Raw genomic sequence first — 72,089 nt, forward strand, 5'->3', positions numbered from 1 at the left:
TTATTTTTAAACAAGTGGGGGTCTATTAAGTGTCTTGAATGTTGTATGCAAAACTAGTTCCTGTCACCATCAACAGTCATGATGTAGCACAGCAAGGGAGATGCATTGGTTTCCAGCTTACAGGCAACACTAGATGTACACCTTTGAATGAATGAATGAATGATGTAAACTTCAATTTTAAGGCAGTGGGTACTAATGCTGCGCACACTTAGCTTTGTGCCCCTTTCAGAAACGGGCAGTCAGCACTTGGAAATAAATTGAGAAAAAAGGGGAACTAGCATCATTTGACAAAAAAAAACAACAACAACAACAATGTGTCAAGATATTTTCCCTTTCACACACACACAAAGAAATATTTGAACATTTAGAAAAATAAAGCACCCATCCCGCCAACCTCGACCTATTCCTTAACAAATATTTCAAAATACTGATAAATAATAGTGACGGCAAGTAGAATTCCAGTGCCAGAGCTGATGGCCCCCAGGAAGTCCACCAGCACCGACAGGGCACCGATGCACAGGCCACCAAACACAGCTGCTGTGGGGATGTACCTATTAAGCTCGTGAACCAAAGAAGTGTCTCTGTGACCCCTCATTACCATTTGCTGTTCTTTAAGCTGTTTCACTACATCTTTGGCTGAGGAACCAGGCACCTCTATCCATGTCTTCGAGAAGAATGCACATGATCCCAGCAAGAAGATGATATAAACAACTACATGGACAGGGTCCTCAAAAATGGCACCCATGCACTCAGGAGGAGAAAGATAATAACAAAGGCCTCCAACACGGTAAGAACGAGCAGGTCCACCCCCACTGACATCCTGGATGAGGAGGAGGAGGCAGATGCCAGCGCCCATTTCAGCAGGGTCCCCGACATGCCCGTCCTGACCTACACAATGGCTTGCCCAAAGGTAATAATCATACCAGAGAGATTCTGGGCCCCGTTGAACAGGGCTCTATCTTTGGGTGTATCTCCAACTTCAATGATTTTGGCTCCAGCTAATAACCGCATAATCAAACCAGATGCTACAATTGGGGAAATACCCAATTCCATTAAAGTTCCTCTGTTGGAATCACTCTCATCCAGTAGAAAGGATCAGCAGAATCTGATGACATGATTCCAAACAGTGGTATCTGGCAACATACTAAGAAAATGAAGGGCGTTATAGCAGTCCGTAGTACCTTCTCCCTAAACTGGATTTTCCTTTCAGGTTTCTGAATTTCTGGTAGAACTGCACAGAAAGGTTTGATAACTTCTAAGAATTTGATCCCCATGGCGGCGGCCGGGGAGGCGCGGCGGGCTGGTGGCCTGGGCTTCCCCCCGCTGGGGTCCCGGACGCGCTCTCGGCCTCCGCGCAGGCCGGCGCGCCAAGATGTGACTTAAATATTTTGAGGTAGATTAGGACACGTTTCCTAAGGCTGTCATAGAAAACGTTCTAACGAAGGTCAAAACAAAGAATACACAACACCTCGAGAGTGTCAGACACAATGTAGATTCTCAATAAATAAATGTTGAATTAATTTGTGCTGTCCAGCTGGAAGGGTTTCGAAAGGCTTTCTGAAGTAGTTGTCACATACCATTAACAAAGGACAATGGTTGAAAAGCCTAGTATTTAAATATAAGAGAAGGAATTTGGATAAATCCAAAGAAGCTTTCAGGACAGCAGCTGGAGCAACTTAATGTGGATCAGCGGCCTGAGAAATGTATTCTTTTTAAAAAGTATTTTTAGTATGAACTTCAAATTATAAACTAAAGAATATACCTACACCTTCTTATTTATGCAATAGTGGGTAGTTGCAGTGATCAGGAGCTTAAAATAATAATAATTGCATCCATTTAATAATTTATGTTTTTCAAAATACTTCCAAATACATTTCTATATTTAACTTTCAGCAAGTATAATGATCAAGATGGTTATTTCCACACATGGAAACTGAGATCTGAATGGTAAAATCTAAGAATCTAAGTCTTTACACTGCCCTACCTCTTATGTTAAGGAATGTTCTGGACATTTTCACAATAACATTCTCAATAAATATATTTGGGATAATTAAAACTTCATAGAGCCGTTATAAAGAGATCATAATTCTCAGTCATACGAGCTGACTTAATAAAAGTATCTGAAAGAACAAGGACAATACTTACATTCTGAGTTCTTGTCTTATACCTGGTAAACACCTCAAAATGAAAATGACAGAGTTGGTGTAAACTGAAGGGCTTAAGCAAAGGTTGTGCATAAAAATAGAGGAGCTATCAAAACATGCATCAAGAAATGTAAGTGATGGAAAACTCATTTGGAGGCCTAGGTTCTGTCCCTAGAGTCTCACCTTCACTTACTGCTGATTCTCTGACTGGTGTTGTAACATCTGTAGGCATGTGGTGGGCTGATGGGGGAAATAACAATAATGCCAGCAAACCTCCTGGGAAGACACTTCTCATTCAATGAGATTTGTATGGTCTTTACATACCATCAAGGGTTTCTGTTTTATGTTCCATGCATGAGTGTATGAGGTGTTTTATTCAATTCTACCAATTTCAGAATACTACATCCAAGTATATGTCCATGTTATCAAACAACTCTTAAAACTCACAACTCCAAGGAGCTATTTTTGATTTAATATAATTCTCATGAGGACATCATCAAATATATAAGTAATTAGTATTTAATGTGTGAAGAATGACTACTAACTTAGATGTCTGAATTTCAAAATAGCCTAACACACAACTCTTTTACAATATTTTTTGTGCTATCTTCTTAGCACAGAATAGCATAGAAGAAAGCAGTAAATTTTAAATTTTTAATGAATGCTCTCAAATATATGCAAAACCTAAAATCTGTGTCTGTTTTTATATTTCATGACTTGCTTGGTGTTAATATACTAAGGTTATATATATCTTGCAATGTTTAAATACCTGCCTTGGATATGTATTGTAATCAAATTTAGTCTCCCTCATAAAAAGTGATGTAATATTCCCCTTCATTTATTCAACAAGGAATAAAACAAGAAGTGTGTGTAGTGTCTTTCAGGCTGGCCCTCCACTACCTCCCTTTGAATATTAAATGTACTCTATGAGTACCTACAGAAAAAAACGGTGAAGAGACATTGGTTCAGGCAACTGCTACTACTTTTGCTGAACTTTAGTCAATTTTAGCTTTCTGCCTTAGTCCCTTTTTCTAACACATATAATGTAAAACTGCTTCCAAATCTCCAACTGAAGAGCATTTCTTTCCAGGAAATTGGAAGGACATAATATTTTCATTTTATGAGTGTGCAGTATGGATAGAGAACTGCTGATTCTGACATCTATGTCTGAGATACTCCTGACTAGGAAACATTTTTGTATTGGTTTGTTTTTCACACCACTATTCCAATCATTGTTGAAGTTTTTCAAATCTTAAATCTAGCTAGAAATTCCAGGGGCTTTTAGAAAAAATTAAATCAGGATTTTTTTTTTTTTCCCTTTCCACCACCTGAATAAACACAGGACTGAAGGTTCAAAAAGTTACATTCACCTACATGTTTCTAATGAATGGCAGCCCATACTAAAGTCTTTGTTTTATATATTGGTGTGTTTGCATTATATAGGCCTATATATGATAGCATATATATATATATATATATATATATATATATATATATATATATTCTTATACATACAAGTTATTAGGAAGAAAATAGAAATCTTCCATATGAAACAAGCAGAAAAACTGTCTACTTTGATTTTGCTGAAGATCAGTTTCTGACTGAAAATAAAGGGGTTTGCAAGAAGTGAATAAAGGGGCAAAAACTAGTTTTCTAAAAGATGGGCCAATATATTCAACTGAAGCAATACCACCCACTATAGCCTACTGACCTTCTGAATTTAGAAAGTACATTTTATGTTCTCATGGCAGCAAGATCACAAATCACTTTTAACCCCGGGTCTTTTAAGGCTCAGTAAACAAGCTGGTGATAACAATATCATTGGTACTTAGAAAGAAAAATCCATTAAACTGGAGGCTTTGGGGTCAAGTCCCATTGGCTTACAATGAGATCACCTCACAGTGGTGCAACACTTTTTTGAAATTCTATTAATTTGACCAGAAAAAATTATATATTTGCCTTCATCCATTTTTTATTTTTGTCCGCAGTACAACAGGCATGGAATGTCTTCCACAAAGAACAAAAACAGATTCTAACAAGCTTAAGTGTAACAAGCCTAAATGAATTGCATCTGGGGTATACAATGTATACAATTTGATTGGACACATTAGTAGGAGGAAACAAGCACTACTTTCCTAAATTGAACTGCGAATTTTCTAGGTTGACTTTTTGAATATTTGCTGCATGTTTTAGATATGCTGTGCTCTAAGAAAAATAAGACCAAAATTCATTTTAGTGACATTAACCAAAAATTTGCATGCCAGGCTGATTTCTGAAAGGAATATGCAACTTTTTTATGGGAAGATTCCTCTCATTCAATGTCTTTGAATGAGAATTTCATGTGTCTTCCATATTTTGGTAAGGAACAAAAATGATATCCTTCAGGGTATTGAAATCAACACAAACAAAGGCAAAAAGAGTTCCAGGAACCTGAGTTTGTATAGAATAAAAATAATGATGACAATTCAGTTAATCCTTCCGATTCACGCTAGGAAATACATATTTTGATTTTTTCTTTCAGTGTTTGACACTGGAGTTTTTGTAATTAATATTTTGTGACATATATTCCTTAAAGTTGGACTGGAAATGTATGAAATTAATTCCTGCTTTTTAATGCATTTTCCCCCCCTGGTATGAAGTTTATTCCACTTAGCCATAAGCATCCAAATTTAATTAGTCCTTATCAATCCATATTTTCATACATGTAAGATGTCAGCATTGCTTCCTGAGAGTTCTAGGGCCTGCTATGATTATTACAAAGGGAAAAAAGACTTTTAATATAATTAACCAAGCAATGAATTTACAAATAAATACGTGTTGAAGTCTATAGAGTCAAAAAAGAGTCAAAAGAGCCACACATGGATGCCATTTGAAGCTCTAAAGTCCAGGAACCTTAATCAAATCAGGAAATTGGCCAAAGAGCCTTAATTCACATTTCAGAATCTGAGTTGAATATGATACTATTAGTCTTTTAAACTTTAGAAACTTGCTGAGATCTGAGAGAGTATAAAAAATTTCTGGTCTCTGGTAATGGCTGTCTAAGTTATGCAGACTGCCTCCCTATCACTGAAAATAACTTAAACCAAAATATGATGGGATTTTAAAAACTTCTCAGAAACAAGGGCAGTTTGAAAATATAGTAAGGAACCACTAGGATAAAGACAAAAGGAAAATGAGAACAAAGAAAAGTAAACAATATGAAAGCTATTTTTAACTGGATGGCATCTGCCTATACTAGGCAATTTTAATTTTCTTTTGTCAGATTTGTAGGCAGGAAGGATTAAAATCAAACCCAATGCCTGTAAAAGGTGATGTATAATAAAGGAAACTTAACACAATAACCTGGGAACCTCCAAGTCTAAACCCTCATTCTGTTAATTCCAGAATTAAAAGTGAACATGTACTCTTCATTCTGAAACTTGGATTTAGATGACATTGAACTAGTAATATGCTGAACCACATAGCAGAAACAACACAGATTCCTTTTGGAGAAAGAAACCTCAAGCTAAACAGATAAATATTTTTTCACATACCATTATCTGATAAAATTAAAGATGGCCAGGCACAATAGAAAACATGGCAGCCTGAGTGAAAATTAGCAAACACACAACAGAAAAGGCTCATAAAGTTTTAGGGTTTTTCATCATCACACACAACCTATAAAATAATATGCTTATGATATATAAATAAATAAAACATAAAGTTAATAATATCTGAAGGAAATTATAAAATAGAAATCTAGCAAAGCAACAAATGCCTTCTCTTGAAGTAATAAAGCTGTAATAATCAAAAACAAGAACTTACTGAATGAGTTTAACAGCAATAGAGATAGAAATATAGGTATATAAATAACATCTATATTTAGATATAGAGAATTAGTGACATGCCAGCATGGAAAAGCATAAAGAAGAAAAATACAGGCGAGTACAAAAGTCATAAAGTATACATTGAAAAGGTTTATATAAGCTAAGTTAGAGTCCCAGAAAGAAAAGAGAGAAAAAATAAGAAGAGGGCTTTATTTTAAGATATAATGGTTGAAGATATTGCATAATGATATATCCCTATGCACATGTTCATAATTCCAATGAATCACAAGCTAGATAAATAAACAGAATTCCATCCACAATGTTTTAGTTTGTCAAAGAGTTGCAAATGCAAAGTACCAGAAAATGGCTTGGCTTTCATAAGGGGTAGCTATTTGGGGTAAACGCTTACAGTTCTGAGGCCAGAAAATGTCCAAATCAAGGCACCATCAGAGGTGTTTTATCTCCAAAGTTAGCAAGTATTGATCCTAATGTCCAGCCACATGACAAAGCAAGATGGCCAAGGATTTCTGTCAAGAAATCTGCCTTTCCCTCAAGTACGAACCATGTCCTGGAGCTCAGCTGTGCCACATATAGCTAGACACATCATAATTAAACTACAGAAAACCAAACAAAAGCCACATTTAAAAACAGCTTAAGAAAAATTACAGATAACCTTTAAAAGAACAAAAATGTAAGTAAAAAGATATCTTCAATATGTTAAAATACCTAGAATTATATACCTAGTAAAATTATCTTTTAAGGATGACAGTAAGAACAGATATTTTCAGGCAAATAAAAGCTGAAAAAATTTGCCACCAGCAGACCCACATTGGAGTTCTTTATAATGTGCTCCAAGCAGGAAAAAAAAAAAAAAAAAAAACTAAAAAACTAAATATACCTGGAGAGGAGGATATGCAAGAAGGAATAAAGAGCAAATATATGGATAAAATTAATTGGCACTGGTGTATAAAATATTAAAAATGGTACTGCAAGGTTTTCAAATATAAAATTAAAATATATGAAAAATTGCAAATAAGTTGGGAGAAGAAAGGTGATATTAAAGTATTACAAGGTTATTGTATCACACAGGTGGGGAAATTGATCAACTTCATGTGTATATTTTATTATTTAACAAAATGAAAGTTTCAAAGTTGTCAAAAGAAGAAACATAGTGATTAAAAATCATTACCTCATATTTTTTAAATTTCCCACTAAATTCAGCTGTAAGTCCTGAGCATTATGTATAAAATGAACCCAAGAACACTTTGAAAGGTAAAGAGAAGGCAAACAAGCTATGGATCTTGGTGCTGAAGAACACCCAGTCTGTGAGTTCTCTAGATTTTTGTTTTGCCTCATTTATCCCAGAATGGGTGTTGGAGAAGCCAGCAACCTGGAAACACCAACAAATGTAGACCAAAAAAAGTCTTCATAAAAGCCTACTCCCTCTACCAAAGGACAGGAAATGGGGCAACTTAGCAAGCCAGAAAACTTTTTGACAACCACCCTACTCCAGTCAAATACCACAAGATAAACTGCTGCCCCATGCCCACCCATGTCAGTAAAGACCCAAAGATTTTTACCCTAGACCAGCTGTAATGAGATGCACCTTTTCCCCACTGGTGTGGTATCAGAGAGAGCCAAGTGGCAAGCTAGGACTTTCATCCCTGCCCAACAGTAAAGACCCTCCCTCCCAACTCACTGGAGCCTATGATGGGAACAGTATGAGGTGTTCTTCCCTGTTCCAGCCAGGGTGTATTAATGAAGACTGAGTGGGGAGCTGGTGCTGCTCTCCTTACCAGCCTTAATGAGTTTCCCTCTGCCACTGGGGCATCAATAGAGGCCAAGGTTGAGGGGGATCCTGAATTTCTACCTCTATATGACAACATGGTGGTGCCCATTCTCTCAGTCAATAAAGCATCAGAGCAGGTCTCCTAAAATTAGAACTGTTAAATAATGTCCAGATTCTTATAATTACCAAAATGTCCACATTTCAATTGAGAATCACTCACCATATTGAGAACCAGAAAAATTGAAATTTGTATGACAATAAATAGAATCCAACCGCAGGGATAACAGAGAGTTGGTTTTATCTAACAAGAATTTTAAAGCAGCCATCATAAAATTGTTTCAGTGAAAAATTATGAACACTCTTGAAATTAATGAAATCTTATTCTCAGCAAAAAAATAGAAGAAACAAAAAAGAAGAAAATGAGAATTTTAGAATTGCAAAATACCATGACAAAAATACAAAAATTTAATTTATGGTTTCCAAAGCAGAGTAGAGAACAGAGGAAAGAATCATTTAACATTAAGATGTAACAATACAAATTATCCAATCAGAATATCAGAGAGAGAATAGCATGAATAAAATGATGATCAAAACCCCAGGAACTTTTGGGAGTATAATAAAAGATTTAACAGTTATGTCATTGGAGTCCTGGAAGGAGAGGAAAGAGAGGGCAGAATTTAAAAAGTACTCAGAGAAATAGAGGTAGAAAATTACCCAAATCTGGGAAAACCTACAAATGTAAGAAGCTGAGGAAATCCCAAGGAAATCCAGGAAAAGAGATGTCATTGGGAAACCCACAATTAAAGACAAAGAAAATATCTTGAAAGCATGAATAAATAAAGACATATTATCTATATGTGAAAAACAGAGTGTCAACATTGGATTTATAATCAGAAACTATGGGGATCAGAAGGAAGTGCCATAGTATTTTTTATGTTGAAAAAAAAAAAAAGAACTGTCAACTCAGAAATCTTGTATTTTGTAAAACATCCGTCAGGAATGAAGGGACAATCAAGAAATTCTAAAATGAAGGAAAACTAAAAGGATTTATAACCATTAGATATACTCTATTATAAAACAGCGGTTCTTAAGCTTTTTTGTTCCACAGTCCCCATTGCCAGTCAGTTGAAAATCATGGACCCTTTACTAGGTCCACGCTAAACTATGTATTATTTAATAAATATATCACACCTGCACCAACACATCCCCACAAGAATAATGTTTTTTTGAATTTCAATTCAAGCTCACAGACCCCTTGTTAAGAACCCTTGCTCCAAAACAATGACTAAAGGGAGTTCTTTGAAAAAGGAGGGAAATGATAAAAGAAGGACTCTTGGAACATCAGGAAGGAAGACAGAGCAATGGAAAGAGTAAAATAATGAAAAATACAATAGACTTTCCTTCTTTCTCTGGATTTTTAAAAAATTAAGCTTGAAAGAAAAATTATAGCATTGCCTAATATGGTTCTTATTGTATGCAGAGAAAATATGTAAGGTAATTAATTATAAATGGAAGATAGTAAGGGAACTTAAAGGGAGGTAAGGTTTTTACACTTTGTCCAAGTAAGTAAAACATCAGTACCCATAGAGTGTGATGTTATATATATTAAATATATCCTATATACATAAAGTAATACCTAGAGCAAGCATTAAATATCTTACTCAAAGATATACTCAAAAACACTAGACCCATCAAAATGGAATTCTGTTTATAAAAGATTTGCAAAATTTTAAAATTATAGATATGAAGAACAAATTAATTATAGTTGCAGGGTGTTAGGGATGGTGGGTAGGACAAGGATGGGTGTGCCTATAAAGAGGTGGACTAGAGAGTGCTTTGTGATGATGGAATAGTTTGAGGTCTTGATTTCTGTAGTAGTTATGTAAATATATACATGTAACAAAATGGCATAGAATTATACATGCATATTGTATCAATGTCAATTTCCTGGTTTTGAAATTATAGTAGAGTTAAGTAAGATGCAGCCACTGGGGGAGCTGAGTAAAAGGTACACAGGACCTTTCTATTTTGTTTTTGCAATTTTGGGGGAAGCCATAATTATCATAAAATAAAAAGTTTTCTTAAAATTTGCCTCTAAACACTCATAGTCAATCCAAAAAAAAAAAAAAAAGATAGGAAGAGGAAAAGAAACACAGAAGAGTAGAAATATATAAAAAGCACAAAATAAGATGGTGAATTAAACCCCAATATTTTAGAAATTATAGTAAGTATAAATGGACTACATGATTCAATTAAAAAAAACAAATATAGACAGGCAAGAAATATTAAAAATCTAAACCTATCGTGATTATGAGAGCCACAAGTATTTAAAACGTAAGTGCACAGAAAGCTTGAAGTAAGAGAATGATAAAACATACCATGCAAACACTAATCAAAATAAACTGTTATGTCCATACTAATAACAGTTAAAATAGACTTCAAGGAAAAGGCAATACAAGAGGTAAAGAGGGGAAATTCATAATAATGAAAGATTAGATTCATTAGTAACAAAATTATTTGCAGTTGAATGTAAGTATAAATTCTCACAAGATTTCCTTTTCCCTATGATTCAATGAAATATGAATACCATGGACATACTCTCACCTGGACCTTCTCCCAATTCAAGTGTTTATTTCCCTCAAACCTAATTGTGACTTTTAAGGAGAAGTGGTTAGCTTTCAATAAATGAGCCTGTGATAAATCTATCTAGCTGACTTGCTCTTCAAAATAAAAGTTCTCTAAGTACATTCCACAAATAAAAAAATCATGTAGTCATCAGGTATGTTAATATACTGAAAGAAAATTTGTGACTTAAAAGATGAAAAAAGGATTAATAGTACTTACTTAAGTTGTGCCACATTATAGAGAATGGTATTATAAGAGTGGCATGCAGACTAGAGCAAGACCAGGAGCACAGGCGTGCTAATTAAATAAAAAGAAATATACTTCTTAGCATTTAGTCTATGGTAGGCAAATTTTGTGCCATAATGTTCGTAGTAGAGGCATACATGTAAAAATGGTTTCATTAGTGTATTACTAAGGATGCCTATTTTTTATTCATTGGCAATGAACTTAAGATAGGGAAATGAACTTAAGATGGGGAAATACCCTACTTTGTTTCTTGCATGGAGATACCTCTTGATTCAATGTTCACTTCTTTTTTCTTTCTTTTCTTTTCTTTTTTTTTTTTTTTTGATACTAGAGAAGTAAAAGCTTTTAAAAACTTAGTGGTCAACTTTAGGTTTCAATGTCCTTTCCTGTGGAAAACTGAAGCCATCAGCTTATATACAAAAGAAAATAAATCTTGAGCAAATCAAAGAACTTCTTAAACTAACACTTCATGTGGAGCATGATCTTCCTATTTTGCCATTAAAAATTTTATTCCTATGGTACAAAACAAAGCAAAACAAAACAAAAGATGAAGAGCATGTTTTGAATATATTGCACTAGATTTTTATCAATATAAATCATAATTCAGACTTTCTATCACCTACAGCTTTATCAATCTGAAATCTTCAAGTTAGAGCTGCAAGAAGTACCCACTTTTGTCTAGGCTGTGAGACTCTCTCTCAGGTGCTCTGCCAGCTGTTTTGTATCGTCCAGTTTCCTTTACAAATCCCATACAAATGATCCAAACACCAAAGTGAATTATCCCACGCAATTAAGAACAATTTACAATCTAAGATACATCAACATTTATTTATTATCAGTAGTCCACTGTTATGCCTCTAGCTTAACTTCTTTCCTTAGTTGTTTAAGGTAAGCACAGAAGGCAGAGAGAAAAATGAGAAGATATTAATCTTTGAGTTAAGGGAAGGAAGCAATATATTTCTATGCTCTTGAAAATATGAAACAATGAAACCTTTTCAGACTACTGTGACCCACCATGAAATCTCTCTCTTAATATGCTCAGAGCATCTACAGTCTGTACCAATTCCATTCCACCTCCTTTGATTGCCAAAAACAAAAACAAAAACAGAAAGCACAGGAAAGCAGATGTGTGCCGTACTGTCTAAATGCATAGTGAACAATTAATATGTGTTTATTCATTTAAACTTTGTTATGAAACCACATTAGGAATATTTATAATTAATGAAACATATTTAAAATTACTCTCTAAGTATTTAATCAGATACATGTCTTTTAGTCCTTTTTTCAAACATCTTTCCAACTTCGCTTAGACAAAATTTCTCTATTACCATTAATTAGATGAATTTCAATGAAATAAATTCAGTTACTTGGATTTCAACTCTATTGTCCCTTTCTTTTTAAGTGTCAAAAAATGATTTCCTATTAAAATGACATCCTTTAGGAGAGTTTGGATAAGAACAGTGTGGATTTTTCTAGTAATATACCAAATGAAGAAGATATGACAAAAACGAAGAGAATGGTAACTGTTATAGTAACAATCATCTTCTAGAAATGTATATACCTATTACTAAACAGGACTGTACCTTAAACTTCTAATCATGACCCTTCTGTGAGCATAACCAACTAGAACGTTATTTAAAACAGTAAACAGAATTGACTTACAAATATTACAAAACAATTTCAAACTCCTGTATAAATTGGCTATGGCTACAAAATTGCTGTGCCTCAAACCACTCCAAAACTCAATAGTTTAACATAACTTTTTATACTCATAGATCTTTGGCTCTATTAGATTATTCTGCTGGTATATTCTAGGCTCAGCCATGCATCAGTAGCTGACTGAAGTCCAGTCTGGGCTCAGCTGGAAATTGTTTTCACCAATGCATCTCTCTCTCCTCCTGGGACTACCGGGTAACTTGCACATGTCTCTTCCATGGTAATGGCAGGAGGATAAGAGAGCCAAGCTCAATTAGGCAAGCACTTTTTTCAAGCCTCTGTGTCACATCTACTATCATCTGTGAGAGACCCTGAAGGATTTCAAACTTTGGAATTTTCCACTATGACTTTCACATGTCCTTGCTCTCCACAGTACTGCCCTCCATTCCTCTCCATTTCTCTTGATAAAATCCAGACTGCCTAAAGGACATCTGCTCATCCCCCAGAACAATCCGTCTATTCCTGATAAAGTTCAGACTGCCAAAGCAATGGCTGCTAATCCATTAGAACAGTCTCTTTGTTCCCATTAGCTGTATCTGGCCTACTCACTCCTGCTAAGGCCAGCTGAAATTCGATAGATCCCCTCATGAACAAGCCTTATAAAACTTCTGCTCTCCTTTCCCAAGTTAGAAAGCTCTGAAGGACTTCCCATGGCTGACATTTAAAGTAAATTCTTGAATTTCTTCAATACATCATATTGGAAGAGGAAGTCCTGTGGCCAGACTCAAAATCTAGAGGCACTGTCAGAAATACACAGAAATTGATAGGAGGAACTTTGAAATCCATGGCAAAGGGTGGGTGTGGTACTTTAAAGCTGTATGTACCCCTAGAAAAAACATGTTCTTATTTCTAATCTATTTTTGTGGGTGTGAATCCATTGTAAGTTGCACCTTTTGGTGAGGCTACTTCAGTTAAGGTGTGACAAACCTCACTAAAGGTGCGTCTTAATCCTATTACTGGAGCCCTTTGTAAACAGAATGAATATAGAGAGAAGGACAAATCCACAGAAAAAGCTGAAAGCGACAAAATCTAGAAGAGAATGGAAAGACCAGCAGACTCGTCCACATGCCTTGCCATGTGGCAGAGAAGACAAGGACTGCAAGGCAGGTGGTCTTCGGGAAGAAAGTTTTGCCTTGATGATGCCTTGATTTGGACATTTTTCCAGCTTCAAAACTGTTAGCTAATAAACTCCCATTGCTCAAGCCAAGCCATTTCATGGCATTTGCTTTAAGCAGCCTAGGAAACTAAAACAGCAGGGATAAAAGGAAGGTTGAAGTTCAAGGTTATAGTTGGTTGCTCTATCTAAACTATTAGGTTTTGTTTGGGGACAAGAATTTAAAGACTTAGTAATGATTAGAGATATGTCCACAACTTTGCTTCTCCTCATTATATGTTTCCTTGTATTTCCTAAACAAAAACCATCTGTCTTAAGAGCAAGAGAGTGAGAGAGCGAGAACAAGAATGAGGGAGAGAGAGAGATGTACTGCCAGTTTCTTTTAAATTATCTTGTAATTATTTTCTTCTTTATGTCACACATCAGCATTCAAACAAGATGCACTACATAAATGAAAAACATTACTGCTTTAACCAATTTAAGGTTTAGCAGATTATACTAATAAAAACATAAACAAATGAAACTAAGGTTATTAGGAAAAAAATAAGTTGAGAGACATAAAAGCTGGCAAAATTATAAAGATTAATAAAAAACAAGAAGCATCTGTCATTTAAAACAGACATTTTTCTTAGAATTGACAGATTAGTCACCATAAGAAATTACATTATCTGGGGCCAATATAGAAGGAAAGAGTAACATGGGCTGGAAAGGTTTGAGAATGGCAGTGTGACTTAAAAGGGGCCCCAAAAGTCAAATTCAGGAGATGCAAGCATTATGTTTACCTTCGGACCTCAGGATTTCTTTCTTTTGAGACTGGATCATTCCAGCCTTTTGCTCTCTTCTTTTAAGCTCACCTCAGGTCCTAAAGATATATTCCCAAGGACTCTTTCGCTCTTCGAAAAAAAAGAAATCTGTGCAGATATTTTGTCTGATTTCTTTTGGGTTTATTTTCTTTAACTTTGAAGTAATTTAAATGATTCTTCTTCTCTTCTTAAATGTTTAATGTGCAAACAGGAGCATGATCTTTAGAAAGCAAACTTAAGAAGGGACTGAAAAATTCTCTCTGTGTTTACCTGTGTTTCTATTTGTATCTCATTTGAGCATCTACATCTTGGTAAACTCGAGTATATTAAGTTTTCCACACAAAGTATAATTAGGATGAATTCTCTTTATAACAAAATAGTAGACTAAAAATTTCCTGAAAAATTTCCCATTACAAAACACTGAGAAATACTGGGATAAAATAACAAATGTTCTCTTAAATATATATAGATGAACTCCCAACGAATTCGGGGAAACCTTTGGGGGCCTTTAACTGAGAGGTAAAGTGATGGTGTAGCATCCAAGACCAGAAAGGAACTTAAGAGGGACCATAGTTTAATCATGGTCTAGGGTATCTGGACAAAAAAAATAAAGAGAATACACTTTCAGCCTGAGGCTCATAGGATTTCTCCAATTCTGAAAACACAATCCAAAATGAAAGTATACATAATGCAACTGGTCATCGGAAATAAGAGCCTTCAAGAAAAATGTGTCAGAATTTCAGATGGTTGAGTTATTAAACATTAAACCTTAAATAAGTAGGTTTCAAATGATTTTATAAAGCAGGATAAATTTTTTAAAAACCCATATGAAAGTGTTTCAAAAGCATTAAAAAAAAAAGCAGAAAAGAACCTAGAAAGGCAAAAGGAATACAGGCTAAAAGACGGTAAGAAATGCCTAAAATAAAATGAGGTCTCCAGAAGAAACAGAATGGAGGAGAAGCAACATTCCAAAGGAATGTCTGAGAACTGCCCAAAATTAGTGAAAGATATGCATTGCCAAATTCAGAGAGACCAACAAATCTCAAAAAATATAAATAATAAGAAATGGACTGTTAGACAATTGAAAGTGAAACAGCAGAGCACAGACTCAAAAAGAAGATATTACATGCAACCAGAGCGAAAAGACAGATTAACTAGAAAACACTGATCTTTTATTTTACATCAGATTATTAAAGAGCAACAACAAAATCAGTGGAAAAGTGCTGTCAATTTCCTTAAAGTAAATATTTATCAATTTATAATTTTTGAAACAACTAGTCTATATTTCAATTAAAAAAAGATAAAGATGTGTTCAAATATTTATTAAAAAATAAGTTTTTCACCAAGAAGAAATTATAACTACTATAGAAGTATGTCAAGAAGAAGAAAAATTATACTCTAAAATAGAACTGTGACAAGTAAATGGATGGTCAAGAATGAATCTAAATTAATATTGATATATAAAATAATGGTGATGAAACTTAATAATTTGGGAAGTAAAAATTGTGAAACCAAAATCTTGACAACATTATCATCTAACATGAAAGAGGATTTGTTTAGAATCAATACAATCTTAGATCCTTATATTATTAGAAAGGAACATAGAAATATTTTTAAAATATAGCTTTTGCTACCTCTGCCTATTAACACAATAGCAAGCAAGAAATTGTCATTGAAAAATAGCCACAAAGAGGAAGAGATTTTTTAAAAATTAATAATAAATGCTGTAAATAAATCCAAATTAATTAATTTAAAAAAAGTAGGTGTCAATGTACTATATAAACCTGTTAAAAAATTTTTCAGGTAAAATTAAAAATAATTTAAACCTTAGCTATTAACAAGGCAAACCCCAAAACATAAGGACACAGAAAGGATACGACTAAAGGGATGAGCATGAACACACTAGGGAAATTCTAGGCAAAACAGAGATAACTATATTGATATTTGTTTTTTAAAAATAATATTTTAATATTATTAAAATAATATCAATATTTTTAATAATTTAAACAAACTTTAGAGAAAAAGTTTTATTAATGATAACTGGAATAAAGACATAATGAAGTAAGTGAAACTTAACAGGAAGAAATATTTCTAAACTTCTCCAAGTCTAATAACACAGCCTCAAAATATATGAAGCAAAAATCTGACATTTTAAAGAAAAATCAACAAAATACAAGATTTAGCTAATGACATATAATGAGGCCACCTTTGTTAAGAAGGTTGTCTATTTCAACTTGACACCTTTTGCTTTGTGTACATTGAGGCAATGAAATTACTTCCTAAAAGTTTGGAATTGTACCTTCTTGAGGTCTTGCAGCTATTATCATTACAGTGATCCCTTCTCAGACTTACAATTTTTAATTTGTTTTAAAATCTATTTTTGTCTAGTATTTACATATGTGTCTTACCTTTCTGTTGTTTAGTATTTCCTTAGAACTTTTTATCTGTCCTTTTATTTTAAATCTTACTGTGTCCTTATATTTTATGTGTGTCTATTGTACACAGTACAAAGCTAATTTTTCTTTTAAGAATACACTCCTACAACCACTGCCATTTTTTATATAAAAAATATTTTTATGTCAATGCTACAAATTACTCATTTAACATAAGATTATAACTACAATATCAATAAATCTGCTTTAGTCAACAGTTATTACACTACCCCCTTATTTGTGCTCATTCCTCAGTCTTGAGGTATTTGGAATGACAATCACTGCCTTTTATTAATAATTGGCAACTTTTTATTTATTGCATATAATGACAACTTTAGACTTGCTTTACCATATTCTTTATTCTTTCTTCCTGTTCTCTCTGTGCTTCCTTTATTTCCCCTTTCTTCCCTCCCTCTCTCTCTTCCTATTTCTTCTTTCTTTTCCTTCCTTCCTTCCTTCCTCCCTCCCTCCCTCCCTCCCTCCCTCCCTCCCTCCCTCCCTCCCTCCCTCCCTCCCTCCCTCCCTCCCTCCCTTCCTTCCTTCCTTCCTTCCTTCCTTCCTTCCTTCCTTCCTTCCTTCCTTCCTTCCTTCCTTCCTTCCTTCCTTCCTTCAGATGGGGAAAAGGGATATAAGGTGTTCTCTCTCTTTTGCATTCTTTCTTTTATTTTCTCATATCTTTTGTGATATTACTGTTCTATTTTTATTCTCTCAGTTCATACTCCAGAAATTTTATCATGCTTACTGATAAATTATGAAGTCAGTCTATATCCTAACACTTTCCAGAACAATACAAATAATTTATAGCATTTTAATTCCATTAACCTTTCTTACTTTCTCTCTCTCTCTCTCTCGGTTATTCTCTACCTATTACTTAAATGTTCTGTTGGACTTTTCCTCCCTTTATTTCCCAATAAATGTCTGGTAAACCATTTCCTACTGAAGAAAGAAGCATGAACAGCTCTATGGGTATGAGCAGGCCTCGCCACTACCTCCACTACCTCCCTGTGGTGTGAAAAGGCGGCACTTAAAGCCTCACACATTTCTGGAGGTCTTTTCTCTGAGGTCTTTGAGTTTCAAATAAAAATCTTCCAAACATCCAGTTGCCAGCTTTCTGAGAAATGGACAGGGGAAGAAATCTGGGGACCACATGTTCCATATGCAAACTGCCCCTCACTATCCCCCTGTCTCAGTCCTGCCCTCATCCCACCCTGCTTTGTGCCCTGGGAAAAGCTTTGGTTTCCCGCAGGGATTGGGGAGGGGTAGGCTGTGTGAAGAGCATTTATATTTTGCTGTCCCAAGCCTCATCCTGGTTTTCAGTGATCCCTGAGACTCCCTAGGGTTCAAATGGATAGATAGGCTTTTCTCTTCATTATCATTTCTAGGATTATTGAGACCTTAGCCTGCTCCTCTAGTGGTATTACCACTCTACTCTCTGTTTTCTCTTTTCAAAATTGGTTGATAGCTCTTATCCTCTGTTGTCTCATTCATCCTTCTCTTAGCTCATCTTGTACATAACATATCTCATTGTTTATAGCTCTTTAATTTCTTCATTTTAATTGCTCATGTGAGAGTGAAGCTAAATATATATAACCAGCCCACTATGATGACCTGTAAATTCAACTCTTAAACTTCTGCTTATTTAGCTGCAATGTCTTCCAGCTTGCAGCATGAAAGGAGATGATCTAGGGAAGAAGGATTCCCTTGCACCTGGTATTCTTACCTGCGTGAGAAGATAAGGAGGCAAGGTGAATATGAGTAGCATGCACCTATGTGTTGTTCGTGGTATAATAGCTGGAATCTGTGTAAGGGCCTAAAGGCACTCTCTTTACCTTGCCTTTTAGAAAACATTCCAAAAGTGACATTTCTTTATGATGTTATATGAAGTACAAAAAAGAGATAAAGCTGGGCTTTTAAAAAATATATTATGACATAAGGAGTATGAATTAGTAATATTTTCAATTAAAAAAACTTGAAAATATATGAAAAGGTAAATAAAAATCCTGAAATTGTTTTTAAAAAATATCTGAGCAGAAAAAGAACTGTGATTTAACTTAAGAATCAAATTTTTTTAGAAACAATTGTGACAAGCAGAATATTTAAAAGAAATGTTCATGAGATAAGAGAACTAGTTCCATAAATTAGCTATGTTGATTGAATCCCAGGCAAAATTAATACAATATAGATACAGAATATAGAATTCACTATATAATATGATCCCAAATAAGTAAGATAAAAATTAGGAAAAAAATGATAATTTTATGAATGTACATTCTAGTACTTCATGTTTTTATCTACTTTGTCAATGTCTTAGAATAGTCATGTATCATGGTAATAACTTTTTAAAGTAAGGTTAAAAAGTAAAAAAAAAGAGAGAGAGAAAGAGAGAAAGGCATTTTTTTTTTCCCACTGGCATTTTTCTAGGCCAACATATGTCAAATTGGGTTCATTAACTTCTGAAACTTTTCCTGAATTCATTCATTTGTAAGCTCTGGCTATGCCTTAAAGACTCGAGTATGCATGTGACATTTTCCACAGATCTAAAACTTTAAAAGTTTTTGGAATATTTTGGAGTCATCAGAGCAAACTTTCCATTAAAAATTTCTACCTGGGGCAGTGGATGTGGCTCAAGCAGTTGAGCACCTGCCTCGCACATGGGAAGTCCAAGTTTTGGTGCCCAGTGCCTCCTAAAGAAAAAAAACCAAAGAGACAATTAGCAAAAATGAGGAGCAGACAACAAGCAAACAGACAGGGGAGCCATCTTGGGGCAGAGGGACTTCTACCTTTTTCTTGAAAACTAAAATTTAAAATTTCTGAAGATGCAAAGACTTCTTGAAACAAAACAAGAGCCTGCATTGCTTTAAATCATTCTACTTGCTCAGTTGCCCTAGGTCCAGTATGTGCTGTTTCTGGTTAGAGTAGTGATAAAGAACCATCTCCTTGGCATTGCTGGGATTGTCTTTTTTTTAAGGGCTAGTGTGAAAATCACATAAGGTATTTTATGAATGATATAATGACATTATAAATCTAACAAGTGTTCTGTATTTTAAGATGGAAGTTGCAAATGACAGTTGAAGGAGCAAATGTAACTCATATATGTGTTTTATTTGGCTTGAATAATTTTTAAATTAGTTTGTGGCCAAAATTAAAAATCATGAGTGTACCTAAAAATTTTGGATTTAGAAAGAGGCTTCTCCTAAGAAATATGAAGGTCTGGAAATGTTGGGCAGAAATCTGGTTGTATGTACGTTTGTGCTTCTGTAATCTAGATCTGTGCTTGCCAGATCTAAAACATGCCTAACTCATTTAGAAACTGATGTAGGTATTTGAATTGTGAAACTCTGTTCTGAAAGATGAGGTTAATTCTAATTGACAGCTATAATTATTCTGTGAAAAATGGAGACTTGTGGGTTACATTTGGTGGTGCTTATGTGACAAACAGTTTCTGGCTTTAAGTCAGACATTCTGGATTATTTATCAGTTAAGATGACTTTGGTAGCAACTCAAATATCTTAAATAAAGTTAAATGGATTTTCCCTCAAAGCAAGAAGGCCTGAGATGGAGGGGTTCTAATGTTGGTCAATTCAGCAACTTAATGCCATAAGGCACCAGAAATCTCCTATCTTTCTGTTCTGCCACCTCAGAGACTTGGTCTTGTCTTCAGGTTAGTGCCCCTCAACAATAAAAAATGGCTTTCACAACAGTTGTCACAAGCAGAGATGACTATATCTGCTAAAGAAAAGGGCAACCCTTCTCTTTGGGTCTCTTTTTGTAAGAAAAGAAATTTTCCAGAATGTCTCCCCAGAAGATCTCTCTTCACATCTGATTGACCAGAATTAGCCAAATATTAAACCAAAAACAGGCAAGGGGAGTGACATACTTAAGAGAGGCTTAGAAAATTACCCATGACTAGAAATAGGATTGCCTTCCCTTAGCACCTCAGAAGTAGCATTGGGGAAAAGAGGCACCAGAGTAAATCTGAGGTCTACCACAAGGAAGAAGTTGTGGGGAGGAGGGCTAGGGTTGGTAATTCAGACTCTCTGCTGTAGATTAGCAGTTCTCTAGCTTTGTAATGACCATGGGCACATTATTTTAACTCTCCTAACAAAAATTTCATCTGTAAATTGGAAATATCAATACCTTTCTCACATGCTTGTCACAAATATTCAATGTTCTAACATATATGAAAGTATAGATATTCCATATATTTTTGCTTTTTTTCCCTTTAAAATGCTAGGAGTCTTATATTTCTGAAAACAGAAAACAGTAAAATATATGTTAGAAAGATTTTAGAAATTTAAAATAAAATAAAAGAGCTACCCTTCTGTGAGGAACTCAGCACTGCTTGCTGATACCTTGTTTTTGGTCTTGTGAAATCTGAGCAGAGTATCCAGTCATACCCTGCTGGATGTCAGACCTATAAAATTTGTGAGATAATAAATAGGTGTTGTTTTAAGCTACTAGGTTTGTGATAATATGTGATGCAGTGATAGAAAACTAATACAGTGACTTTCCTGTCATTATTTACAAATTTGATCTGGCCCATTTGCATTTTTAAAAACTAGCTGTCTACCCCAATATATAATCTCTTCTTCCCAAGTATAAAACTACTCCTTTTCAGCTGAGCATGACTGCCTGGAATAAAAACTGTATTTTCTAGTTTCAAAAAAAAAAAGTTGATTGAATTTTTTTCAAACTTTATAAAATTCTGTTTTAGGTAAATGTTTACCTTGGATTTATCTTACTTCCCCTCAGTTTTCTCAATGGAAGAGAAGTGTTTAAAATTTGGAAGTAGGTAATTGTCTGTTTTGGGGGCTTCGTTCTTTCTCTACAGTTATCTTCTATTAAACAGAAAAGTGGACATAGGAAATACATTATTGGCACAGCTTAAGTTTGGCTTAATTCAGTGTATAACATCCTCCCCTCACCCCACAGCAACTGGATAAATGCTGTTTGATGTTCTACCAGAGAGGATACTTTGTGGCAAGATACAATATAAAGCAGGTGCTACAACATGCTCTACTGGGCAGATTGACAGGCCATGGCTTCCCCAGAGTCATAGCAAAAGACAGATTTAGAGAGTCTTGCTCTATGCTGCAGAATCCACACACGAGCGCTGAGGATTAAGCTCTGTCCATTGAAGTGAGAGAATTTGCATTTGTACTCTCAGGAGAGCTTTCATCAAGTGGCAAGAACAAGTGAAACTCTGAATTCTGATAAAATACAAGTCACTGCCTGATGGTCCCTAACAAGAAGACCACAAACTCAAATGAAGACTTCGGAAGGAATCCAAATCCCTTCGGTTTCTAGGATATTGCTACTCCTCCTTAGAGAAAAATATACAGAAACTCTGAAGATGATCCAAATATTAACTGGGAATTCTAGAACTTTCCAAACATTCTTCACATTTACATGTTTGCACAATTGTGCTCCTTGGAGATCATCTATCAAAGCATATCACTTGCTGACACTTTTGAGCATTTGTAGGCTTAGTGATGACAGAATACTCAAATCAAGATCTCAAAATAGAATAAAAACAATCCCAAAGGTTTCAGTGTCTGCTTAATCAGGTGTGTTTCAACAATTTTTTTTTTTTAATAAAAGTGTGGTGCCTTGGTGATAACACTATGGTTTGTTTTTCCATGTATATGCCCATGACCATATAGGCAAAGCTTTTCATTTTCTACATCTAGTTTTCTTCAACTATAAAATAGGAGAAATAATACAATTCCTACACAATTCTTATTCTAAATAATTTTTGTAAACTTTAAACTCTGTATGAATATGACTTTTAAAATGTACCAGGCTGGGAAGCAGCTGTGGCTCAATCAGTTGGGCTCCCATCTACCATATGGGATGCCCTGGGTTCGCGTCCCAAGGCCTCCTTGTGAAGGTAGGCTGGCCCGCATGCCACGGAGAGCCAACACAGCAAGGTGATGCAACAATAAAGAGAGACAAGTAAAAAAAATACACAGAGGAGCACACAGCAAATGGACGCAGAGAGCAGATAGCAAGCAAACCGCAAGGGTGGGTGAGGGAATAAATAATAAATAATAAATACAGACACACAGAAGAATGCACAGTGAATGGACACAGAGAGCAGACAGCATGCAAGGAAGGGGGTGGGAATAATAAATTTAAAAAATATATGTATATATACCAGGCCCATATAATTTTATAAGTGACTTCCCACACGATATCTCCAAAGTACAAGTATCCAGTGTATAGAAAAATATCAAAACATATGGACTAATATACTTTTGTTAATAAACAAGACAAGAACAGTTTAAGGTAAGAAACTTACAGTCCAGATTTAGTTATGAACATAAATTTAAGAATTTCAAATTTATTATTGTCAATGTGATTTCAGAATGTGTAAAAACATTCATCGGGACAAAGTATAATTTATTCCAGATATGCAATGATGTTTTAATAGTAGAAAAATATATTAAGGTAATTCACTGTATTAACAGATGAAAGGGAAAAAACAATGCTATTATTTCAATATTTAGAGAAGAAAATATATTTATTAAATTTAAAAAAATCATCATAATATAAACATTTCTAAGGAAAATAAGAAAAAAATAGGACTTCATCAGTTCAATTAAAGGCATTTAGCAATCATAATGGCAAATAGTGAAGCACTGAAAGCAGTCCTTTTGAGATCAGAAACAAAATAACAGTATCTGTTATGTCCATTTCTAATAAAAATTGAGCTATACCTCTTTTTTTTCCCAAATTCTACTCAATTTATTCATTTTTTAAAAGATATTACATTAAAAAAATATGAAGTCCCCATTCACCCCCACCGCACCTATCCCACCGCTCTCCCCACAGTAACACTCTCTCCCATCATCATGACACATCCATTACATTTGATGAGTACATCTCTGGGCATCGCTGCACCCCATGTCCCATGTTCCACACCACAGCCCATACTCTCCCACGTTCCACCCAGTGGGCCATGGGAGGACATACAACATCCGGCAATTGTCCCTGGAGCACCACCCAGGACAACTCCAAGTCCTGAGAATGCCTCCACATCTCATCTCTTCCTCCCATTCCCCACACCCAGCAGCCCATGGCCACTTTTTCCACACCAATGCCACATTTTCTCAATTATTAACCACAATAGTTCATGAATAGGATATCATTAAGTCCACTCTGATCCTTACTGTATTCCTCCTACCTGTGAACCTTGGCTTGGTTGTGTTCATTCCACATCTATGTCAAGAGAGGGCTTAGATTCCACATGGATATTGGATGCAATCCTCCTGCTTTCAGTTGTAGGCACTCTAGGCTCCATGGTATGGTGGTTGACATTCTTCAACTCTATGTTAGCTGAGTGGGGTAAGTCCAATAAATCAGAGTGTAGGAGCTGAAGTCTTTTGAGGCTCAGGTCCTGGCTATCATATTGTCAGTCCAGAGATTCAAATCCCCTAGATATATCTTGAGCCCCAGCACCAACTAAAATTCCAGTAAAGTAGCATGAAAGGCTTGTGAAAAGAGATCCCATCTGAGTCCAGTTCCATCACGCAGAAACACCAGCTCCAAAGAAGGGCCAACTGGCATGGCAGTGAACCCCATCAGCCATGACCATAGAACCTGTGGGTCTCTTTAGCCCTCAAAAGGACCAATATCTGGGGTTGTATCTACTTTATCTGTCTCTGAGACTCTGCTCAGGTGTGCATAAGGGCAATTCTTCTGACAACCTCCAGATTCTTTTATAGAGACTCATAGCCATCTGAACTCATTTGTCTTTTCCATTTCCCCCTTACTTTAGGTCAAACCGTATTTTTAACTCCTGTTATTATATGTAGACAGGGATATTCTGCTGGTCCACGTTGAACCTTTAATTCAAGGTCATTTTATAGTTATGTCATCAGCTGGTACTTGGTAGTGATGCCTCAGTGCCAAGGAGGCTCATCCCCGGGTGTCATGTCCCATGCTGGGGGGAAGGCATTGCATTTACATGCTGAGTTTGGCTTCAAGACAGGCCACATTTGAGTAACATGGAGGCTGTCAGGAGGGAACTCTTAGGCACAGTGCTGCTCTAGGCCTTGTTCTTATTTCAGGTGTATAGGCTCACAAGCATAGTCATTAGTATCAGGGGCTCGCTGTTGGACCCTCATTCCTTCCTGGTCCTTACCGTTGCACCTGGGGGACTGCCACTGCTCCCCTAAGGATCACGACAGAGCCCCTCTCCCCCGGCCAGGAACCCAGTACCCTCCCCCCCCCGCTGTTGTTTTTAATTGTTTCCACTATGAGTATATCCAAACATTTCCATGCACCTTGGACACATGCCCTGTGTAACTCCCTGTCAACCATATATCGCCTGTCAATAACATCCCATACCAATATTCCTCCGCTGCCATTGTTGAACCACTCTGTGATCCAAAACTTCCTGAAAAGTGAAGCCCAATATAATGTCAGGTTCCCTTACTAGTAAAATGGAATATAGCGATGAGTTTAAAGGTTAGATATAGAATACATATAGATTTGGAAAAATTCTACTTCTGTGGTCACCCCTCGGGCTGAAGTGTGGTTTGCTGGCCTGGCGGGGGAGCAGCCGCGGCAGGCCAAGCCGCTGCCCCCATAATAGGGTGGCTGGTCGGACTCACCGCCACCCCTGAAGGGAGCTCGGCATGGGCGCAGAGTGCCCTCAGGTCTCCCCTTCTTGGCAGCCATGCTTCTGCGGCCGCCCCTCCTCCCGGATGGCACCACACGATGCCTGTGGGGCGGCACCCTTCTTCTTCTTTCTCCCTGCGCAGGCGCAGGGTGGAAAATTCCAGTCTGCTCTTTTCCCCTCCCCCGACAGCAGCAACAGCCAGGCGTGGGCGGAAAAATCCAGTCTGCCCTCTTCCCTTCCCCCGACAGCAGCAACAGCCAGGCGTGGGCGGGAAACTCAAGTCTGCCCTCCACCCCAGCAACAGCAGCCACCAATCCCTAAACCCTGCCCCTTCCCCCAGCAACAGCAACAGCCAATCCCTAATCACCACCCCTCCCCCGTCCAGTACCGCCCACTGACCTTTCTCCGGCAACCAATCAGAACAGGGCGTGGCTTCGACCAATCAGCCTTCCCCAGCCCCTATAAAACTGTTGCCTCTCCCTCAATAAAGTGGACTTGCGTGTTTACCTTGTCTCCACGGTAGTTCTTCTGCCGTGCACCCTCCTGTCCTGAGAGCCCCCGACAAGGGCCTGGCCTCCCTTGTCCCCAGTTCGTCGCCTGCTTCTCCGGGCGACCCCCTCGTCGCTGGCTTCGCCGGGCGACCCCGTCAGCCGAACCGCGCAACCCCTTGTGAGACCGATCCCTCGTCTGCTGCCGGACCGACCCCTCATCCCAAGTGGGACCAACCCCTCGTCCCAAGCGGGACCGACCCCTCGTCCAGAGCTGGACCGACCCCTCGTCCGCAGCCAGACCCCACCTCTACCGACCGAGCAAACCGTCGCATACTTCCTATCATTTTCTTTTCTTTTTTCCTAATTATTGAGCTTCTTTTCACAAGAGCCTTAGATCACAGTAATTCGTATATACAATATACAGTACTCCCACATATCCATTATAAAACCTTTTCCCTTCCACAGCGATAATCTTTTAACTTATTCATATCATATTTACTGAAACTGATGTACAGATATTGAGACAATAACTTTCAAACAAGGTGACATTTGTGTTTACATTGTGGTTTATACTTTAGGCTATACAGTTTTCTAAATTTTTTAGTTATCCTATGTTTTACATTATGGTTTACATTATTAGTCTGTCATCCCCTATATGTTTTTGGTGTAATATTACACGTTTTATATCCATCCTTGTGTACTCTTGTGAAATACTTCTTTTGCCCTCACATTTACTTTGGTTCCATCTATTCAATATCTATTTCCCCCTCCCCTTGGGGCCCACAGTGACAGACAATCTTAATTTCTTGAGAAGCCATGTTCAGAGATACTTGCAACAGTGTTGAGGGCTTGACTTGCTCAACTGCCCTAATGCCCTGGGAGCCACCCTTTCTTTTGAGAGATACAGTTCCCTCTATTTGATGGCATTAGTACTCCCCAGGATGTGGTTCTACCTTCACTCTCATTACATGGGTCTCTAACCAATGGTATAACCCACTCTGGCAAAATGAGCATTCAGATATTCCCTAGGAGTCTGTCCTGCATCAGATTATCCCCTTTGAGTATCTTAAACAGGTAACTTTCCTAATCATATTTTGATACGGTTTTCTTAGCCTTTTACTTTCAACCAACACCTGACAATCTCCTATGTTTGTATGTTTCCCCTCCCTCCCCCCAATTTTTTGGGCAATATTACCCATCTGCCCATCCCTAGCCCCCCTCAATCCCACAAAACCCCACCCAAAGGTAACCTTATGCCCCCATTTTATCTCTTCTTTGTGCACATACTTACCGCCAGCTTAACATAGATTTCACCCATGTAGATGTCACCTTACATCCTTCCTCTACCCCCCGATTTCCTATAAGCCTATCTTCCAGTCTCTAGGTCTCTGAGGCAGCTTGCTTATTTCATACCATTGAGGTCATGTAGTATTTGTCCTTCATTGCCTGGGTTGCTTCACTCAACATAACGTTCTCAAGATTCATCCATGTTATCACGTGTGTTTGTAGTGTATTTGTTCTTAAAGCCGAGTAGTATTCCATTGTATGTATATACTACATTTTATTGATCCACTCATCTGTTGATGGGCATTTGGGTTGATTCCAACTTTTGGCGATAGTGAACAATGCTGCTATGAACATTGGTGTGCATATATCGGTTTGTGTCCTTATTTTCAGTTCTGCTGGGTATATACCCAGCAGTGGAATTGCTGGGTCATATGGGAAATCTATGGTTAGTTTTTTGAGAAACCGCCAAACTGTCCTCCAGAATGTTTGGATCCTTCTGCATTCCCACCATCAGTGGATGAGTTTTCCCATTTCTTCACATCCTCTCCAGCATTTGTATTCTACTGTTTTTTTCATAGCTGCCAATCTTATGGGAGTAAGATGGTATCTCATTGTAGTTTTGATTTGCATGTCCCTGATAGCTAGAGATTTGGAACATTTTTTCATGTGCTTTCTAGCCATTTGTATTTCTTTTTTGGAGAAGTGTCTGTTTAAATCTTTTTCCCATTTTTTAAATGGGTTGTTTATCTTTTTATTTTCAAGATATATGAGTTCTTTATATATGCAAGTTATAAGTCTCTTATCAGATATATGGTTGCCAAATATTTTCTCCCATTGTGTAGGTTCCCTTTTTACATTCTTGACAAACTCCTTTGAGGTGCAAAAGGCTTTAATTTTGAGGAAGTCCCATTTATCTATTTGTTCTTTTGCTGCTCGTGCTTTTGGTGTGATGTTCATGAAGTCATTTCTTATTACAAGGTCTTGTAGATGTTTCCCTACACTGCTTTCCAAGGTCTTTATGGTCCTGGGTCTTATATTTAGGTCTTTGATCCATCTTGAGTTGATCTTTGTATAAGGTGTGAGATGGTAATCCTCTTTCATTCTTCTGCATATGGATATCCAGTTCTCCAGGCACCATTTGTTGAACAGGCCCTTCTCTCCCAGTTGAGAGGGTTTGGTGGCTTTATCAAATATTATATGGCTATATATATGAGGTTCTATATCAGAACTTCCAATTCGATTCCATTGGTCTGTGTGTCTCTCCTTACGCCAATACCATGCTGTTTTCACTACTGTAGCTTTGTAGTATGTTTGGAAGTCAGGTAGTGTGATTCCTCCAATTTTGTTTTCCTTTTTCAATATGTCTTTGGCTATTCGGGGCCTCTTTCCTTTCCAAATAAATTTCATAGTTAGTTTTTCTAGTTCCTTAAAGAAGGCTGTGTTGATTTTTATTGGGATTGCATTTATTTAGGTCTTCTTTGATTTCCTTGAACAGTCTTGTATAGTTCTCGGTGTATAAGTTTTTTACATCTTTAGTTAAGTTTATTCCTAAATATTGGATTTTTTATTTACTCTTGTGAATGGTATTTGTTTCTTGATTTCCTCCTGATCTTGCTCATTATTGGTGTACAGAAATGCTACTGATTTTTGCGCATTGATCTTATAACCTGCGACTTTACTAAACTCATTTATGAGTTCTAGAAGCTTTGTTGTAGACCTCTCAGGGTTTTCTATGTATAGGATCATGTCATCTGCAAATAATGAAATTTTGACTTCTTCCTTTCCAATTTGAATGCCTTTTATATCTGGTTCTTGCCTCAGTGCTCAAGCAAGTACTTCTAAGACAATGTTATATAGAAGGGGAGAGAGTGGGCATCCTTGTCTTGTTCCTAGAGTTCCTAGAGGGAAGGATTTTAGGATTTCTCTGTTGTAAACAATGTTGGCTGCACGTTTTTCATATATACTCTTTATCATGTTCAAAAATTTCCTTGTATTCCAATCTTTTGGAGTGTTTTTATCAAGAAAGTGTGCTGTATTTTGTCAAATGCTTTCCTGCATCTATAGATATAATCATGTGATTTTTTTCCTTCAATCTGTTTATATGGTGTGTTACATTGATTGCTTTTCTTATGCTGAACCATCCTTGCATACCTGGAATGAATCCCCCTTGGTTGTGGTGTTTAATTCATTTAATGTGTTGTTGAATATGATTAGCAAGTATTTTGTTAAGTATTTTTGCATCTAGGTTCATTAGAGAAATTGGTCTGTAATTTTCCTTTCTTGTGGTGTCTTTGTTTGGCTTTGGTACTAGGGTAATCTTGGCATCATAGAAGGAGTTAGGCAATGTTCCTTCTGTTTCGATTTTTTGGAAGAGTTTCAGCAGGATTGGTGTTAGTTCTTTCTGGAATGTTTTGTAGAATTCACCTGTGAAGCTGTCTGACCCTGGGCTCTTCTTAGTTAGGAGGTTTTTAATGACTGATTCTATCTCTTTACTTGTGATTGGTTTTTTGAGATCATCAATTTCTTATTTCGTCAATATAGGCTGCTTATGTGTTTCTAGGAATTCGTCCATTTCCTCTGAATTGTAATTTTTGTTGGAATATAGTTTTTCAAAGTATCCTCTTATGATAGTCTTTATTTCTGTGGAGTCAGTGGTGATATCTCCTTTCTCATTTCTTATTTTGTGTATTTGCATCTTCTCTCTTTTTTTCTTTGTTAGTCTCACTAAAGGTTTGTCAATTTTATTGATCTTCTCAAAAAACCAGCTCTTGGTCTAATCTTTTCAAGTGCTTTCTTATTTTCTATTTCATTTAGTTCTGCTCTTATCTTTGTTATTTCCTTCCTTCTTCTTCCTGTTGGATTACTTTGTTGTTTTTTTTTCTAATTCCTCCAAATGTGCAGTTAGTTTTTCAATTTTTGCTCTTTCTTCTTTTTTAATGTATGAATTTATGGCTATAAATTTCCCTCTCAGTACTGCTTTTGCTGCATCCCATAAATTTTGGTATGTTGTGTTATCATTATCATTTGTTTCAAGGTAGTCATTGATTTCTTTTGAGATTTCCTCTTTGATCCACTGTTTTTCTAAGAGTGTGCTGTTTAATTTCCAAATCTTGCTGTGAAATCTGGGCCTCTGACCCTTGCAAATTTCCAGCTTCACTCCACTGTGGTCAGAGATATTATTTTGTATGATTTTGGTCTTTCTGAATTCATTAAGCCTTTCTTTGTGGCCTAGCATATGGTCTATCTTGGAGAATGGTCCATGTACACTTGAGAAAAATATATATCCTCCTGTGTTTGTGTGTAATGAACTTTATATGTCTATTAGATCCAGCTCCTCTAATATGCTGTTCAAATATTTTGTTTCTTTAGTGATTCTCTTTTGAGACATTCTGTCCAGAGTTGATAGTGGTGTATTAAAATCCCCCACTATAATTGTAGATGCATCTATTCTTTCACTTAGTTTTTCCAGCGTTTGCCTCACATATTTAGAGGTGCCCTTGTTAGGAGCATAAATATTTATGATTGTTTGTTCTTCTTGACAGATTGTCCCTTTCACTAATATATAGTATCCTTCTTTGTCTCTCACAATTGTTTCGCATTTAAAATCTATTTTGTCTGATATTAATATAGCTACTCCTGCCTTTTTTTGGTTATTTTTTGCTTGTAAGATTGTTTTCCAACCATTCACTTTCAGCTTCCATGAGTCTCTGGGTCTAAGATGTGTCTCTTGTAGAAAGCATATAGATGGGTCATATTTCCTTACCCAATGTCCCAGTCTGAATGTTTTGATAGGTGAGTTTAATCCGTTGACATTTAGTGTTATTACTTTCAAGGAATTATTTATGTTAGCCATATTTTGATTGGACTTGTGTTTGTCATGTTTTGATTGTTTGTTTTTTTCCTTCTCTTTTTGTCTTTTTTGTTGCTCTTACACTCTCCTCCAACTCTGCCTGTCCTGCTTTTTCCTTTCTTCCTGCAGAACTCCCTTTAGGATTTCTTGAAGGGGAGGTTTCTTGTTGGCATACTCTTTCAGTTTCTGTTTATCTGTGAATATTTTGAACTCTCCATCATTTTTGAATGCTAGTTTAGCAGGATAGAGTATTCTTGTTTGGAAATTTTTTTCTTTTAGTACCTTGACTATATCATACCACTGCCTTCTTGCCTCCATGGTTTCAGATGAGAAATCAGCACTTAATCTTATGGAGCTTCCCTTGTATGTGATGGTTTTCTTTCCTCTTGCTGCTTTTAGAATTTTCTCTTTGTCGTGAGCATTGGATAATTTGACAAGTATATGTCTTGGGGTGAGCCTGTTGGGGTTTATGATGATTGGGGTGCGCTGTGCTTCTTGGATATGTACATCTGTGTCTTTCAGTAGATTTGGGAATTTTTCAGCCATTATTTCCTGCAACACTCCTTGACCTCTTTCCCTTCTCTTCTTCTTCTGGGATGCCTATAATACATATGTTTGAGCATATTGCATTGTCATTCAGGTCCCTAAGTCCTAGCTGGATTTTTTTCTATTTTTTTATCAATCAATTCTACTATCTGTTTGATTTCTGATGTACTGTCTTCTACATCACTAATTCTCTGCTCTGCCTCTTCTAATCTGCTGATATTTGCTGTGAGTGTATTTTTGATTTCTTGAACTGTGGTGTTCATTCCCATCATATCTGTTATCTTTTTGCATATGTCTGCAATTTCCCCTCCAAGTATTGTCTTCATGTTCTTAACCTCTTCCTTTACTTCATTAAATTTGTCTGTGATATATGTTCTGAGATCTTTCATTACTTGTGCGAAGTTCTGCTCCCCTTCCTGGTTTTTAGTTTGTTCATTGGATTCAGCCATGTTTTCCTGATTACTGGTTTGGTTTGTAGATTTTTGTTTTTGTCTGGTCATCATTTTATCTTGATGAGTTTAATCAGTTCCTTAGCTTCTTTGTCCAGTCTTGGGGATTAATTAGCTGTTGTTTTTGCATAAGTGTTATATCTTCTCTTTGTCACTTTGTTCTTCTTATTCTAATTTCTTGTTGCTGACTGAGTTCACTTTGAAGGAAAGTATTAGGGCCAGGGAAAGGCAATTGTGTAAGCAAGGAAAAAGTGTAAAGTAGTATTGGTGATAAATGTTAACAGAGCAACAATATGAGATCTGAGAGGATGGATATTAGATTCATGTAAGTTGTGTAGAGTTATAGCAGTAGGTAGAGTACCTATAATGAGGTAGTCGACTGAATATGGGAGGAATATGGTATGAATTAAAAAGTTAGTGTTTTTGTCAGAGAGGGAAAGAGAAAAGAAAGGCAATAGTTTCAAGAGTGGATAAAAGACAGAAAACAAAACAAAGGTATTAGAAATTAAGAGTTAGACACTTTGGGGATCAAAGAAAGGGAGGTGGAATATAGGAGAGACAGTAGATGATGGAGGATATCAAGATGTAGGGGAAAGGGGATAGTGTAGGTAGCCAAAATCAATTCACACAGAAATGAGGCAACAGAGGATGAGGAAACCCAGCAAATGTGAGGTATTCCCTGCAGCATCTATTGTATAATTAAGATAAAATAAACTAAGAAGAAAATGAGGGACAAGAGAGAAAAAAGAAAAAAAAAGAGAGAGAAGAAAGAGAGAAAGAAAAAGGGGGTGGGTAAAGGAAGAGGAACAAGTAAGGAAAAGAAAAAAAGATATAGAGCAACCACAGCAGCAACAACAAACCCCCCGCCTAAATAACTGAGGGAAAAAAAAAGACTTTGGGGGATACTCTGGGAGAAAAGACTAGGAGATAATGCAATGTTAGCAATCAGGACAATAAAAAATAAAAAAAAAATAAAATAAAATAAAAACAAAAAAGAAAAAATGCAAACGTTGAGGACTAGGACATTCAAGGACCTCAAATGGACCTCAGGGCATGATGGATTCAGGGATGGAAAGTCTGTGATATTGCAGACTCGAGAGGTGTGAGTCTCTGGGGTGTGGGCCACCAGGGTTTAGGGGACTCAGACCTGGCAACCTTAAACCTGGTTAACAGGGAGGCTGGGAGCACCACAGTGCAACACAGCCTCCAGGGATCCCCACACCTGGGTGCCAGCCCTATGGGAGAGGTCACATCCGCAAACTCTGACCTATGTGTCTGAACCCTGCAATTCATTCACTCACTTGGGTCTCTTCTGTGGCTGTATCACCAATTCGACTTCAGGACACCTCTCACCCTGTAAGCCCCCAGAATGGCCACCTGTGGGCACCTCTACACTGCAGCCAATTTAATGACGCAGATCAGAAGCCAGGCCTGGGGGTGGGGCTCCAGCCGAACCACCGATAACAGTGTCCAAAACCGAAATTCCCACACTTCACAAAATATTCCCCTAATCGGCTTCCAGACGTCTCCCACGCTGCCAGTCCCTGAAACAGTCTCCTGGTGATGTCTCTTTATAGTGAACAATTTAAGGCTGCTGCAGATTGACAGCCGGCCATGGGGGGCGGGGCTCTAGCCGGAAGCGCTATTATTTGTGTCCGCAATCAAAAATTCCCCACCTCGCAATAAAACTCCCATTTGTCTCCCCAAATCGGTCTGCGAAGGCCTCCTGCCCTGTTAGCCCCCCAATAGCCCACTCAGGGCTTATGAATTCCCCAGTACCGCAGAGCCTCAAGGAATCTCTGCAGCCACGCTGATGCCGTGGCTCCGCCCACCCCAGGAGGGAGTGTGCCGCATGCAGCTCCCACCTCTGTGTAATAGAGCCTCAATTTTATCTTATACATGAATTTTCTTTGTTACCTTCCCACCAAATCGATGTCCAAACACCTCCTGCCCTGCAAAATCCTGAAACAGCCTGGTCCCGAAGAATTTCCAATGCTGCCCAGCCGCTTCTTTGCAGGAGAGATTATCAGGTATGCTCACTCAGCCACCATCTTGCCCTGCCCCCCTATAACTCTTAACTAGTGCAGTAAGATAAGAAAAAATAACTTAGAAGTACCAGTAAACTAAAAATGAAAGGAGGAAAAAACAACATTTAGAGATGATATGCTTGTCTAGGAATATTCAGAAAATTAACAGATATGCTGTGCTAATTAACTGGAAAACTCAGCAAGATAGATAGAGAAAAATCAACTGAATTCCCATATTTTCTTAAATAATTACAAAGTTTAATTTTTAAAAAGACACCACCTACATAAAGCCATCTAACCTATAGTATACCTAAGAGCATATCGAAAAAATGTATAAAAATTTATTGGAAACTATAATAAACAATACAAATGAGATACATCATGAGCAATGAAAGTTGTCTTTTTTCCCAAATTAAACTTTAAATTCAATATGATTAAACCAAAATCTCAAATAGATATTTAATGGGATATTCTAGAATTATTAAAGAAAGAATAAGGCCAGGAATTATGAAGACACATATACCTGTAATAATAAAATAAAGTATATATTCTTATTCTTCCTATTATCTTTTGGGGGGCTGGAACATTTGACAGTATTTTGCAGAGATAGTGGTTCTTTACCCTAAATACTTCTCTTACATAACCACAGAGCTAATTCAGAAAATTCAACATTGTTATGAGACTCCTATGTTATGATACCGTCCACATTCAAATTTTACTGATTGTCACAGTGTTCTTTATAGCAATATTATTCTTTGGATCCAGTATTCAATCCTGAGTCACTTACTATGTTTAGTATTCATGTCTCTTTTGTCCCCTTTATTATGGAATAGTCCCAACAATCTTTAACCACTGGTTTTAGAATCCATCTGTGATATTTATCTGTATCCATTTTTACTGTTACAAAATGATGGTTTTCTAATATTATTTTTCCTTCTATCTTTCTTTTATGTTTGTTATTTGGTTTTTGGTATCAGTATAGATTCCTTATTTTCCTGATACACTAGAATCATTATTCCCATTATTCATATTTGAATTGTTGAACTTTAATTGCTCCAGTTTTGACCAATGGAAACCCCATCAAATTGGCTCCCATGTTATTTTTGTTGCCTTCTTTAACAAGCACTTTCTGGAAAATGAGATGCTTCAAGCATATCTTACTTTGCCTTAACCAGCCCTTCAATCAGTTATTTCTCTAAGGAGCCCTGGTTCTTTTTAGCAGGGAATTGGATTTGGAAACCAAGAATGGGGAGTAATATGTCATAATTGTTATTGAATAACATAGATTTTAGACATTAAATATCTAAAACAAGCAAACAAACAAAAAACTGACAGGAGTATTCTGTGACTGGAATTGGAAGCTCCATTTCCCAAAAACAGGGGAGGAGATGGTTGCCTGCTGATTTTGGCTACTGATTGTAGACTTGGTTGGCTAAGATATAACCCTGGGAACAGCTGGGGTGTGAATCTGCCTAAGTGGGAAAGAGACCTGTGGCCGCCATTTTTACTCCACCCCAGCCGGAGAGGAAGCCAGTCTGACCGAATATCACAGTGATGTTAGGAACCAGTTTCTTTCACCCAGATCAGCTTGCAGCTCTAGTCTAGCTTCAGCCCCACCTCTGGCAGGGAGAATGCTGGTGGGTCCTGCACCAGCCTACCCAGGTAACTACAGGTACCTTTGGCTGGTAATTCACATCTTACTCAAAAATTAACCTAAAATGAATCAAAAACCTAGAAATAAAAGTAAGAACCATAAAACTTCTAGAAGAAATTGTAGGAAAATACCTTCAAGACCTGGTGGTAGGTGGTGGATTCTTAAAGGAGATAAGAGGAGGCCTGAGATGAACTACTGATGTTTAATGTATGTAGAAGTTTTAATTAGCTTTACTGTAAAAGTGTGGAAATGTATAGAGTGGATGGTAACACATAGTAACAACTAGTTTATAAATGGGGATGTGGCTGAAAATGGTAGTCTAAGTATGTAAATAGCAATTGATGGAATGCTAGTGAATAATCTAGAAACTGAATAGCATAGTAAACCAAGAGGTAGATGAGAATTGTCTCAACTCCTTTATGTCATCTGGAGGCTTATTTTGTTCCTTTAGCTGAGCCATAATTTCCTGTTTCTTGGTGTGGATTATAATTTTTTGTGGGTGTCTTGGTATCTGGCTTACTAGATTATTTATTCTGGGTACTGTTTTTCGTTTTAGTTTAGGGCTTCCAGCCCTTTTTCCCTTGCTGGTTGGGAGATCAGAGCCCAGTTTGTAATTGGTACTATAAGCTGTGGAGGTTCAAGCTGCCCTCATTGCACCAGGGACCAATGAAGTTTCTCCCAACTTTCTCCTTTGCCAGGGGTAGGGACAGAATCACTGCTGTGTGGAATAATCCAAGTCATGCAGGGTTAGACTGTAGTTGCCCAGAGAGACTGGTGAAACTTCACACCCCTTTCTCCCATGCCTGGGGTGGAGATGGAGCTGCAGGTGTGGGCAGTAATCTATACAGTGAGGGTCCAAGATGACTGCAGTTGCCCCAGTAGACCTTTGATTTTCAGTTTGTGCCAGCCAAAGGTACCTGCAGTTACCTGTATAGGCTGGTGCAGGACCCACCTGCATCCTCCCTGTCAGAGGTGGGGCTGAAGCTTAGACTAGAGCTACAGGCTGATCTGGGTGAAAGAAACTGGTTCCTACCATCACTGTGATATTCAGTCAGACTGGCTTCCTCTCCGGCTGGGGTGGAGTAAAAATGGTGGCCACAGATCTCTTTCCCACTTGGGCAGATTCACACCCCAGCTGTTCCCAGGGTTATATCTTAGCCAACCAAGTCTACAATCAGTAGCCAAAATCGGCAGGCAACCATCTCCTCCCCTGTTTTTGGGAAATGGAGCTTCCAATTCCAGCCACAGAATACTCCTGGGGAAGCTTGTGCCGACAGAGTAGGATAATCACTGGCCTCTGCGGCTTGGCCAGCAATTTCCCATATAGGCTGGTGCAGGTTTCCCTACAGCTTCCTCCTTGCTGGAGGTGGCACTGGGGCTTAGGTTAGAGCTGCAATCTGATCTGGATGGAAAGAAGCCAGTCCCCACCCATACTGGGATTTTCAGTCCACTCTACTTCCCCTCATGCCAGGCGCAGAGTTAAGATGGCAGCTCCCAACCTCTTTCTGACTGGACAGTCTCAAACTTTAGCTGTTCTCCAGATTATACTTTAGCCCACTGAATTTACTCATCAGTAGTTGAAATTGGTGCCCGACTGTCTCTTCCTCCCCCGTTTTTGGCAAGTGGAGCTTTCAATTCCAGCTGCAGAATAGCTACCGAGGTGGCTTGTGTCTCCATTGGAGGATGGGCACCAGCCTTCTTCGTGTGGAGTGCTCTACTTACTAGTCTTCTCTGCAGGTGGGCACTCTCCTCCTTCCACTCCTTCAAGGATATTGCAGGATGCTCTTATGGCCTCCTGGAGCCCCCAAACAGGTGCCTCAGCTAGCTCCAAATAGCTCTGGGTATTTACCAACTGCCCTGTAGCAGGAGCTGACTCTAGGAGGTCCTTACTCTGCCAGTATCTTGTTGGTTCTCTTGGCAGTGCCAAATTTTGATATGGTGAAAGGGGAAGTACAGAAAATAAGATGAGATATGGGGGAAGGGGTCTGTAGATCTGTACAGAGTGGGAGAATTCAGACAACCTGAAAAGGGCAGAAAGATACTTAAGAGCCTGTGAAACAAGTGAGAAGAAATCTGGGTGAAGGAAGGACTCAAAAGACAAGAATAATGGCAATAGCTAGCATATGCACTCCTCAGAATGTTTTTCTAAACTCCTAGTAGTAGCAAATGCCTCCTCAAAGACTGAATTAATACATAAGATATTTTTGGATAGCTGCAAATTTCCTTTTTTCCATTTGAGCTCATTCTCCTCTTTCCTTCACTTATCTAGTCTCATTCATTAGGTAATTCTTTCTGATATCTTCAATATAATTTATTTCCCCAACTAATTTTCACTTTCATAATCTTTAAGGTGGGAATGAATGCAGGAAAAAGAAGAAGAGGAAAAGAGAAAGATGATGAGAAAGCAGATGTCAGACAAGACATCCCCTTTTCCCTCTAGAGTATCATTCATTACTTGCTGGATTTCTCTACATGTTGAATTTCAGAATCAAATACCCTGAATCACCCAATGCCCAGAGTCTGCTCTAACTACTTTGACAATATTTAGCAAATACTGTCAAAGACAGAAATTCCCTTCTTCATTTTTCTACTCCTTTGCTTCTTTTACTCCTAGTTTATGGGGGGAAAATGTTATTCACATTAAGTTACAGAAACACTAGATAAGATTAATGATCTTCATCCCTAAATTTAGATTCCTATGAATATTTCTCCTCTACACATACAAACTCAAAATGCGTTTTTATTAAAAAGAAAAAACAAACAAAACTCTAGGTTATTTTCTCTGTAATTAAGGCCTAAAGCACCTTATCCCCAACTATCTTAATATTTCAATTCAAAGGTTATTTGGGTTTGAATCAAAAGGAGATTTTTTTTTTTTTTTTAAAGCCTGCTTTAGACACAGAATTCTAAGTTTTGGACAGCTATGTTTCAATTATCAGAGGCCTCAATGCATTGATTGTTTTTTACTTCTGGATCATTTACATTTGTTTATTTGTTTGATGGTTTTCATATTTTAGCTATTGGATTCAAGTACTAACATCACACTTCTAAATTATATTTCAATCCATGCTTCACATAAATGGTCTAGTGGAAGGATGCAATAAAAGCATACTTTGTAGTACTGAGTCCACTCATACCATTACAGAAAGCACAATGTCAGCACTTTCACATCCATTATACACCCTATTTACTCAGAAATTATATAGAGAGCCATAAAAATTTGCTTAGCTATAAGGTATTACCTTAGTCTAAGAATAAACAATTAGATAAAAACCATAAAATGGCTAGGGCCATTGATTAAAAGTAAAGTTTGGGCCAATTGTATACATGACCTGGGTTCAATGTCACTTAACATTGACCCTTCTGCCTTAACCGAAAGGAACTGCTCGCCGAAGAGTCCCAGGCTAGAGGGAAACCACCTAAGCACTGACAGATTCCTGAGCCTGGCTATTTTGGGGGGCAAGTTTACCTGTTTCTCTGCCTTAGATGGGAAAAAATAAAAGGAATTAAAATGAAGATAAATCTTCACTTTTATATTTGAGTGTATTAGGGGAATTAGAGGTCAGAGAGCTGAAGACGTTGCTAAGACAGGCCTCCACACATATAAATAGGTTCTTCTTACAGAGTAAAGAATGGAGGTTTCAAAATTCTAAGAGACAAACATCAGTAAGAGGGCTTTCTTTTTATCAATGTTCCTTTATTTTATACTTAAGATGATATTGAGAAATAATCATGTATTATACACAGTGATTTCTCAACCATCTGATTTCAAGTTTTCTTTCCTTAGGTTGATCTTTGTCAAAACATCAAATAAAGATTTGAGAAGCCTACTTGTTTTAATGATCAGTTACTTTGGATAAGACCTGGTGGTTGTTCCCCTTTTTGCAAGAGGCCATTTTACATTTAGGATGATAGACCATGATGAAGTCACTTGACCTATTTCATTTCTCATCTGAGTCACTGAGGGATGATATTCTACTAATCTCTAAATAAAGATAATTCAAAGTATCAAATATGTAAAAAATATTCTCATGGTATTATAGAAATACTAAGAAATGTTTCATGCTCTGCTCTATTCTTGAAGGAGACTCTCAGGATTTTAAATTCTATTCTGTGTAAAAAAGAAATTTGGTATCACCTACAGAGCAGTCTGAACTTTACCCTCAGCTCCTGGGGGTTGGGGTTGAGGTAGCCTCTAAACTCTTAGAGTCTCAGGATTGACAGAAGAGTATTTATTATTATAGTGGGCCCTTTTGATTATACCTGACAGCTTATGCTAAAGAGGTGACTCATGGTAGAGTTTTCAGTTTGTATGATGTTAGCCCCACCTAGGAGCAACATGGGCAGATGGAAATTGAGCTCAATGAGGTGGGTAATGAATCAATCAACTATGCATGAGGCCTCAATAAAAACTTTGACCACCAAGGCTCAAGAGCACTTCCATGGTTGGTAACAGTCCATGTGTAACTTCACACACATAGTGGGAATATGTCCTAAGGTTGATAAATGCTTCAGGTTTGGAACCCTCTCTAAAACTGCTCTATGTGTCCCTCCCTTGGCTGATTTTAATTTGTATCCTTTTGCTAATATTAAACTGTAATCTTAAGTATAGGATTTGCCTGAGTTATGTAAATCACTTTAACTACTTATCAAACCCTAGGGTAGCCATGAGAACTCCCAAAGCTGTAGCCATATGGTATGAAGTGACAGGGGCTCTGGAACTTGCAGCTGATGTCTGACATGAGGGCAGTTCCAGGGGCCTATTCCTTCAGACTTTACAGTTTGTTTAAACTCTTTTGAAGTAAGTGTCAGAAGTCTTGGGCAGACTGGCAGTCTAGAGGACTGTCCTTTAATCTACCAGGTTGGCCAACTCTGAGTAGTGACTATGGGCAAGTCAAACAACCTCTCCGTGTATCAGCTTCCTCACCTGTAAAGTTGGGATGGCAATAGTATCTAACTCTTACATATATTTAGAATTAAATTAATGGATATAAGAATAGTGCCAGGCACTCATTGTAACAACCAAATAATTGCTAATTGGGGAGTGAAATGGCCTGAGCCTTGCTGGACCATGCTCTCTTGGTTACGAATTTCCAAATCCATATAATCATAGACCAGAAAAGAAAATTCCTCAGTCTGTGTCCCTATATTGTCCAAGAGTCTAAGTCACCAATGAAAAGCACAATGAATAGAGGAAATGGCAATTGGTTCTTTCCTCCACTGAGTTTCTTAAAATCTCAATTATTAAGCTTCTATTGATGGTACAAACACAGGGTACTCCATCCTTTTGTAAAACCTCATAATTTCATAGCCAAATGATAATCAGACATTAAAATGCTAACCTTAACTGTTATTTAATATTCCTCACTTTTAACTATTTATTAGAGTTGAACAAATGCAATCATTAGTGTCACATTTAGTACATTTTTTCTGCTATAACTTTGCACAAAATTTATTGTCAAAGTTAAAGTTTTATTTAACCAAAATTTACTTATCATTTACCATCACAGAAAACATTAAAAAATAATTGAAGTTTAAATAAATTTCAGTTAATTCTAGGTATACATAGAGACTGATTTTAGTAAAGTACTTTACTAAAAAGCAAACTAATAGTTCCATTGTTTTCTCAGAAACAGAGAGTATTGCATTTTCTCATAGACAACTGTGAATTTCAGTGGAAGGGATGATTCACCCAAAAGCAATATTGGTTTGGCCTATATAAAAGTACAACTATAAAAACTGCTTAAGTTAATTATCCTTAAAGAGAATTTTTTTCCTCTGGTTGAGAAATATAGGTGCCTGATGCAAACTTCATTTCTAGACTGATATATCTTCAAACCAAGATAAGGTGTAATATCTACTGCTCTAAATTGGGTCCATTTGAAATATTAAGTAAATGATCACATTGCATAATGTGTTCTTTTGGGGGATTCCATAAATCTTAAGCTCATTTAACAAATGTCTCCTCCATCACCACATAAGAATATGAGCTGAAATTTAGTTTAAATTTTTAAAAGGAATCACTAGTAAGCAAATGTTTCTCAGGTTCTCAAGGTATCACTGAGTGAACCACCAAGGCTCTACTTCCAACAGGAGCAGACAGATATGAGCCTATAAGTTTTTGTTGACTGAGGGTGAAGAGTGGCAGTAATCCTGCAGGGCCTTAGAGAAGAGAAGATGCTACCTATACAAATATACCATAAAATGTTTCCGGGACTAAGCAAAGAAAAGTGGAGTCAGGGCATAAGACACTACTGAGCACCCAAGGCTGAAGATCTACTGTAAAGTCAAGCTAATTAACTACTTCTTGCCATCACCTTGTCCTGTGTCTTCATTGTTCCTGCCTTCACCAGAGGGGAGAGCAGAGAGAACTGGAGCTGCTAGTCTTACAAGAGATCTTGATCCACTTCCAGCACCGCCATGTCCTCAACCTTATCTTTGGTATTCTGTGATATAAAAAAAAACACTTCACTTTCTGTGTTTCATAACTGCCAATAGGCTAATAAGGAAATTGTATTTTAAATGGTATAAGAGAGGATGTCCAGAGAAAAGGCCAAAGTGATCACAAGCTGCTTTGGGAGCAATTTCTGCTCTCTAAAACTTCCATGTAGAGATCTACATTAGTGAGAAACATGCATAATAAAGGAAAAGTGGGATTCATGTCAGAAATATTGAGAAATATCAGATAAGTTTAAAGAAGAGATGAAGTTTTAGAAAAAGCAATTGCCTTTTGCCTGTCTAAGAATAGTCTGCATAAGAAATAACTAAAGGAGAGAATATTGGAACCCTGTCCACATCCTTAATAGAGAAGGTAGGTTTAGAGATGATGGAAGCTGTGGGACAATCATAGGATCCATTTAGAACCCATTAATGTCTGTAGGAAGCCACAATGAGCAGAATGCCTCCTGCTCTGATTGTAAAAGGGACCCTGCAGGGACTAGATTCTGATGAAAGCAGCCATGTCAGGCCAAAAGCAGACCTCCTGACAGTTTTGGGAAACATGAACAGGAATTCTTCAATGCAGAGGCAGACTTCCCAGCTCCAACTCTCATTTTCTCCTCATTCTTCTCAGATTCCAATATCTCTGAATTTGTAAAGGGAATATTTTCAACCCAGATGAAAGCTGAAAAGAAAATAACAGATTTACTCAAAATTCAGATAAACACTTACCTATCCTCAAAGAACCATATTTTGATTCCAATTTATTCATCCCTAACAATGAGATTAATACTTGTCCCGTGAATATGAAAAAAATCACCCTATCTTTACAAAGACTAAAATATGTTCCAAAGAAATTACAGCAAATAATCCTATAAAATAGTGTAGAGATTAAAAAAGACATTTAAAAATGTTAAATTTGTATTTTTAATGAGATTTAAGAACTGCTCCATCTATGAAACTGTACCAGTCCGATATGAAAAGGGAAAGGTGAAGAAAATCATTCATTCAACAAGTATTTAAAGTTTAGCTGCCACATTGCAGTTACTGAGCTAGACTCTGAGGACACTGTCATGAACAAAGACAGAATTACTGCCCTTAACAAAGTTTATATTTTAGATGGCAAGATATTCACATAATTACAATTAATTAAATTAATTATTATAAGGGTTCACAGTGCTACAGAGATGAACTGTAGCACAAGGGGCATAGATAAGAAGAAGCTGCTGACCTAATTTGTGGAATCAAGGAGAAGAGAATATGGATTAGCCAGGCCAAAATGGGGAAAACATGATGCAGGGAGGAGAAAAATCAAATGGGAAGCATTGGAAATGAGAAAAAAAGATGGCATATTTAAAGATCCAAAAAGCCAGAATAAGAGGAGGAAAAAGTGAGAAGGGAAAAGATAGGAGATGGGCTAGAGAAGATAACAGAGGCTAGCTCATCAAAGATGTAGAAAGTTATGTTGAGAACTTCAAACTTTATCCTAAGAATAATGGAAAACAACTGAAGAATTATAAGCAAGAAAATGACATGATCAAATTTCTGACTTTAGAAATTGATCTGGTAATTCTGTGGAGAATGTGTTGGCAGAGGCTAAGAAGGGACTATGGTGAGTTAAGAATCCATTCAAGCAAAAAGAAGAAAGGTAGTTGTTGCTTAGTATGGGATAGAGACATCTAGCTAGATATGAATCATTGGAATCCTAAAATAATTCATGCAAATGAAAAGCATTTTTACTATTTAAAATCTGCAATGGAGGATATTAATAGTAAATTGAAAAAAATTACCTTAGTTTTAAGTGATGCCAAGAATTCAGAGGAAAGGCAGAAAGGATGACAACGATGAAAGAACTACTGTAGAGCGCAGCTTAGGAGATCACACATTAGGGAATGAAACAAAAATGTGAGCAAATAAATAATACAAAACAACTTTCCAAAGACAAAGGAAAGGCCAGCTTATATAGATAAAAAATTAATGTTCACCAGGTATCTGGCAAAATTGCTTGGCCCCGAGTTTATGACATTGAAAGATAGTAAAATGCATCTTTAAAATGTGATGTTGGGCAATAATAAAGTAAACTAAAGGAGTAAAAGAAAATTGGTATAAAAGGAGAGCAGATCATCTAGGTTGTCTTTAAAATAGGCAAACCACAAGAGAAAAAACTATACAGAATAGCTTAAAGAAGAGAGTGGGGTCCACGTTACAGGTCATAGAGAAGTGAACATGGAAAGATAGCATGTCTTTGGTCAAATCTATGTGGCACTACGAGGGACTGTGATATTAGACGATATAAATACAGCTCAAACCAAAAAGTAAATCATATTCTGGTGGCCTAGAGTTGGTTAGCATAGGCAAAAGTGAAACAAAGAGAGGTAATACCTGGAAGGCACAATTATCTAATAGAGAAATAAGGATCACTACAGAAGGCTCATCTCCATGAGTAGACAGACTTGTTATTTGATGCAGACTGATTAGAGCCATCTACTTATCAGCCATTAAGTATCACATTTTGAGTCTCCAGAATAAAACTTAAAATAAACCTTATTCCTTTCTGCCTTCTTCTAAAATAATCTATATTACTGGGGTGCAAAAATATACTCTCTAGTCTTCCTAAGGGTCTCTGTTCATTCTGGCCAATCAGTTATCCCTCTGAGGTTGAGCTCTACCACCCATGCCTAGGAACATGACTTATATCTTCTTGTTTTTCTAAGGCCCAATATTTCTTGACTTTTGAGTGCTTCAACTGTATTTTCTCATGCTATCTTTGGTGTTTTCCATAGTTAGAGGGACTGGAATATTCAGGGTCCAAAACTCTCCTTGCACTACATTACCTATATCAAGAAAACTAGGTCTTTGAATATCAAAACTTGCAAAAATCAAAAAGGATAGCATGAGACAGCATTGGTGACAGGGACTATGCCATAATTTCCTTGCAAAGTAAGAAATATTACTTAAATGCTAAACCATTTATTCATGACAAAAGTTGGGAGTTAAAATACTTCCAGAAAAGCTGAGAAAGTGGTTCTTCTATGTGACTCTCTGTGTTCAAACAACCTCTTAATTCATAAATGCTAGTAGTGATGAGAGATATGTTTATTTTACAGAGGAAAGGAAGAGAAAATCCCCATGAAAGTACTTCAACAACACATTTGTTTATCAGTATTGCAATTTTATTTCAGATTTTGATTAAGAACTTTGGCTTGTGTAGAACTAGTTTTCTGTGCCTGCATAGAAGGAATAAAATGATTCTAAATATCACAGTAACCTTCTATTCCTAAAAGAACCTCTGCATCAGTCATTATTTCCATTCAGAGCAATTCTAAAAGAGAAACAAGATCTGAGTAAATTAAATGAATGAATATACTTTACTACACAACAGAAATAAGATAGAGGTCAATGAATTTCCTAACAACTATTCCCTGCTTTTGCATATTAGGCTAAATTCAGTGAACATAATATTGATTTTTACATAAATTAAATGTTTATGTCTGAAAGACAAAGAACAAACTAAAGAGATACAAGGGCATCTATAGTGGTGTGGAAAGTTTCTCTTTTGTATGGAAACCTCAAGTTATCATGGGTGACAGGGAATAAGGGGGCAGTGATTCATGATTCCACCTTGAAGTACTATAAAATAAATAAAGAAGAAAGATGGAGACATATCAAAGAAACTTTGGCTTGAATGTTGAACCAACCAAAGTTTGAATCTAAAGTGATTAAGATATACTCATTCATTCTCAATTCATTTGTGACACTGAAAGAAAGACAGCTAACCCAATTTAAAGAATAGATGCACCATAAAGTCACCTTTATAAATGCAACAAATTTAACATGTAATAAACAAGGCATGCAACTATGAGCCAACTTTCAATCCTGTATCAATCAGCTGTGGGCAGTATTGAAAATCACATGGCATGGAGCATGGTGAGCTTTGATTAATAAATTACCATGGTGGCCAGGTATCACTGAGGTGTCTTGGAGTAGAACTGCCTCCATGGGCTGGTAACTGATTAATCCAGTCAGTTCTCTTTTGAGATTCAATCTGATATGTTCCTGTCTTTGCTTCTGCTCCTCCCACTTCTGCCACCACTGGACAATGGGGTTTCCATAATGTCCTAAGAGAAGAGGAATAATAATGCCTTCTGCTGAAAATACTGAAGGACCAGATCACTATAGCTATTGCTTTTATTCTCAGAAAGTAACTGGGATGACTATAAATCATGAGTAACAAAATATTCCTCAGTGAGACCTAGCTGTGAGGTTATTGAGAGGTTTCTTTGTTTCCCTGCATATGTTTATAATAAGGTCCATCATGCTAGATAATATTAATATATCTGGTTTACATTGCCTTGATCCACTTAATATATTAGTGTAGGCTTTCCAAAACTAATTTGATTATGATAAAATAAAGTTAAATATAGGTTCCTGCTGTGCCAGAAAACCTTAAGAAAAAGGAAAGGAATTTTGCTGACTGAAGATTAAGTTCTTGAGAAAGAAGTTTGCCTAAAAGATGCTTTCGAAAGGCAAGAAGGAAGCGTATCTATGAAAAAGCTAAGCACTATCACAAGGAATATAGGAATATGTACAGGACTGAGATTTGAACTGCTAGAGTGGCAAGAAAACCTGGCAACTTCTATGTACCTGAGGAACCCAAATTGGCCTTTATCAGGATCAGAGGAATCAATGGCCTGAGCCCAAAGGTCCGAAAAGTGTTACAGCTTCTTTGCCTTCATCAGATCTTCAACGGCACCTTTGTTGGATTCCACAAGGTCTCAATTAACATGCTGAGAATTGTGGAACCATATACTGCATGGGGGCACCTGAACCTGAAGTCAGTGAAAGAACTGATCTATAAGCGTGGTTATGGCAAAATCAATAAGAAGTGGATTGTTTTGACAGATATCTCACTGATTGTATGATCTCTTGGTAAATATGGCATCATCTGCATGGAAGATCTGAGTCATGAGATCTGTCCTGTTGAGAAACCCTTCAAAGAAGCAAACAACTTCTTGTAGCCCTTCAAATTATCTTGTCCCAGAGGTGGAATGAAGAAAAAGAGCATCCATTTTGTAGAAGCGTGACATGCTGGCAACAGGGGAGACCAGATTAATAAGCTTTTTAGAAGGATGAACTACAGTTCTACCATGATTATTTTTGTAATCTTGTCAGTTAATAAACAGTAACTGCTTTCAAATTGAAAAAAATATTAAATGTAATTCTTTACTACAAGACATTTATGATGTGAAGGTGTGCTGTGTGTTACAAAGAGGTAGACAGAGTAGGAAGTTTTTTACTAATATAATTGCAAAGTCCTTCCATGGAGCATATTGTCAGACGAAGTTTTTATGCTGTTTTGGTTTGTTTTTTTGTTTTCTTTTTTTTTTTTGTTCTCTCTTTTTTTAAAAACATCTTTACTAAGATAGAATTCACATATCATACAATTCATTTAAAGTGTGTAACATACTGGCTTTAAGTATATTCATGGATATGTGCAACCATGATGACAATCAATTTTAGAATATTTTCATCACCTCAAAAAGAAACCCCCTTGCTACTACTCTGCATTCCCCTATTCCCTGACCTCTCAGCCCTAAGAAATCACTAATTTTCCTTCTGTCTCTATAGATTTTCCTATTCTGGACTTTAATATGAATGGAATCATATAATACACAGTCTTTCATACCTGGCTTCTTTCACTTTGGGTAAGTCAGACTAATTTTTGGTATTTCACATTTGAGGAACCACTGCACTTGAGAAATCCCACTACTACAAGTAATAAGAAAATAAAACTTGAAAAATCAGAGGAAGTTCTTCTAAATGTCTCATCATGATCAAAGGGGATAATTAAAATTGAGTCAGAAAAATCTGCCTCTGAGAATGAAAAACAAATTCCCTTTGGACTTGCTTGTTTTGGGTAAGTTTATTTCATTGGAAAAATGTGTTCTCATTTAGAGTGGTAACTTAGTAATAGAAACCACATAGCTTACATGTTGTGGTGATTAATCAATGTACACCACTCCAAAGCATGAATTCCATGATATGACTGTGCTTTAGAATGTCCTTAAGGAAGAGATGCAGTGTTATTTCAGGTTAGGTGAAGTGAAGGCAGCAACCAGCACTATCAATAGACCAGCTGGATGTCTTTTAATACTTTGGGTGTTGTTTGTTTTTTTGTTTTTTTGTCTTGTCTTGCTTTAATGGATGGTTAAGAACTGTCCTGATAAGTATATAAAACAATGGCTCAAACATATGTAGTTACCCATTGTTTACATTACAACTATACTATATAAAATAGTTACTTCAAAATAGTTCATTTTCTGAAGTAGGAAAATTCATCTCTGACAATTTTGTTCACCTTAGTCAAGTACTCAGATACTCTTGCTACTTTTTGAGCAAAAGAAAAGCTATCTGAATTATTCTAAGTTTATGAGGTGTACTGTAAACCCAAATAGCCTTGATTCTGAAAGAAGCGGTGACTACTGCTGATAAAAAGGGCACCTTTACCTAGTATGGACGTGTACTTTCCAGTTACCCCTGAACACTTAAAATAAAATTCACTTTGGTCTTCCAGTATGTAGGTTTTCAGTGCCCCCCAAAACTTATAATTTGACTCAGAATAAATGATCCTTATGTGAAAAAGGCAATTTTTAAAATATTCTAGTTGAAAAATTGGATAGAAATGTTTATAAATGCATGCAAAGAGAACTGCTCCAATAAATGGTAGACAAATGCTGGTATTTCTTTAGAGGATTACAACTCTCTAACTTTACTCAAGCTAGAGTTTAGCAAAATATTTATGCACAGATAGAGACTGGTAAAAAAGATTTACTGTCCTGGTGGGTTAAAAGAACTCCCCAGGTCAAAAGTTTTATCTTAAATAAATACTAAACACATTTTTATGAAACTTAAAGGACTTCCACATTGGTTGGTTAAATATATAATAAATAAAATTTCACCAGCAGTCAAAAACATGTTTCTTATAAAAGCATATGTGGAAAAAATTGCAAAGGAATGATCTATTCTCATTTAGATGCATTTTCTGTAAGACTAAAAATTTGTCTTTTTAAAAAAAGCAAAACTGTGTATATTCTTTTTCAAGTCTTTATGAAATAAGGTTCCTAAAGGATTGGTTCATTTAAAAACTACTTAATTCTGTCATAATGAAATTAAATGGCCAAAAGTTTGTGTTAACTTTGTAAAGGAGAAAAAAAAATAATTACCGCCATCAAAGACATAATGTATCAGACAAATAAGGAGATGACTTTACTGAGGTTATTATAAATAAGAAAGACTGTTCATTACTGAGGAATGTCTCAAAGTCCAAGGGGGAAAGGAAGGGTTTTAGAAAACAAGGAACTTGTTGAGGAAGTGTGGAGGTGGATCTTATTTTGGAATATTCGAAGACAAGGTGGTCCTTTGCCATCAGCAATTTCTCTGAACACAAAAAGTTGGGGAGTGATTTTAGAGAACAAAATGATGGGAGATTTCTTAACTGTTATTTTCTGGGACAATAGGGTTCAAGTAATGTTCAACATTGTCACTGCCATTTATCTAAAACCTTTGCTAAAATATTCAGATGCAAGCACACATACATATAGACCTCAAAATCCTTTAAGATAATATTTCTTATCCCCATTTAACAGTTGCATAGAGGTATGTAGAATTGTCACTTGGGAGTAATTTGTGTTACCCCTGCCAGCTTGTTAGGCTGAGAAAATCAACCAGGGTGTGAGAGAACAAAAGGCTATTTTTTTCACCTTTCACAACATTCATGAAAATGCTACCTAAGAGCAGAGCTGTAATCAGTTTCTAAAATTTATTTTCTTTCATCAGTTTATGAGTGAAACAAAGTGAATAACTTTGTTTTTTAATGAATTGGGAAAAAAAATTGCCATCAGATTTTCAAGGAGTTTTGTAATGACAGATTAGCCTAACTGGACTTCTGGCCATGGATGAAATAGTTGGGAGAGGGAGGACAGGATGCTGAGCCCCATCGCCAGCTGGGCTGGAATGGCCTCATGCTGTCAGGAGCATGGTTTTCTGGAAGGCATTGTGGCATCATCTGGAAAGCCAGGAAAAAATAGTGAGGGGCAATTCAGTTTTTAATGCAAACTTCCCCTATAACTTTAACTCCTCAGGCTGACACAGCCTGCTTGTCTCCTAAGATGGTCAATAGTGAGTAAGCTGTGAAGTTCAGAGAAGTTGTACATGGGAACCAGATTCACGCAGGCTGTGAAATTTGGGGATAGAGTTAAATTTACCAACACTCAGGCTTCAAATGACATCTGGGTCCTGGCTGTCTTTCCCAGAGAGCTCTACAACAGCCCTCCTCTGAGATCCTGATGGACAGCATTGAATTCCTCTCTCCCATTCCCCTCAAACTATTTCAGTCAGTATATTTGTAAGAATATGTCTCTGGATTACTATGGTGGTCCATTAAGTGGGGATAGCAATGTACCTTTCTGGATGTGTACATCTGTTTCTATAATATTTTGTTCTCTATCCACTTCCACTAAAAAGTATTATGAAGACAGACATTTTCATTTGTTTTTATTTACTTATTACTGATGGATATTTAAGTGCCTACACAGAGTTGAGTGAAATAAATAGCATAAATTGAAGGATAATGCTATTGGATGTGGATGATACTTATTATACATATTTTGTCCCTTTATAAATACAAACTCTGCTATGTAGAGTGTGGGATGTGGTATTTGTGAAGGAATAAAAACTATATATTCCTTCCACTGAACTCCTCATACTCTAATGGAATTATCTTAGCTTTTCAATTATTTGTTGTGTTAGTTTCCCAGGGCTACCATAACAAATTCCACAAACTGGGTGGCTTAAAACAATAAAAACAGAAATTTGTTTCCTCACAGCTCTAGAGGATAAAAGTCTGAAATTAAGGGGTTGGCAGGGCCATGGTCCCTCGGAAGCCTCTAATGAAGGAGGATCCTAACTTGCCTCGTGCAGTTTCCGGTAGTCCCAGGCATTCCTTGCCTCACAGCAACATAATTCCAATCTCTGTCTGTCTTCACATGGATGTCTTCCCTCTGTGTCTGTCTGTGTCTCTCTCTGTCCACATTTCCCTCTGCTTATAAGGACACCAGTAATACTGGGTTTGGACCCACCAGTATGTCCAGTATGACCTTATCTTAATAAAGTACATCTGCAAAGACCCTATTTTCAAATAAAGTCTCTCATTCATTGGTACTGAAGGCTAGCACTTGAATGTATCTTTCTTGGAGAACACAATTCAACCCACAGATTTTTATTTTCAATTTATGCCCTTTGAATTTTCTTAGAAAATGTAAGAAACAAGGATTCAAAATATCCAACACTGCGTTTGTTAACATTTTGACCACAGAAATGCAGGGAAGTCTCCCATGAGAAATATTTGTGAGAAATTATAAAAGCAAAATTTTGGTTTCCTCTAAGGAACCAAGGGTCTTTCTCTTTAATGAATATGGTGATTACTTATTCAATCATAAAATCCTTTTGCTTTGGTTTCTAGGGATCTCAAAGTCAAATTTAAACTCTTTTAACAGTAAAAATGTTGATATATTTGCATTCTTAAAGTTAATATATAATATATTAGTAAGTGCTATCATTTACTGTATACTTACCTATGTCAGGCATGAAGCTAAACAATTTAGCAAAATCACCTCACCTCATTTAAGTTATTTCTCTCTGAATGAAAAGCTTCATACTGGTAAAGTATAAGATAATTCTTATCGTAGATGAGAAAGAGAAGTTAGGTGCCTTGCTGTGTTCATACAGCTGTAAGTAGGGAAACTGCCATTCCAACTCAGATCTGGCTAACTGGTAATTGCCCACACCCTGTGTTCAACCAATATACTCTCCCTCCCTACCTCTATTCCATCTCCTTCTTTTTCTTTTCTTTTAATTTTTACTTGTATTTTACATTTTTCTAGCTATACTTCTATTTAATCACAATTTTATTTTGCATGTTTTCCTTCTAGCTACAATCTAATCTTCTATAACATAAGGGAGAAAATAAATATAAACAAATATTAAAACAGTAATATGAGACTTAAAATGACAGTGAACTAAATGCCTAATGAGCATATGAGAACTCCATGCACCTTGACAATCAGAAGCCTAGTTCTCCAAAAATGCTGCTGGAAGGCAGATCAAAATCACAGCTAATATGAAACAGCCCAGCTAAAGCTACTTTGATAGCAGTTAGGAAAACTGAAGGCAGTATTTATACATAATTGTTAGCATTTCTGGCAGACACTTACAGATATTGAATGATGCCAACACAAATGGAATATTTGGAGTAAGGAGTTGATAACTACCTCATTAAGCCATGATTGTTGAGAGAAGTTGAGGGACACTGGTTTCGGTTATTATGCTAATGGGACACAAATTCTCCTGAGCATCAAGTTAGCACGGTACTAGATTCAAATCTATGCAGCTTCTGAGTTTTAATGGAACTTTTTGAAATTGTCCAATTATGTAACAATTGAATGGGGCAGTAGAATTGATTACCTCAATTTATCACCTTAAACATATATCGGTGGACCTTTATTTTCCCAACTTTGCCTGTGACTCACACTGTCTTTCTCAGGCTTTTTTTTTACTCAACCTGTTTCAAGGTATTGTGTTCAACATCACAAAAATGCCTTGTTAAATGTCTTTAAAAACATACATATGGAGAGATTCATATGACTTGGAAAAAGCTAAAAACCTCTGAATGTTATGAATCTACTCACTAGTTTCTGACTTTATAACTCAGGAGCATTCCCTAAATGCAGTAGGCAAAAGAAAACGCTGCAGGCAAGGGCAGCAAACAATAATGAGCTCATTTCTAGTCAAATGAACCTTTTATTACTTATCCTCAACTTTTGAATATTTCATCAGTTCTTCAGTGGGACAGAAATGACACCGTATATATTTTCCTAATAAGGTATCATTGAGTACGTGGTAATGGCTATTGGATCAGAAAATTTGTTCTAGGAGGGTATAAATAAAGGGTATGATGAGGATGCTGCAGCACCTTTATTGCATAGGTTTTGATTCCAAAGGACTAGACATTCAATAGATGTGCAGTCTCATTGTTTTAATAAGACTGAAGTTTGCAGTGCAAGTTAGATCACATCTGTTCAGAGTGTCTTTTGAAATACTTCTGTTGGTGTTTGTCCATTACTAAACAGTCTCCAGTCTTCACAAAAGGAAAGAGAGAAAAAGTATTCTAAGATGTTTTATGTAAAGATATTATCTCTATGTTTCGTTTTGTACCCAGAACTTTTTCTACTTCAGCAACAAATCTCTTTAAGATTTTTTTCTTTTAAGATACAGGTAAAATTTACCAAAATTACCAAATTTGCCAATATTCACCAAACTTGTGTTTGTTGTTTTCAAGATCAATGGAAAAAGGGCCTTTTCTTGTATTTGTTTGTTTGTTCATTTAGTTGTTAAAAATGAAAAGCTTTATGTTGTTCTATATTCGTATTTAGTCCTTCATGAGTTGATGCCATTTTTGCATCCAAAACCATATGTGGTTTCCAGCTGCTAGTTTCCTGAACGGGTCTTCTTTTTGAAGATTCTATTCATCTTTCCTGCCCTACTTAAGTCTTTCTCACTAACTTAAAGAGGAATATTTAATTTTAAGCCCTCCAAGGTGTGAGAGCCAAATAACTTCCTCTTGTATTTAAGGGGAAAAAAGAAATAGTTACAAGTGAGGAAATGTCCACTTTTTGATACCCTTTTCAAAACTCACCTTCCCTTAAAAAACTTTTTATTTAGAACCACATTAAATCTGATTTATCTAAGCATTTCCATGGCCTTGCACTGTAGAATTTTATAAATATAGAATAGCTATTGTAGGAGTGTTATTTGGCAGCTATGGCAGGGAGGGTCACTGGTACAGGGTGTCGATGGTGGGAGGATGTGTGGGGAAGGGTGCCCCTGGGGCGTGCCTCTATGGAATATGAATGTGTTCATGTTGTCATAGGGTATTATCTCAGTAGGTTGAGAACTACACAATAACAAACAAAAATATTAAACTCCCATCTGGGGAGTCCTGCTATGTTCTCTAATAGAGCAGCACAAATCTCTAGAGTACATAGTCAGTGCTTAATAAAAGAAAACAGACCAATATGCCAAGCCCTTGCTATTAATGCTTATACTTATGAACCTTATTCTTATAAAATTGAAACTTATCCTAATAATAAATACTGCCTAAGACCAACCTCCTGAAAACTCCCTTGTTATTCAAATGTAGCCTCTCTCTAAGCCAAATTCAGCAAATAAGCTCATTTACTTCCACCTGTCGTGGGCCCTGACTCCTGAAGAACCCCTGGCACTGAGGGATTGATATCAAGCACCATCCAGTGAAGCATTTGGAAAAAACCCTTGACCAAAAGGAGGAAACATTAAGTATAAAAGAGTCTTTATGCCTAAGAGATTTCAAAGAAAGTTGGGAAGTTATTCCAGAGGTTACACTTTTGCCTGTCTCAGGCGGATCTCGCTAACTGCCACAGTAAACAATGCCTCAGATGGAGTGCTCTCCAGGGCTCAGATACCTAGACACTATGACATCAGCAACCCGTCAGTGGGCCTTACTTTGGAATATATGATAACATATTTCCTCAATGTATTGGAGTTAGACTCGTTTGTAATTTCCCTACATGTGATTATTCTACTCCTTTTATTTGAACCTATAATTAGCACTATACCCATTAACTATATGTCCCAGAAACTTAAATGTTCTGGCTGTGCATCTGCTGCTTGAGCCCTGAATCTCAGCAGAGTTGCAACACCTACCCTCCAGTTATCAGGCTCACCCAAGACAACTAACAAAATGATTATGGACAACACCCATCCCAAAAAGCAAACAACATCTACAACTGCCCCATAAAATATAAGCCTCCTCTCAGTCTGAAGCAGATTAGGTTTCCCCAAATCCTCAAGATTGAGGAATGAACAGACATGGGGGTGGGGGTGGGGGTGGAATATAACCATGGACCAAAGTAGACTTATTATTATTGTCATAATGGAGGAACTTTTAACCTTAATGTAATGATAGTGGCTAACAGTGCTTCTGAGGGGAGGAGAAGGTAAGAAGAGGTGAAATACAAGGCATTTTCAGGACATTGGGATTGTTCTATACAGCATTGCAATGACAGATATAGACCATTATACATTTTATTAATGCCTATAAAATTATATGGTGCAAACTATAAACCACAATGTAAACTATAGGTCATGGTTAGTAGAAATGCTTCAATGCTTATTCCTCAATTGTAACAAAGGTACCACTCCAGAGTAAGATGTTATGAAGAGGGGAAAATGTGAGTGGGAGTGGGGCATATAGGAATCCCTTATAACTTTTATGTAACTTTTCTGTAATCTAAAAATAAAGTTTAAAAGAAAAAACAAACAACAGAAAGAAAAAAAAAACACACCTGGGACTGTACAACACAGTGCATCCTGTTGTGGATGTTGACTGTGATTAATAGTACAAATATAAGAATGTTCTATCATGAACTCTAACAAAGGTACAACACTATTATAAGGTGTTAATAATAGCGTGGTATATGGGGAAAATACACTAATGCAAACTATGGACTATAGTTAACAGTAATTTTTTAAGATTCTTTCATCAAATGTAACAAAGGTATCACAACAATGCTAAGTGTCAACAATAGAGGGTATAAGGGATGTGAGTTTTTTCTTTTTTGGAGTAATAAACATGTTCTAAAATTGATTGTGGTGATGAATGAACAACTCTGTGATTATACTGAGAACAGTTTATCGATTATATACTTTAGATGGATCGTACAGGATGTGAATATATCTCAATAAAACTGCTTAAAATATATTTATGATTTTGTTTTTACAGCTGTTTGCTTTTGAATAGTAAACTCTCTGAAGGCAAGGATAATATCTACTGTATCTTTGTAGCTTTCCATGATGCCAACTATTAAATCATAAGTTATGATATATATTATTTTCATATATTTAAGATATTGTGTTTTTACATAATTTTTCCAATATAATATCAAAAACAGTGTAGAAGTATGTAGTTAATGGTATACTGAACACCAAATCACCTTTCCAATTCTATCCCTGTTATTTCCCTTTAGAAACTCTTTTTCAGTCACAATAATCAAGATATTGCCTGCCATGTTCCCAGTTTAAAACAATACTCACAGTGATCTTTCATCTGCCTTAATTGAGCCCTTTCTACTGATTTTTAAAAAAATGTTGCCCATCCTTTCCTGCTTGGCTTAACCCACGTCTTTTTGAGAATCAAGCCTTCACTTACTATCTAGCTAACAATCACATCTTCTTTAAACTGTGTAAGCATTTGAAAGCATTTTAAAATCTGCTCACTCATTTAATAACTCTGCATTATATGGTATTATAGTTTGTGCATATTCATTAATTGATAGCCAATTATATGTCAGTTTTCGAAAGAAATAACTGCTGCATTCTCCCCATAGACCAATAACAATGTTTTATAAACTGGAATGATAAAAATTTATTTATAAAAAGAAATAACTCTCTGATTTCAATTTTCAGTTGATTGGCATTTTTTAAAAATACTGATGAGAATTCATCTGAAGTTGTATGCAAAGTTGGTGTTCTAATTAAATGTCACAGACTTTTATTTTGTAAAGCCTCACTGAAATACATTTTATAAATAAAATTTTAATGGATCCCTTTCTCTCCATTTTAAATTTGTCTCTCACAGTGTCAGTAAAAGCTTTTAATATTCTATATTTTATACCTTTTATGGAAAGAATAATATTAATATAAAATTATGCCACAGTATCATTTTTAAAAGAACCCAGTTTATAACTTTATAATATTTATTATAAGCAATAACTAAATTTAAGAAGAATATGCATAAGAACTAGAAATTAAAATTACAAATTAAACACAAATAAGAATTGAATTTTAAACAAATCTTTTCCTGAAATGAAAGTTGCAGATGTTGGAAATTTAGCTGCTGCATGTACAGAAGCTAAACCAATAGTGAAAGCTAGATATAATTAATGAGTTTTTCAAGTTCTAGAAAGGGGTTTTCCTATTCTAACAATTAAAGAGTTAGGCAATGCTTATGTGCAAACTTTGTTCTTAACCATTAGTTGCTTATCTGAATATCTCTTCAGCCAGTTATTCGAGTGCAAGAATTGGACCTTCCTGTAACTCTTTGTTTCATATGACTTACTTATACTCTTTCTCTAATTTTAAGGGGAATTTATAAATTTGTTCTGAGATGCTATTTGGAGATGGGGGTCAGGTATCGATTCCTCTTTTCATATTTTCATTCAAAATACACTGAACATCAATCTTGTACAAAGCACTGTCAAATATTCGGGTTATAAAATTAATAAGAGCAGCTACTCTGCCCCGCACATAATGATTCAGGAAATAAACATAGTTCCCTTAAAAAACAAGCATTTACAGATTTTTTGGATATAAATTTTTACCAGCCAAAAAAATAATCAAATAACGGGCTTTGTAGAGACATGTGCACTATCATTTTGCTAATCACATGTGCTCCAGTAACAGTGGTTTTCAAAGTACTGGAAAAGGAAAACCATTTTTAAAAACAAGTCATTATGTTATTTTTAGATTGTTTGTACATAAACATATTGCCAATATAACTGAATGGAGGGAGGGGGACAGAAGAGGCCCATAAGGAGGAAATGACATTGTTTATAAATCTGTTATATTCCATGAATTATTCATGCTTTATATATTCTTCTCAACCAGTCTTCTGAGATAACAGTTATTACCCACTTTTACTGATGAGAAACATATAGCATTTAAAGATTAAGTAACTTCACCAAAATCATTCAGACAATAAATGTAAAAGAATTTGAGTCTGTGTCTTGCTATTCCAAAGCCCGCCCACTTGTCACTACCTTATGTCTTACAATGCAATTGATGGAAAACTCTAAGCAAACAACAAGCCTACTAGTTTTCTTGCCATTATAATACCAAGCAGTTTATCTTTAAGCCATCAAGATGACACTGGATTTATATAGTTTATTTGAAAAACAACACTTGCACGATATAGAGTCAAAACTATTGTTAAATAAATGAAAACCAACCAAATGAGAACAGAGGTTATCTACTCAGTAAGTCAAAATCACTTGCATTTAGCAGAGACTCCAAGGTAGGCAAAAGAGTGGGAATGCCTTATAGCAAAGAAAAATTAAGAGAGGTTTCAGCTATTCTCTAACTGGAGGATGTTGCTGTGGGGAAGCAGGGTTGGGCTAAAAAGCAGGACATCTTATGTGATTGGTTTGGGGAACATATTTGACTTTCTCTGGTTGGCTCTTAGTTGAAAGTGGGTGCAAAACACAGGAAAGCTGGCATTTATTGAACAAGTTCTAACTACTCTGCAGAAATTGTGATTTGGTTTCTTGGACTGGTTGTTGAAGAGTTGTATTTTGGCTTCCTGTGTTGGATCAGCAGAGTCTGTGTAAGAGCTCTATTGTTATATATGGTCTTATATCATTGTGCATATTCAGACTTTCATTTCCCCTTTTTGGCCATTCTCTCACTTGCAGAGGCTTTACCAATTCAGAGAAAGCTAGAGATGGAAATCTTCATGGCTCAAGAATTATTCAGTTGTGGCCATAGTCAACTATATCGCATAATCTTGAAATTTTTGTGTTGTATCACCATGATCATCATCAGAAAAAGAGCAGCTGCACAGAAGCACAGAAGTGAATGTGATAGGCCAACATGATACTCACTATCACCAATTACAAATAATTACGAGTAGTCTGTGATATTTTAGAATCAAGATCTCTAGTTGTGCAACCCAGACCAAAAGAACAAATTGTATAGGCCAAGAGGATCAACCTTAAAAAGCAAAGAAGCTTTTTCTTTAAGGTGATGTGTAACCTGCCCACCTTTCCTGTGTTACTGATCCAAGTACAGCAAGAAATATTAGCAATGGCATAGATGTCACCATGACTAGCAAGCAAGAAATCTAGAGTAATATGATTGTCCATCTCTACTCTTGCCAATGAGTTGAGACTTATTTGTATTGCATCTAGAATCAATAACTTCTTTCAGATTTAGTGATAAGTTTCTTACAGTTTTTTCTATTTGAATGATTCCTGTCATTTGGGACACTATTCTAATTTTTTGCACAAAAATGAGTCAGCAATTCCCCCAGGTAGAGTGGCTAAATAATCAAAGTGGCCTTGCTTTGGAGCTTCCCCCCCCATCTAAGTAAAATTTCCAGCCTTAATGCTTTATAGATTTAAGGTCTCTGGGTAGACAAGTCTTGCCATATTATTCCTAAAGGAGGTGTTATTCTGAGGCAAACTGTACCATGAGTCCTGGATGCAAAGGAAGTAGTATCTGGTAGATGCACATGGAGATTCAGGAAAAAAGGAATTGTTCATGATCAAGGACTTAAATTAGCTGGGTTACATATTTTAATTTTTATTAATCTCTTTCAGGTTACAAGAAATTGACCTATTACCCTACAAAGTTTCTTGGCTTAAAATAAAGAATTATCTATGGTTTGATTCATTGATTATAAAAAAAAAAAAATTGTTCTTTTTCCAGGAGAAAGAGACACTAGCAAGGTCTCTTTTTGTAAGATCATTTCCCCAGATAGGTACAAATGAAACACTATTGGCTGCAAATACCTATGTTTTGTTTGATGAAACCAAAATTGCCTAGTAATTTTTATCATGGGGTCTGGTAATGGATGGACTATCCAATAGTAGGTAAGACTGAGGGCAGGGGCTACTATTTTCAATATCTAAGAATGGTATTAGAATGGGTATATTTTAACCTGACAATTAGAATAAGAGAAAAGAAAGAAAATAGACCATTTTAAGTGGACAATAATCAAAAGTCTATAGAAAATGAGGAGTAATATGATCATATGCAAAAAAAAAAGGGGGGGGGTGTGTAAAAAACAGGAATTAGAGAGAGATCTTGATCTGATGTCATGTGTGGAAACTGTCCACTATCTGAGATTATCAACCTGCCCCCAAGGTCTTGGATCAGCTGTCTACTTCTAAAGATCAGCTGTTTCTAGAAGATATCTGAGAGTCCTCACTTTGGGGTGCTCTGCTGGAGTAGCCTTCCAATTGTGTGGAATTCTGAATTGCTTCTTTTGTTGAAATGTGATCCCAAGGATTTACTCTCTGGAGTTTCATTGCTATGTTTATTGTTAATGGTACCTGATAAAAGTCCCTTCAAACAAAGTTCAGGAGCAAGTTTTTCTCTGATGCCTTTTCCAATAGATGAGATTTCCTGGTTGGAGATTATGAAGAGGCAGTATAGGAAGTTATTGTGGGAAAGTAACCTTAACCTGTTGATGATAGTACTGGGTATAGTACATTAGTCTCTTGCAATATTTTGACATATCTATGTGCAGCAAGGCAAAATCAAAAAGCAATGTTGAGGGAAGCGGACTTGGCCCAGTGGTTAGGGCGTCCATCTACCACATGGGAGGTCCGCGGTTCAAAACCCAGGCCTCCTTGACCTGTGTGGAGCTGGCCCACGTGCAGTTCTGATAGGCACAAGGGGTGCCGTGCCACGCAGGGGTGTCCCCTTCATAGGGAGCCCCACGCACATGGAGTGCGCCCGGTAAGGAGAGCCACCCAGTGCAAAAGAATGTTCAGCCTGCCCAGGAATGGTGCTGCACACATAGAGAGCTGACACAACAGGATGACACAACAAAAAGAAACACAGATTACCATGCTGCTGACAACAACAGAAGTGGACAAAGAAGAACATGCAGCAAATAGACACAGAGAACAGACAACTGGGGCCAGTAGGGGGTGGGGGAATAAATAAACAAATAAATCTTTAAAAATGAAAACAGCAATGTTGAAATTCTTAGCCATGAGAGACATCCAGGTATTGAATGACAGAGGAGTAACTGATATATTCATGATGGAGTGGGTTGGTATGACCCTAAACTCTAGTTGGAATAACTTTGCTCACAAAAGTTCAAGGGTTTATGAAAACTTTGCTAATTTTAATTCAAGGATGTCATTGATTCTCATAAGCTTCCCCCAAAATTGTGGGTGATAAAGACCTTTTTTGTTTTTGAGTAAGGGGTGATTCATTATGGAGTTATTTTATAATGGTTTCCATGAGGTGTGTGCTTTGCTCAGTTTTAAAGTTGGTATGCCCCAAATTGGAAACACAAAATCAAGGAACGTTTCAGTGACTGTAGGGGCTAAAGCTTTTTTGGCAAGAGTATGTCTCAATTATACTGAAAATAAATACACAAAAACTAAAAACTATTCACATCCCATGGGGAGAGAAAGTTGGATAAATTTGAGCTAAAGGTGTTCAAAAGGTCCTGTAGAATTTGGTGCCTGGCCTCGTTCTGTCTTTACAGTTTTTCCAAGATTATGTTATTGTCAGGTGACACATAGCTTGAAAATAATCTCAGTTCTCTTTTTAAAGTTTTCTCACCAATATTGGTTTAAGATAGTACCCAATATGTTGATATAATGATACGTTTCATGGAGAAATTTAGGCAATATCCACTTGAAATCATGTGGTGCCACCACGTGGCCATTTCGGGAGGGCCAGAATTTTATTTAGGTAATGGGGACAACCAGAATTTTGCAATTCTTCCTTTTCAGAGTCAGAACTAAACTTTTATATTTCAAAATAGTTTCTTTGAATCCCTATGGGGATTTTTTCCCCATGTACTATCTTTTTATTAACACTATGCAACATTGTATAATAAATTTGCTGTAATTCATGAAAGAACAATCTCATGTTTGTACTATTAACCACAGTATATCATCTACAACAGTGTTCACTGAGTTATATAGTCTCAAATTTTGAATTCTATCTTTCCATCTAGTAAAATACAAATCTTCCCCTTATAACCACATTTACAGACATAATTAAGCATAGTTAATTACATTCACAATAATGTGCTACCATCACCACTATCCATTTCCAAACATTTACAGTCAACCTAAGTAGAAATTCTGCATACTTAAGCATCAGCTCTCCAGTCTCTACCCCATTCTATCCCTTTGTAATTTATATTCTAGAATCTAAATCTATGAGATTGCTTATTTCATTTTTTTTTTCCTATGGGAATTTATCTTTTGAGGGTTTGGTTAGAGTCATAACTTTGGTTATAGCTATATACTTGGCATAATGATTTCTTAGAACATATCCTTTATTTTCCACATTAACTCTATTTCTATTGACTCTAGGATAGAAATTATTCTTTAAATTATTCATATTTTATGAGCATTCCAGAAGACTTGAGAAACCACTTTTGTTTCCAAAGCAACCCCAAACTATGTATAGCATTACACAAAGGTATACCTGTTGTCTGTATTTAAATTTACTCTATCTTTGACTAGTTGACAAACTCTAGTAAATTTCAGCCATTTGATCTAATCTTACTTCATGTAGTAGACTATATTCTAAAGGCAATCTTGAATTAATGATAACTTATCCTGCTGGATAATCTCCTTTTTCAGTTTTTAGGAATGTTCCATCAATCAATAATATTACGTCAAGGTTCTCACAGGAAACTAATAAATATGGCCAAAGTACAAATGTTTCATAGCTGAAGAAAATCATAAGGACCCCTTCTGCTAGGGATAGGACAGAAGCATGTTTCAGGATATTGTAGCAGTAAACAGAAATATGAGAGGGAGAAAGCAGCAGACTCTCATAAGAGATTAATTGGCTGGCTGAAAAATGTTGAGTATTTTCAGTTCATCATAATACCTCTACTTTGTGAAGAACCATGACATATAGCATGGGGCATAGAACTACTCAATCAGTAAAAGCAATAACCAGTTATGTAATGGTATCTATTCCCATAAAATATGGGGCTAAGCCTTTGAACCATTCAAGGGTGAGGCTAAATTAAATGATGTGTTTTCTGTTTGTTTTTAACTTTTTATTTTGAAACTCATTCAAAGTTATAGGACAGTTTAAAAAAGTCACACAAACCCCAAACAGAGAATTCCAACATAACCCTAAACCCCAATACCCAATCTACCAATTTTAGCATTTTGTCATTCTTTTCTTTCCTTCCTTCCTTCCTTCCTTCCTTCCTTCCTTCCTTCCTTCCTTCCTTCCTTCCTTCCTTCCTTCCTTCCTTCCTTCCTTCCTTCCTTCCTTCCTTCCTTCCTTCCTTCCTTCCTTCCTTCCTTCCTTCCTTCCTTCCTTCCCTTTCTTTCTCTTTCTTTCTTTCTTTCTTTTTCTTTCACCATTTATCTAGCTATCATCAATTTATCAATCCATTTTCTGAAAACTTAAATATAGGTTGTATATATCATGCAGCTTGAACACTTAATACTGCCAGGTGTATTTCCTAAAAACAAGGATATTCACTTATGTCACCACCTTAAGTGCTTTTATCAAGAAATTTAACATTGATACAAAGCTCATTCTATATTCCATATTTTTCTTAAGTCCCACTAATGTTCCATTCCTTTGAGTCTTTTCTCCTCCATTGCTAGATCCTATCCAGGATCATGAATTGCATTTAATTTTCAGCATCTATTTAGTTGTTCTTTTTAGATTTTTGTTTTAATTGTGGGAATATATATACAACATAAACTTTCCCATCTCAACCACTCCCAAGCATATCATTCAATGGGATTAATCACAGTCACCATATTCTAGAACGCTCTTCACTTCCACTACTAAAGCTTGCCAACTTTCTAAACAGAAACTCTACACCCAGCCATTATGTAATAACTCCCCGTTTCCCCTTCTCTTTATCCCTGGCAATCTGTACTCAAATTTTTGTTTCTATGCTTGCATCTTCTCTTATATATTCATTGTAGATACAACGGGTTTTAATTTAATGTCTTATACCTATAAAAATTGTATTTAATACCAATTTAATTTCAATAGTATACAAAAATTATGTTCCTATACCTCTCCATGTCCACACATTTATGTAGTTCTTTTAAAAAATTACATGCTTATATATTTAGAGTCCAAAACCAGTTACTTATCATTAAATTTATGCCTTTGCCTATTAGATCATTTAGGAAATAAAAAGTGGAGTTACAAACCAAAAACACAATAGAAATGGTGTTTATATTTATGCATGTAATTACCCTCACTGGAGAGTTTTATTTCTTCAAACAGATTCAATCTATTGTTTATTGTCCTTTTATTTAAACATGCAGAACACTCTTTAGCATCTCTTGTAGGACCAGTCTAGTGGTGATGAACTCCCTCGTCTTTTGATTATCTGAGAAAGTCCAAATCTTGCCTTGATTTCTGAAAGACAGTTTAGCTAGATTGCTTGTAAGCAATTTTTTTTTTGCTTTCAGTACTTTAAATATTTCATTCCACTGCATTCTTACCTCCATAGTATCTGATGAGAAATAGACAATCTTATTGAGACTCTCGTATACATTTTGCTTATCTTTTGCAGTTTTCAGAATTCCCTCCTTGTTTTTGGCATTTGACAAATTGATTGTAATAAGCTACAGCAAGGGTCTATTTGGGTTTATCCTGATCAGAGTTTATTGAGCATCTTGGATGTAATATTCACGTTTTTGGTTTTTTTTCTTTTTTTCTTTAACTTTGAGATGTTTTCAGCCAATATTTCTTTGAATATTCTCTCTGCCCCTTTCTTTCTTCTCCTTTTGGGATGCCCACAGTGGATATCTTGGTATGCTTGATGGTGTTCCATATATTCCTCAGGATCTGTTCACTTTTCATTCTTTCTCTTCTTTTGACCAAATGCTTTCAATTGTCTTATCTGCAAGTTCCCTGATTCTTCTGTCAGCTCTGATTAGCTCCAGGGAATTTTTAATTTCTATTACTGTGGTCTTCAGCTCTAGTTCCTTTTCATAATTTCAAGCTCTCTATGGTTATTCTCTTTGTGTACATCTATGATTTTTCTGATTTCTTTTGGTTCTTTGTCCATGCTTTCCTTTACCTCTTTTAGCATATTTTGGACCATTTTTTTAAAAAAAGTCTTTGGTATCTCCCAGGTCTGGTCCTTCTTATTGATGGTTTCTAATGCTTTAATTTTATCCTTTGCCTGCACCATCACTTCCTTATCTTTGTATGTCTTGTAACCTTTTGTTGCAACCTGGACATTTGATATTTCAGTGTGTAATCACTGGAATTTAGACTCTGTGATATTTGTTCCTTAAGTTTGCTTGCAGATAGAACCTTGACAGAGCTGTCCTTGAATGTTAATAGCTGACAAAAAAAAAACAAAGGAGAAAAGGAAAACACCTTTCCATGTCTTTGCAGATTGGCCTGTGTGAATGCTATCCTTAGGGCTTATCCATTAATTATATTTAGACAATAGCTCCAGGCAAAAATATAGGGGCCTCTCTGATGCTTTTCTGTGCATGTGTCTTGTCTTAGGTATGCTCATGTGACCAATGCAATTAACCTCTTTACATGATTCCAAAGTCCCTTCTTCCTTAGGAAACTGTTTTCCTCACAGTCCTGAGCACTGCATAGCATATACTACAGCCAGAATCCTGTGTCCCAGGCAGCACAACTTGATTTTTCTTCCACAGCAATCTGTAGGAGGGCTCTGTGAATTGTTTTCTGCATTCAGAGAGATTTCTGGGATGGAGAATCCTTCAGGCCAACACCAGACAGGTTGAGTCAGACGTTCATGTTCCCAGTATATGCCTGAGGGTTACTCTGCTTCCTCTGGAGGAACTAGGAATCTTTATTGGACTGTGCAGACCTATTCTGTGCTGAGCCAGTGGGGTTGCGGGTAGGGGGATGTGGCAGCTAAGAAACCATGAAATCCTATTGTTTTTAAATAGTATTTTTTTGATTCAGTGCTTCCCTGTTACTATTCTTTAACTGTTTCCTGGAGCTTGTAAAAAGGTGTTTCTGCCAGTTCTTACTTGCTGCTCAAAACTGTGGGGGAATGGAGCCCTGAAATGCCTCATTCTGCTATCTTGTCTTGGGCAGGGCAAGTGGTGTGCTTTAGCAGAGTATTAATTACAAGGACTTACATAGATTGTCCATGCATAAGTAGACAAAAGGGCTTTTGTAATTAAGGATGCCTTAGGGAAGGAGGCTTTTGAAGATCCTTCTGGGTACTAAAGTGCATTTACATTTGGCCTCCTGAAGGAGAAAGTCTCTTACTAAGCCAATTGACTAACACTAAGTCAATCCATAAAATGTTTCTTGTGTTCTCAGAAAAACTTGATACCTATTGTCTATATTATCCAGCTAGACCAAAAATCTTCTCTATTGTAGTTCGTGAGGAGTTTAGGATCTACTTGGTTAGTTTTTAGTTGAGAGAGTGCTTTCATCTCCTTGAACAGGTCATGCCCTAAATTACTGTCTTTTGGCAAATGTGTAATTTAGCTTTTAAAACTGTGTGTCTCTTTTCCACTAAGACTAAGAGCAAGTAAATAGAATCCTTAATATAGGTTTCTTTGTTCTCTAACAAAGTAGAAGATCATCTATATATTATATCAGAATTGAATCAAAAGGGAAATGTAGATATTTTAATTCTTTATTGAGGACCTGGGAAAGAATATGAGGGTACTTCTATGAATTCCTGAGGTATGACTGTTAAAGTATATTGCTGTACTCCCAGGTGAGGCAAACACATAACTTTCTTTATGTTAAGAAAAAAATACAGAGAAAGGATCTATTAAAATGAAGTAACAAGCTTCAGGTCAAATTCTTGGAAGGATGGAATTTGGTGTTAGTTCTACTAGGAAGCAAGGGATAACAGTTTCATTGATGCTCTTGAGGTCTTGACCAGTTAATATGCTCATGTTTTTGGTTCCTTTACTGGTAGGGTAGTATTGTTAAAAAGAACTAGTGCAGGATATGAAAAGACCTTTGTATTTAAGGCCTTCACCTATAGCCTTGAGTCCTTTTGCTTTTAACTGGAGCAGGGTATTGGAAAATTTGGGTAATGGTTTGGTAGGATTTGTCTGAAATTTAATAAGTTATGCTCCAATTACTTTTCCTATATTTATTTGCAATAGTGTCAAGGACAGTGTCAATAATTTTACCTGTATACATCAAATATAATAGAGAAGGTGAAGTTTTATCTGGAGCAGATGAAAAAATTATGCATACAGGACTCCTCAGGAACCTCAAAAAACCTCTGGTGTACGTTTAATGATACAAGTCCATTTGCAAAGTAAGTCTCTCCCTATTAAATCTACAGGGGTGGCATAATAAAGTAGGAAGGAATATATTTCAACCTAGGGCACAAAGGTTGAAGTTAAGGACTGGAAGATAGGGAAAAACTACTTGAAATAACTTACCAAGGGTAATATGTTTACTCTGAGGAAGTTGAGTAAAGGTATCAAGGTTTGATATACGCAGAGTAGCATCATATCCAGAAGCTGCTAAGTTTGATCATCTATATTTAGAGTTAACTCACCCTCAATATTTGAGAGTAGGGCATGATACTGGGTGATTTTTGCTTCCTCAGGGTATTTTCATTGATATGAATTGAGATATTTTTCTTTGTCCACACCTTTCTTTGGTAAGAAAAACAATCACTTTTCCAGTGTCCCTTCTGTCTACAATATGTTCAAGTGTACTTGTCAATAGGTAGTCTGTTTGGAGGAGTGCCACCTAGCAGTTTGATATGCAGGGCTGTTTATGCAGAGTTCTATCTTGTGTTTTGTTCTAAAGCCCTTTTAAAATGATCTTCCAAGTGTTGTAGTTCAGGTTAAGGGGATTTTCTCCATTTTAAGTTCTGGTTTTGAATTAGTTCTCTAATTTTAGGCTTGACTCCTTTGAAAAAAATGAGAGATCAGCTTGGCAAAAGAAGGTACTGTTACCATGACCACCTTCTTTAACTTCCAAATGTCACTGCATGGCATATTAGTCAGAGTTCTGTAGGGAAACAAAACTTACAGGATATGTATTTATGTTAATATCTAAATATCATTGAGAAGCCGACTTGGCCCAATGGATAGGGCATCCGCCTACCACATGGGAGGTCTGCGGTTGAAATCCCAGGCCTCCTTGACACTTGTGGAGCTGGCCCACGTGCACTGCTGATGTGCACAAGGAGTGCGCCCCGTAAGGAGAGCCGCCCAGCGCCAAAGAAAGGTCAGCCTGCCCAGGAATGGCACCACACACACAGGGAGAGCTGACACAGCAAGATGATGCAACAGAAAGAAACACAGATTCCCGGTGCCGCTGACAACAACAGAAGCAGACAAAGAAAAACACGCAGCAAATGGACACAAAGAGCAGACAACGGGGGGTTGGGGGGGAAAGGGAAGAGAAATAAATAAAAATTTAAAAAAAATAAATAAATCTTTGAAAAATATATCCTTAGATTTGTTATAGAAACTGACCCACATTACTATGGGGATAGGCAAAACTGTATACCATAGAGTGGGACACAAGCTGGAACTCTGATGTTATCAATCACTTCCCAGGGAGATCTGGTAGTTGAAGTAAAGACAGAAATTCTTTCTGACTGTTGAAATGATCAGTTCTCACTTTAAGGCCTTCAACTGATTGCTTGAGACTTCTCTCATTGCTAACGGTAATCTCCTTTGTTGACAGTAGATGTAATAAGTCATAGATGCAATCAAAAGTATGTGATTTAAATTTATGAAATATACTCATAGTAACAATCAGGACACTGCTTGCTTAACCAAACAACTAGACACCAAAACCTAGCCAAATTAACATATGAACTTAACAATCACAGATGGTATTTTCTAGTGTATCCCCAAAAGCACTATAGTTTGATATTTCTCATTTTTTCCTGATTGAATTATGGTCCAATTGATTTATTTTCTTTAATAAAGAAGTTGTGGTTTTATAGAATAATCACGTAAAAAATACAGGATTACCATATACCTCCTAATTTTGCACACCTTGCTTTGATGTGTCACGTTTTTTAGAACTGATGATAGCACATTTTCATGTTTGTACCATTAACTAAAGTACAAGGTTTAACTTATGTTTCACTGTTTGTATAGTGTAATTCCATAGATAAAAAAAAATATTTTGTTATCATATATACAATCTAGCATTTCCTCTTTTAATCATATTCACATATACACTTCAGTGCTGTTTATTATATTCATAGATTGTGCTATCATCACCACCATTTATTACTAAAACATTTTACACCATTCTGTATATCTTAAGCCTTAGCTTCCCATTCCCTATCCCTACACCAGGCCCTGGCAAACTATGTTCTAGATACTGACTCTATGAGTTTGCTTATTCAAATTATTTCAAATCAGTGAGATCATACAATACTTTTCCTTATTGGGTCTGGCTTATTTCACTCAACATGGTATCTTCAAGGTCCATCCTTGTCACATGTATCAGAACTTCATTCCTTTAAATAGCTGAATACTCATCGTATGTAATTACCACATTTTATTTATTCATTCACTAGTTGATGGACAGTTGGGTTGCTACCATCTTTTTGGCAATTGTGAATAATACCACTGTAGACACTAGTATGAAAATATCTGTTGGAATCCCTGATTTCAATTCTCTTGAGATATACCTAGTAGTGGGATTGCTACTACTTAGTATAGTTCTACTTAGTTTTCTGAGGAAAGACCAAACTGTCGTCCACTGTCCACTGTGCCTTCATCATTTTACATTGCTATTAGCAATTAGCAATGAATGTGTCTTTCTATTTCTCCCTAACCTAACACTTGCTATTTTCCAATTTTTTAATTGTATTCATTCTACTGGGTGTGAAATGGTATTTCATTGTGGTTTTGATTTGCATTTCCCTGATGGCTTATGAGCACCTTTTCATGTGCTTTCTGACCATTTATATATCATCTTTGGAGAGAAGCCAATTCAAGTCTTTCATCCATTTTTTCATCCATTTTTATTATCTTTTTGCTTGCTGTTATGTTGAAGGATTTCTTCATATATTCAGGATACTAAACCTTTATCAGATACACGGCTTCCAAATATTTTCTCCCATTTTGTTGGTTATTTTACTTCTGTGATAAAATCATTTGAGAAGGAAAGGATTTTTATTTTGATGGACCCCCATTTATTTACTTTTTTTCTTTTGTTGTTTGTGTTGTGGTATAATGTTTAAGGAACCATTGCCTAACACAAGGTCCTTAAGATGCTTTATTTTCTGGCTCTTATCTTTAGGTCTTTGACCCATCTTGGGTTGTTTCTGAGCTCTCACTTTGATTCCATTGGTCTATATCTCCATTCTAGTGACAGACCCATGTTATTTTCTTTACTTTGTAACAAGTTTTAAGACCAGGAAGAGTGAGTCATCCAGATTCATTCTTCTTTTGCAAAAATGACTTCAGCCATATGGGTCCCATTACTTATTCTCTTTGATAGTTGGCTTTGCCATTTCTGTAAAGAAGGTTGTTTGAATTTTGATTGGGAATTCCATTGAATCTATAAATTTCTTTGGCAGTATTAACATCTTAAAATACTATTTAATCTTCCAATACATGAACAAAGAATGCCCTTTCATTTATTTAGGTCTTCTTTGAGTTAATTTAGCAATGTTTTATAGTTTTCTGTGTTCAAATCTGTTACATTTTAGGCTAGACTTATTCCTGGATATTTGATTCTTTTAGTTGCTATTGTGAATTGATTTTTTCTTGAGTTCTTCTTCCAATTGTTTATTGCCTGTGTATAGAAAGAAAGGGATCAAGAAATGGTGCTGTATTATGTCAAATTCCTTCTCTGCACCAACTGAGATGGTCATGTACATTCATGGTCCCTCCCCCTTCATGCTAGCACTCTTGGCTCCGGTTTATTGGACTTACCCCACTCAGCTAACATGGAGTTGAAGAAGATCAACCACCACACCATGGAGCCAAGAGTGCCTACAACTGAAGGCAGGAGGATTGCATCCAGCATCCATGTGGAATCTAAGCCCCCTCTTGATATAGATGTGGAGTGGGCACAACCATTCCAAGGTCCACAGGATGGAGGAATAGAATATGGATTAGAGTGGACCTATTGCTATTCTATTCATGAACTGTTGTGATTAGTAATCGAAGACAATGTGGCATTAATGTGGAGAAAGTGGCCATGGTGGCTGCTGGGTGTGGGGAATGGGAGGAAGAGATGAGATGTGGAGGCATTTTCGGGACTTGGAGTTGTCCTGGGTGGTGGTGCACGGACAGTTACCGGACATTGTATGTCCTCCCATGGCCCATTGGATGGAACGTGGGAGAGTGTGGGCTATGATGTGGACCATTGACCATGAGGTGCAGCAGTGCTCAGAGATGTATTCACCAAATGCAATGAATGTCTTATGATGATGGAGGAGATTGTTACTATGGGGGGAGGAGTGGGGTGAGGTGAGTGGGTGGTATATGGGGACCTCATATTTTTTAATGTAATATTAAAAAAATAAAGACAAAAAAAAAGGTAAACTAAAAAAAAAAGACTCTAACTCAAAGATTGAATAAAGTGTGTCAATCTCCGCAGTGCTCTTGGAAGATGAGTTCTGGAGTTTGGTTTGCCATCCAGTTGCTTGATAAATGTGGAAGCAAGAAAATGGCCTTTGGGCAAGCCTGTGGAATGGGCGGGTCCTCATGAAGCCCCAGGGAGAAGAAACCATCATCTGAAGAATGACTCTCAGATTTTGAAATCGAATCAATTATGCTCTGCTGGTTTACTGAACTGTAGAGAATCAGTAACTCATGTTTCCTTCCCAATTTATCCTTATTGTAATGAAAACGTTTTTCCTTTGTCTAGTTCTGTATTGGAAGAAGATAAATTGTTTTGTCAGTTTCAGAGGTCTACAGCCAGTTGGGACTTTGCCTCAGGACAAACTATTTCTTTAAACTGACTATAATATATACCATTGTACTGATTTAAAGGATTTTTTAAAATTTTAAAAATATTTTTAAATATTTTGGGAATTCAGAGGATAGAGTGTAGCAGTTTGATATTGCTTATGACCCCTTTGCAAGTCAGGTGAAAAGCACAGACCCCTTACTAAGTCCACACTATATATTATTTAATAAATATATTACAGCTGCACCAACATGTCTCCACAAGAATAGTGATTTTTGATTTTCAATTCAAGCTCACAGATACCTGGTTAAGAACCCCTGGTTTAGAGTAT

The 72,089-nt window shown here is 36.5% G+C and overlaps 1 pseudogene; it reads left to right on the plus strand.

The window, feature by feature from the left end:
• Nucleotides 1-1,272: 1,272 nt before the first annotated feature.
• On the plus strand, nucleotides 1,273-47,229 carry LOC101436029 (large ribosomal subunit protein uL30-like; annotated as a pseudogene).
• The last annotated feature ends 24,860 nt before the right edge of the window (nucleotides 47,230-72,089 follow it).

The sequence above is a fragment of the Dasypus novemcinctus genome, chromosome 2 (assembly GCF_030445035.2).
Source record: "Dasypus novemcinctus isolate mDasNov1 chromosome 2, mDasNov1.1.hap2, whole genome shotgun sequence".
In the NCBI taxonomy this organism is placed as follows: Eukaryota; Metazoa; Chordata; class Mammalia; order Cingulata; family Dasypodidae; genus Dasypus; species Dasypus novemcinctus.